This window comes from Macrotis lagotis, chromosome 2 (genome assembly GCF_037893015.1).
Source record: "Macrotis lagotis isolate mMagLag1 chromosome 2, bilby.v1.9.chrom.fasta, whole genome shotgun sequence".
NCBI lineage: Eukaryota > Metazoa > Chordata > Mammalia > Peramelemorphia > Peramelidae > Macrotis > Macrotis lagotis.
In genome coordinates, this window is record NC_133659.1 from 254,353,295 (window position 1) to 254,425,383 (window position 72,089).

Sequence of the window (72,089 nt, forward strand, 5' to 3'; positions counted from 1 at the left end):
GTTTAGGCCACGTAATAAATGCCAGTACTAGTGTGGGATTCCAATGGAGAGAAGCACAACTCTTCAAATCAACAATCATCCAAAGGCATAGAGAAAGTGTCTGGGGAAAGACTAACATTCAATAGCCGGCATCAATGCATTTCTTGTTCACCTCCTAAGATCACCTCTTCCAGTGTGCTGGTGCTCACAAGGGCTCGAGGAAGCTGGTGCTGGCATAGACCACGAGGAGGTACTAGGAGTACTAAGAGGAGCAAAAGGGCACCACTGGACAGCTCTTTTGCTTGGAAGGCGTGTAGAATGGACGGCAAACCCTACCTTATCAACACATATGGCCAAAGGGTTATAACTGCTTGAGTCTGGGCATACCTTCTAAATGTCCACTTCCTAGCTAATGGCCAATCCACGCCAATCACTTGTATTTAGTAATTTATTCAATTTGTCTACCTTTGATTTCCACTTTATAAAAGGATTCAATATACCCACTGTTGCAGCCATATAAACACTAGTTCACCAACTTGGCTGGGTATAATCCAAGACTGCCTGAAAACGAATCCTGCAAGGATGACACCGACAAGACACCCTCCTCTCATAGGTGCTAATTTTGGGTGAAGGGGAACAAAGTATCTACGCTAAGCTGAGCCTCCCAATGTTGCACAGAGAATCACATACGATGATCTTTTGTGATTCATTAGAAACCAATGCCCTGATGAGCAGTCCGCTCAAGGTCATCATTTATTCTCTCAGGGGAAGATAAAAAGCCACACTCCTCTAGGCCACGTAATAAACCCAAGGATTGGGTGGCTAGGTGGTGTACTGGATAAAGCACCGGTCTTGGAGTCAGGAGTACCTGGGTTCAAATCCGCACTGAGACACTTAATAATTAGCTAGCTGTGTGGCCTTGGGCGAGCCACTTGACCCTATTTGCCTTGCCAAAAGCCCTGAAAGATAAAGAAATAATTCTAAGTATTAGTGTGGGATTCCAGTGGAGAGAAGGACAACTCTTGAAATCAACAAGCATCCAAAGGCATAGAGAAAGTTGCTGGGGAAAGGCCACCATTCAACAGCTTGCATGGATGCATTCCTTGTCCACCTCGTGAGATCACTTCTTCCAGTGTGCTGGTGCTCGCAAGGCATCGAGGAAGCTGGTGCTGGCATAGACCTCGAGGAGGTACTAGGAGTATTAAGAGGAGCCAAAGGGGAGCAATGGACAGCTCTTTTGTTTGGAAGGAGAGTAGAAATGACGAGTGATAACCGTAACTTATCAAGACTGATGGCAAATGGATTGTAACCGCCGAAGTCTGCACATGCCTCCTAAATGTCCACGCCAATGACTGGTATTTCGTAATTTATTCAATTTCTCTACCTTTTATTTCCACTTTACCAAATGATTCAATATGCCCACTGTTGCAGCCATATAAATACTAGTTCACCAACTGGGCTGGCCTGAGCTGGGAAAAATCTACAACTGCCTGAAAAAGGATCCTGCAAGGATCAGACTGGGATGGCATCCTCCTCTCATGGGTGCTAATTTTTGGTGAAGGGGAAGAAAGTATCTACACTAAGCTGACCCTCACAATGTTGCACATAGAATCACATACCATGCTCTTTTGTGATGCAATAGAAACCAATGCCCTGCTGAGCCGTTCTAATAAAATCATTTATTCTCTCAGGGGAAGACAAGAAGCCACACACTGGTTTAGGCCACGTAATAAATGCCAGTACTAGTGTGGGATTCCAATGGAGAGAAGCACAACTCTTCAAATCAACAATCATCCAAAGGCATAGAGAAAGTGTCTGGGGAAAGACTAACATTCAATAGCCGGCATCAATGCATTTCTTGTTCACCTCCTAAGATCACCTCTTCCAGTGTGCTGGTGCTCACAAGGGCTCGAGGAAGCTGGTGCTGGCATAGACCACGAGGAGGTACTAGGAGTACTAAGAGGAGCAAAAGGGCACCACTGGACAGCTCTTTTGCTTGGAAGGCGTGTAGAATGGACGGCAAACCCTACCTTATCAACACATATGGCCAAAGGGTTATAACTGCTTGAGTCTGGGCATACCTTCTAAATGTCCACTTCCTAGCTAATGGCCAATCCACGCCAATCACTTGTATTTAGTAATTTATTCAATTTGTCTACCTTTGATTTCCACTTTATAAAAGGATTCAATATACCCACTGTTGCAGCCATATAAACACTAGTTCACCAACTTGGCTGGGTATAATCCAAGACTGCCTGAAAACGAATCCTGCAAGGATGACACCGACAAGACACCCTCCTCTCATAGGTGCTAATTTTGGGTGAAGGGGAACAAAGTATCTACGCTAAGCTGAGCCTCCCAATGTTGCACAGAGAATCACATACGATGATCTTTTGTGATTCATTAGAAACCAATGCCCTGATGAGCAGTCCGCTCAAGGTCATCATTTATTCTCTCAGGGGAAGATAAAAAGCCACACTCCTCTAGGCCACGTAATAAACCCAAGGATTGGGTGGCTAGGTGGTGTACTGGATAAAGCACCGGTCTTGGAGTCAGGAGTACCTGGGTTCAAATCCGCACTGAGACACTTAATAATTAGCTAGCTGTGTGGCCTTGGGCGAGCCACTTGACCCTATTTGCCTTGCCAAAAGCCCTGAAAGATAAAGAAATAATTCTAAGTATTAGTGTGGGATTCCAGTGGAGAGAAGGACAACTCTTGAAATCAACAAGCATCCAAAGGCATAGAGAAAGTTGCTGGGGAAAGGCCACCATTCAACAGCTTGCATGGATGCATTCCTTGTCCACCTCGTGAGATCACTTCTTCCAGTGTGCTGGTGCTCGCAAGGCATCGAGGAAGCTGGTGCTGGCATAGACCTCGAGGAGGTACTAGGAGTATTAAGAGGAGCCAAAGGGGAGCAATGGACAGCTCTTTTGTTTGGAAGGAGAGTAGAAATGACGAGTGATAACCGTAACTTATCAAGACTGATGGCAAATGGATTGTAACCGCCGAAGTCTGCACATGCCTCCTAAATGTCCACGCCAATGACTGGTATTTCGTAATTTATTCAATTTCTCTACCTTTTATTTCCACTTTACCAAATGATTCAATATGCCCACTGTTGCAGCCATATAAATACTAGTTCACCAACTGGGCTGGCCTGAGCTGGGAAAAATCTACAACTGCCTGAAAAAGGATCCTGCAAGGATCAGACTGGGATGGCATCCTCCTCTCATGGGTGCTAATTTTTGGTGAAGGGGAAGAAAGTATCTACACTAAGCTGACCCTCACAATGTTGCACATAGAATCACATACCATGCTCTTTTGTGATGCAATAGAAACCAATGCCCTGCTGAGCCGTTCTAATAAAATCATTTATTCTCTCAGGGGAAGACAAGAAGCCACACACTGGTTTAGGCCACGTAATAAATGCCAGTACTAGTGTGGGATTCCAATGGAGAGAAGCACAACTCTTCAAATCAACAATCATCCAAAGGCATAGAGAAAGTGTCTGGGGAAAGTCTAACATTCAATAGCCGGCATCAATGCATTTCTTGTTCACCTCCTAAGATCACCTCTTCCAGTGTGCTGGTGCTCACAAGGGCTCGAGGAAGCTGGTGCTGGCATAGACCACGAGGAGGTACTAGGAGTACTAAGAGGAGCAAAAGGGCACCACTGGACAGCTCTTTTGCTTGGAAGGCGTGTAGAATGGACGGCAAACCCTACCTTATCAACACATATGGCCAAAGGGTTATAACTGCTTGAGTCTGGGCATACCTTCTAAATGTCCACTTCCTAGCTAATGGCCAATCCACGCCAATCACTTGTATTTAGTAATTTATTCAATTTGTCTACCTTTGATTTCCACTTTATAAAAGGATTCAATATACCCACTGTTGCAGCCATATAAACACTAGTTCACCAACTTGGCTGGGTACAATCCAAGACTGCCTGAAAACGAATCCTGCAAGGATGACACCGACAAGACACCCTCCTCTCATAGGTGCTAATTTTGGGTGAAGGGGAACAAAGTATCTACGCTAAGCTGAGCCTCCCAATGTTGCACAGAGAATCACATACGATGATCTTTTGTGATTCATTAGAAACCAATGCCCTGATGAGCAGTCCGCTCAAGGTCATCATTTATTCTCTCAGGGGAAGATAAAAAGCCACACTCCTCTAGGCCACGTAATAAACCCAAGGATTGGGTGGCTAGGTGGTGTACTGGATAAAGCACCGGTCTTGGAGTCAGGAGTACCTGGGTTCAAATCCGCACTGAGACACTTAATAATTAGCTAGCTGTGTGGCCTTGGGCGAGCCACTTGACCCTATTTGCCTTGCCAAAAGCCCTGAAAGATAAAGAAATAATTCTAAGTATTAGTGTGGGATTCCAGTGGAGAGAAGGACAACTCTTCAAATCAACAAGCATCCAAAGGCATAGAGAAAGTTGCTGGGGAAAGGCCACCATTCAACAGCTTGCATGGATGCATTCCTTGTCCACCTCGTGAGATCACTTCTTCCAGTGTGCTGGTGCTCGCAAGGCATCGAGGAAGCTGGTGCTGGCATAGACCTCGAGGAGGTACTAGGAGTATTAAGAGGAGCCAAAGGGGAGCAATGGACAGCTCTTTTGTTTGGAAGGAGAGTAGAAATGACGAGTGATAACCGTAACTTATCAAGACTGATGGCAAATGGATTGTAACCGCCGAAGTCTGCACATGCCTCCTAAATGTCCACGCCAATGACTGGTATTTCGTAATTTATTCAATTTCTCTACCTTTTATTTCCACTTTACCAAATGATTCAATATGCCCACTGTTGCAGCCATATAAATACTAGTTCACCAACTGGGCTGGCCTGAGCTGGGAAAAATCTACAACTGCCTGAAAAAGGATCCTGCAAGGATCAGACTGGGATGGCATCCTCCTCTCATGGGTGCTAATTTTTGGTGAAGGGGAAGAAAGTATCTACACTGAGCTGACCCTCACAATGTTGCACATAGAATCACATACCATGCTCTTTTGTGATGCAATAGAAACCAATGCCCTGCTGAGCCGTTCTAATAAAATCATTTATTCTCTCAGGGGAAGACAAGAAGCCACACACTGGTTTAGGCCACGTAATAAATGCCAGTACTAGTGTGGGATTCCAATGGAGAGAAGCACAACTCTTCAAATCAACAATCATCCAAAGGCATAGAGAAAGTGTCTGGGGAAAGGCCACCATTCAACAGCTTGCATGGATGCATTCCTTGTCCACCTCGTGAGATCACCTCTTCCAGTGTGCTGGTGCTCACAAGGGCTCGAGGAAGCTGGTGCTGGCATAGACCACGAGGAGGTACTAGGAGTACTAAGAGGAGCAAAAGGGCACCACTGGACAGCTCTTTTGCTTGGAAGGCGTGTAGAATGGACGGCAAACCCTACCTTATCAACACATATGGCCAAAGGGTTATAACTGCTTGAGTCTGGGCATACCTTCTAAATGTCCACTTCCTAGCTAATGGCCAATCCACGCCAATCACTTGTATTTAGTAATTTATTCAATTTGTCTACCTTTGATTTCCACTTTATAAAAGGATTCAATATACCCACTGTTGCAGCCATATAAACACTAGTTCACCAACTTGGCTGGGTATAATCCAAGACTGCCTGAAAACGAATCCTGCAAGGATGACACTGACAAGACACCCTCCTCTCATAGGTGCTAATTTTGGGTGAAGGGGAACAAAGTATCTACGCTAAGCTGAGCCTCCCAATGTTGCACAGAGAATCACATACGATGATCTTTTGTGATTCATTAGAAACCAATGCCCTGATGAGCAGTCCGCTCAAGGTCATCATTTATTCTCTCAGGGGAAGATAAAAAGCCACACTCCTCTAGGCCACGTAATAAACCCAAGGATTGGGTGGCTAGGTGGTGTACTGGATAAAGCACCGGTCTTGGAGTCAGGAGTACCTGGGTTCAAATCCGCACTGAGACACTTAATAATTAGCTAGCTGTGTGGCCTTGGGCGAGCCACTTGACCCTATTTGCCTTGCCAAAAGCCCTGAAAGATAAAGAAATAATTCTAAGTATTAGTGTGGGATTCCAGTGGAGAGAAGGACAACTCTTCAAATCAACAAGCATCCAAAGGCATAGAGAAAGTTGCTGGGGAAAGGCCACCATTCAACAGCTTGCATGGATGCATTCCTTGTCCACCTCGTGAGATCACCCCTTCCAGTGTGTTGGTGCGCAGAAGTGATGAAGCAAGCTAGTGCTGGCATAGACCAAGAGGAGGAACAGGGAGTACCATGAAGAGTGAAAGGAGAACAATGGATAGCTCTTTTGCTTGATGTATTGTAGAAATGAGGGCGAACCATACCTTATCAACACCCATGGACAGAGGGTTATAACTGCTTAAGTCTGGATGTATCTTGTAAATGTCCACTTCCTTAGGTAATGGTGAATCCACGCTCATCACTTGCATTTAGTAATTTATTCAATATTCTAACTTTTATTTCCACTTTATAAAATTATTCAATATATCCACTGCTGCAGCCATACAAATACCAGCTCACCAACTTGGTTGGTCATAATCTAAGTCTGCCTGAACACGAATTGTGCAAGGATCGGAGACTGGGATGACATCCTCCTTTCATAGGTGCTAATGTTTGGTGAAGGGAGAAGCAAGTATCTACACTAAGCTGGCTCTCACCAAGTTGTACATAGAATCACATAGAATGCTCTTTTGTGATGCAACAGAAACCAATGCCCCTTTGAGTAGTTCTCTTACAATCATCATTTATTCTCTGAGGGGAAGATAAAAAGCCACACACTGGTCTAGGGCACATAATAAATCTAAGTATTAATGTCGGACTCCAGTAGAGAGTCAAAACAATCATCCAAAGGAATGGAGAAAGTGGCGGGGGAAAGGCTACCATTCAATAGCCTCTATGAAATCCATTCCTTGTTCACCTCCTAAGATCACCTCTTCCAGTTTGCTGGTGCTCACAAGGGATCAAGGAAGCTGGCGCTGGCATAGACCAGGATGAGGAACAAGGAGCATCAAGAGGAGTTCAAAGGAAGCAATGGACAGCACTTTTGCTGTAGAATAGCAATTCAATTCCTCACCTGACAGCTCCCTGGTATCTGAGACCCAAGAAATGACCTGTTACATGACATAAACAGAAGACGTTAGTTGGGAGACTGCAGGAAAGGGGAGTGGGTAGTAAGGGAAGTTCATAAGACTTTAATTGTACTTAAGGGCTGAAAATCCTAAGATTCAGGATTGTAACAGATTATCAATGAATCTAGAAGTTCCACAACTAAGTTTTAAGAAATAATTGCTTATGTTTTCTGGAGATTCTAACCTTTCACTTTATCTGATCAAAATCACAATCAGATCTACCCTCCCACTGCATCTGTTCACCATGTAATATGGTCTTGTCTAGGACACCAACTCTCAACCACTCAAGGGGGTCGGGGTGTGTGTGTAAAACTGGACGACATTTCATTCCACTACTGGCCTCCAACAGTTTGGGATTAAATGAGAGGAGGGGCTGACAGCCTCCTGGAGACTAAAATAACCTCAGAGACTAGTTATCCTACCTTCAAGGATGAAGTTTTATTCAGATAATGCTTCAGAATTCATATATCCCATAATAAGATAGCAAGAATTAAGAGGGAGAAAACCCACCTCCTTCCTTGTATCTGTCCTATCGCCCAACCAGCTTTCAGAAACCAACTCATTAATATTAATGTTTCTGCTAAAAGGAGGACCCTAGGCACTAATCATACAGGCAGTTATATGGTGTTGCTAAACACACCAGAACTTTTTCTTTAAAAAGCTGTTTTTTTTTCTTCTCTCTCTCTCTCTCTCTCTCTCTCTCTCTCTCTCTCTGGCTACACTGGTTGGAAATTCTCCAGTTAGTTTAATACTTTAAAGGCTGCAGCAGCATGCAAAAGAATTTCATTTTGTTTTCCTTTTTTCTCCTTAAAAAAAAAAAGTTAAGAAAGGTCTCCAGGAGATGTTGAGTTTTATTTTGTCTTGTCTTCGATTTGCTCTCGAATGTTGCAGGTTGGCGAGAGACAGGGAGAAAGCACAGGATGTGGAGGTTTATTCGTTGTAGTCATCACCCTCATTTTCATCTTCACCATCAACAGAGAGAGCTGCATATTTGCTTGCAGAACTGAATTTCTGTAAGAATCAGAGGGATGATATGGTAAGACAGGATACTCTCCTATGAAGAAATTGAGTGTTTTCCTGTTTTTACTGGGTATATCTTCTTAGCAGACAAAACTGGTGAAATTCTCTGCCTTTGTATTTTTTGTGTTTTGCAAGGAAATGGGGTTAAGTGATTTGCCAAGATCACATAGCTAGGTAATTATTAAGTATCTAAGGCCACATCTGAACTCAGATCCTCCTGACTACCGGGCCGGTGCTCTATCCACTGTGCCACCTAGCTGCCCCTCTGCCCTTGTATTTTGTTTCTTTTTACTTGCAAGGCAAGTGGGGTTAAGTGACTTGCCCAAGGCCACACAGCTAGGTAATTATTAAGTGTCTGAGACCAGATTTGAACCCAGGGGCTAACTAGCTGCCCTCACTCTTGTATTTTGAAAGGTATTTGTACTCTAGTAAATGGACCCCTCTTGTGTTTTCTGGTCTTTAAGACACCCAGCCATTTCCATCTTAAAAATCACTCCATTTACATTTGTCATATTCAAGCACAATTTAATGCAAATTTTAAAGGTCCCAGAGAAGAAGAGTAACAGAAAGTTGACAACAAACAAAAAGTAAAGATAACATATTTATACTTACAGAGGCCGGATTTTCTTCAGGTTTCTTTGGCTCAGATGCAGGTCTTGATTCTTGATCTTTTCTGCCATCTTTCCTGCAAGGAGAGATTAAGAAAAAAAATGTATCTTTTCTTTAGGTACCTGTTACCTGTACTTTTTGAGATTTCTAATTTCCTAAACCTGAAGTCACATAGTACAGCTGATATTATGTTTAGTAATGTACCTAGAGGTTCTATCCCTGGTGGGTAGTTTAAGAAGATAAAACTTGAGACATCCAACAAGAAGTCAAACCTTGACAACCATGTCAAGGAATTAGCATGGAATCAAGGAACACAAAAGATGTGAATTCAGAACTGCTATTCTTGGGCAAGTTATTTTCTGTTTTGTAAGATGAGAATTGGACTAGATGAACCTTAACAGTTCTATATCCTACAGTGTGATAAATGGTCTTTGAAGTCTGTTTTGGTAATTATAGCTGAAGAGATATGTGGTTTCTGTTATGAGGCCATTTATATTTTCCATGTGAAAAAAAGAGACATATATGACAACCCCCCCCCCCCAGTTGTCCACCTGGAGATTGATTCGGGGAACATAACCTTACCTGTCAGACTCTTTCCAATGGTCTTTGCTTCCTCCATCCACTGGACCACGGTTGGAGTTCCCACTTTGGCCTTTCAGCACATTCACCCCATCTACCTTATTCTCATCTGCTGCAGTAAGAGGATACAAAATCACTGAAGAAAAGCAATCATTCACCCCACTCTGTAGGCTTCTAAACATTCCACTGTTTAGGAAGAAGGTAAAGCAGTATTTGGATGGATTACAGGCTCCTTTTCAAACTCTCTTAAATGAGCCATGACATTTTTAAGTGACCTTGGCCTTTTCAATTCTGAAGAATGTTCATTTCCTTCCTTTTGTTTTTTCTTCCCCACTTAAGAGATGAATGTTCTCTACCAGGAAAGGGCAGGGCCCTGGGCTCTGAAGAGAGCCTTCCTGCCCCCTAGTGGCAATAAGAAAGCAGTGAGTAAAGAAAGTCTTAGGAAAAAAGGAGGCCAAAAAAAAAAAAAAAAAAAGGAAAAGGGTTTGTAAGCTACTGTAAAGACTAACAGAATGCCTTCTTTGGGGGGTGAGGGAAGGGAAGCAAGAATCGGGGAAAAATTGTAAAACTCATAATAAATAAAATCTTAAGAAAAAAACCACTTCCAGGGAATAAACCTCACCTTTCCTTGAAGTATTGGTTGATCCTTCTTCGGACTGCTGGGTGGGTACCTTTCCTCCACCACTAAGAAAAAATAGACATTAACAAGATTTATCAAATAGTCCAAGGCGGCATATGTGCCAAATTTAGGACTACGTTGTAAAAAGCTCTGAAAAGCCCAATACTATAACATTTAAAAGAAGGGGAAGATAACATGGAAGAGATACCTAAAGTTATATCAGGGGTAGCTAAATGACCCAGTGGTTGTGAGGTACTCAAGAGTATAAATTAGCTGGCCCATAGGAGGTATTTCATCTTAAATCTAAGGTATTACAGTATCCATAAAATAGCCAACCACCCTCAATCCCTCCAGTCCAGACTCGCCTTGGGGGAGACTGCTGCTCTGCAGAGTCCGAGCTTTGCAATCGGGCAGGAGGGTTGGAGCTCCGTTTCACCCAAGCGTTTTCCTTTGGTGGGGGTGCAGGCATCACTTTTAAGGGAAGCTGATCTGACTTAGAAGGCTTGGAAGTTGGAGACTGAGAGTCTTCTTCCTTGTTGAATGTTTCATTTTCTAGAGATTTCTCACTCTCCCTCCTTCCTGTGTCTGTAGGGAGTAGGATAATAACCCATCAATAAAGGGGAAAGGCTCTTCTGTGACTTTGTTTCCTTCACTATTTTATTCTTGCCACTACAGGATGTTACATACTTTAAGATCAATTTCAGTTTTTTCTTCTCACTGTTCCCAACTCAAGTTGGGTTACTTGCAATGTCATGATTTCCACCCTAGTTTAATTGCTTCCATGTCATGGTTAAGATTAAACTCATTTATTGCAGCAATGCAAGTCACTTTTTAGAAAAAGGTATCAATTAAAGCGAAAAATTGAATTTTTAGGTCTGCATACTACCCCTGGCTTTGAAGAGCATGGAAAATTGGGCTGGCCATAACGTCATTTGCCTTTCCTTCTTTAGTCCTGACTTGTTTTTTTTTTTTGACTTACTTCTGCCAGATGAAGCTGTATTCCCAGTCTGTGAAGACTCACTTCCTGTCCTTGACCGTTCCTGAGTTTCCTCACTTCGCCAACTTGGATGTCTATATAAGAGGAGGATAAAATAATTATCTACTGTCCAAATGACAGGAGCCTGGACTAAGGAGTCATTTTTATTTCAGCTTAATTACAGATGACTCTGGGGGTAGGAGTAAATGAACACTTTTCTGAGAGAGAAGGTGAAAGCAGATCATCTAAAAAGGGAACTCTTTGTTGTGTGTTTGCCACCTCACCTCTCCCGGGGCCGTCTTTCTAGTTTTGGCTCCTCCAACTGACGCTGTAGTTTCTCTTGCTCCTTTTGTAGTCGTTCCTCTACTTCTCGTTCCCTAGCAGCTGTATCCACTGGCTTTGCTCCTCCAAAGATGGAGGCAGCTCGGCTAGACTGTGAGGTGCTAGCTGAGGAATCTTCATCCTTGGGTGCACTCCGGGGCTTCAGATTTAGTTTGGGTCTCTGGGGGGGACCTGAGTTAAAGAAAACCCTATGTTAAGATCTTCTCAAATCTGTGTTTACTACAGGCTTAAAACCAAATTCTCAATACACCATCTGCACCAAGTTAGAATAACTGATCCACCTAATTCAGCATCATTAAAAAAAAAGCAACAATGAACTTCAAAGACAGGACGAGCTGTGTTTTAGGAGTCCTCTTCCGTTACATACTTGACCATGCTAGGCACTGAAACTACTGAACTAATTGCTTTCTCCCTCCTTTCATAGTAAAACCACACTGAAAGATTTTTTCTGGCCCATCTTTTCCTGTTCACTTTTCTTTTGATCTCCTCAGTTCCCAAGGATTTGGATTCTAGGTTCCACTGATGGTAAGAAACTTCCAAATTGAGCCCCTCTGGACATCTCTAACAGATCTAGCCACATTTCTATGACATTGGTACCATCCATTCAGTTCCCATTGATTCCACCACCAAAATTATCTCCACCTATGTTGTAGGAATTTCTTTCTGTGGTCATAAACTTATAGTCCTCGTGACTTCTTCACCTTTTGATTAGAATACTGAAATAACCTCCCAACTGGACTTCCTAGTTTCCAGTCTCCCCTCCTCTGCAGGTTTTCTTTTACATAGCTGCTCAAATATTTTTTTCCAAAGGCGTGTCTGAATCATGTAGTTTCCTTACTTAAGAACCCTATGGCTGGGGCGGCTAGGTGGCGTAGTGGATAAAACACCAGCCCTGGAGTCAGAAGTACCTGGGTTCAAATCCGGTCTCAGACCCTTAATAATTACCTAGCTTCGTGGCCTTGGGCAAGCCACTTAACGCCATTTGCCTTGGGGAAAAACAAAACAAAACTCTGGCTTCTAGGATAAAGTACAGATTTTTTGGCTTGCCATTTAAAAGAATTTGATTTGGTATGGTCATCTTTCTAGGTTTACTGCATGTTAATGTTTTCTGTTTCCCAAACTCAGTACTGCTAACTTCTCTCTGGGAAGAGAACAAAAACTCTTCTCACTTCTCCGGCAGTCTCCTCAAATTCTTCCAGTTCAGTTCAAATGTCATTTTCTTATATAAAAAGTCACTCCTGAGTCCCTTAAGAGTCTCTCTCTCTTTTGTTTTTGTAAGGCAATGGGGTTAAGTGGCTTGCCCAAGGCCACACAGTTAAGCAATTATTAAGGGTCTGAGGCCAGATTTGAACCCAGGTACACCTGACTCCAGGGCTGGTGCTCTATCCACTGTGCCACCTAGCTGCCCCAAGTGCTCTCTTCTTAAAAGAGGCTACTAAGGGGACAGGTAGGTGGCACAGTGGATAGAGCACCAGCCCTGGAGTCAGGTGTACCTGGGTTCAAATCTGGCCTCAGACCCTTAATAATTGTAATCAGGAGGACCTGAGTTCAAGTCAGGCCTAAGACATGTGATACTAACTTAGCTGAGTCATCTTGGTCAAGTCACTTAACTCTTGTATTGTCTTGCCAAAAAAAAAAAACCCCAACCCCCCCCCCCCCCAAGAGGTAGCTAGGTACAATCTATCCTCAGACACTTGATACTTATGTATGCACAGCCAAATCATTTAAGCAGTTCCCTCAACTCTAAAATGGGGTTTTATAATAGCACCCATCTCTCAGGATTACACAACTAACAAAATAAGACAAGGCAATACTTAATAGAAAAATATTTTCCTGTCCTTGAGAATAAGAGTTCTTGACAACACTGGGCTGAGGGAGAAGGGCCCTGTTTCTTGCAGGGCTGTAGACCAGGCCTGAAACCAGTCCAATATAAGACTTTCTGAATTTTGGAAGAATGAGATAATCTTGTTAGACAACAATCTTTATGCTTACTTTAAAAGGGAATCTTTTAAGTAATTTTTGAGCCTCCCTCCTTTCTAACCTAGCCCTCCCAAATCAGCAATCTTCTCATCCACTCTGCATTGTCTACCAGTCAGCTCCCTTTTCACTCCTGGAGTCCTGGGTCCTTATTAATGCTTTCTTTTTAAAAATAGATGTTCCACTGATGTTCACTCACTTCTTGATGAATTTCCTCGGAAGCCTCACTTTTAACAAATAAACACTAGATAGAAGCAAAATGAATGACTCCCTCAGACTCCATTTGTCATTTCTCCCTTTTCATAAAGCTGCCCAAATGAACAATAGCAAAGGGTCTTGATGACTGTAACATTTTCTCCAATGTTCTCTCATGTCACTCACATACAGGCTGTCCTAGTTAAGTTGGAATACAAGATGTTCCATGTCCTTCACATTCTGGTCCTCTTCCTCCTTGCACTATGACCAGCTGTCCCCCATGCTAGAAAGCTCATCCATTCTTTGCTTCTCAGAATCCTTATCCTCCCCTTCAAGGCTCAGCTCAATGGTATCTCCTTTCTTTGTTCTTCTCAATTATCATTGATCCCCCCCACCCCATGACATTGAATCTTCCTAGTAGAATTTAAGCTTTCTGAAGGCAGAAATGCTTTTTTAGTAAATTTTAGTAACAAATGCATAATTGTGCCTTGCATAGTAAATGGTTTTTGAAACTGAATTTTGAACATCATGGGGGGGGGGGGGGGGTTAGAGGAAGGAGAAAGCAATCTGAGAGACTAATGAAATAGAAGGATGAGGCAGTCTCCCCAGTGGAGGGAAGAGCAGTCATGACACTGAATGCTGCTTAGTTCTAAAACAAAGACTCTTTTATCAAACTTCCACATACCAGGACTCTTTTCCATTTTCTAGGAGCACTAGTGAAGCCAACTAACAATGGCCTGTCTTTCTAGGGCAGGTATATATGATGAGACTCACTTCAGAGGTAAAGTTGGCCTATCTTGTGTGGGGCACGGGACAATAGTATCACAACATTGTTGGCATGAGGCAGCTTGGTACCATTTAACATTAAGCTACCTGGAAACAATTCTAACATCTACTGGGGGGAAAGAAATAAGATAATTCCACAACTATGGAAAGCACCTGAATCAACACTACAGTTAAACCTACAAGGTCAGGTCCTTTTCTCTCACAGAATCAAAAGAATACTTCTACTCCAAAATTCACAATAATTTACATCTTAAATTAGACCTTCAAACATATATTTTTTCACACGAGTGAATCTTATTTTGGGTCAGGTCAGAATCTTCCATGTAGTCAAGAGACATAGATCCCATTAATTCATCCTTTTAAAGGGCTGTTCTATTCCAAGAAGGTGTGTGTGTGTGTGTGTGTGTGTAAATAAAACAGACTTTAGAGAGGAAATTCAGGAGATAATTTAGTACCTACCTATATGCACAATTTATAATTAGATCTTTAGAATAATAACAATGCAAATCATGGAGTAAGCAGTAGTTTTGAAGTAGCCATATATTTGTGAATAGTGAATCCAGCTGAAACTAGATTAAACTTGTTTCCTCTTTACATTGTTCTTTTGCTAAGTTTTAAATTTTGTGACTTTAAAAACACCAGACTTCCAAAATCTTAAGTCCAAAAAAATTTGGCCATCAAAATATGAAAGAAATATTTCCCCAAATTATTTTAGTCCCCCCCCCCTCTTTTAAATGGAGGTCTTGTTCCAAAGGGAATGAAGAATTCTGGCAAATTTACAGAAAATTCCAGCATGGAGTTGGAATATCAAAATATCAGGCTTTATGCCAGAGAGGTAAAGATGTTTATCTAAGAAATAGAGATAAACTGGGCCTACAAACTCAACTGAATGAAACTACATTGAAAACCTGAGCTATATCAAAGATTTGAAATGGAGCATTTATCTATATCTTAATAGCCAACGTGATGAAAGTTGGGCTATATCATGAAGAATTAAAGGTTTCAAAAATTATAAAAACTCAATGCCAAATTATAAAAATTAAGTAATGGTAACAAAATGTTTTTTTTTGAAAGATGTAAAAATTTCTAACTTTTACTGTATTACATTTATTTTACTTAGTTCCACTTAATTTGTATATCAAAAGACACTAAGAGACTGATCACTTAGTTCACAATTCTACCATTTTACAGATTAAAAAAAAAAGCAAACCAAACCAAACCATAGGATTGAAAGACTTCCCCATCAGCACATCTGAGATGTGTTCTTCAGATCATGTGGCTCCCTAATGTGTATAGTAGTTATGACAATTTCATAGGACTTTCTCATCATAGGTAACATGTCTAAATAAATCTCGATTAGGAAAGTAACCCTTATAAACTTGATGGGGAGGATAAAGTTTAAGATTTAATATGGAAATAATCTTTTTTGGGGGTCTCTGTATTTATGTTCAAAAGTAAAAAAAAAAATACTGGATTAAGAATATCTTTGCAGTACAAAAAAATAAAAGATTTTTTCTATGGAAAAACAATCTACTTTATGATGTTTTTCCAAGAATGCACTAGAGGAAAATTGGAAAACTGCTCTTCTGCTCTTAAGTTTTTTGCTTTGCTTCCAAAGGCCTTTTTTTCTGACTGGACATAAATTCACACCTTTAGTTCTTTAACTGAAGTTTCCCAAGACACCTTGCCCTTAAAAGTTAAAAAAAAGAAAAAGAAAAAAGTAAGTTACCTCTGTCTTCACGTCTAAAATCATCCCGGCTATAATCATCTCTTGAGTTCCATGATCGCTCATCTCGTCTGTCATATCTGTCTTCATAGCGATCTCCTCCTCCTCTATAATCATCATCTCGACGGTACCCACTACCAAATGCTCTTCTGCCACTGCCTATCCTAGAATCAAAGCCTGTGGGACAAGAGGATCACACTGACAAAAAAATACAATTATCCTAAAATGAGAATTATTATATTGGAGGAAAAGGCAAAAGAATCGGGAAAAGCTAAGAATAAACTAACGAACTCTTCAATAAGATCACAAAGATTGTAATGTTGTATACAAACCCTTACCTGTATTGGCTCAAAACTTGAGTTTTGATCACCAGAAATCAGATCAAATAAAAATAATCCCCCCCCCCGAGTAAATTCTTTTTTTCCTTCCAATTTAATTCTTCATGGGCAATCTAAGAGAATTATATACCTCTATCATAGTCTCTGCTGCCCCTGTCATCATATCGATCCCGGCCTCCATATCGGTCCATGTCCCGTCGTGGACCATCACGGTACCGGTCTGAATCATAACGATCACGATACTCTAAAAGAAATATGCAGGTAACAAGACTGATGATAGTACTCAGTACCTTTAAATCATTTAGATATTATTACTAAATGGGAATTCTAGAGTCCTATCTTAAAACATTAACACAATGTGACCTAAGAAAACTAATAATTAAAACAAACTTTTATTAAATACTTACTAAAGGATGGATATTACAAGCAAAAGGATAAGAAATAGAAAAGGACAGAATTGGAAAGCCCAAGAAAAGACTGTGGAGCAGCTGAATAGTTCAGTTTTATTGGGGAAATGGCTGAACAAACTGTGATAAATGACTATGATGGGAGTTCTATTTTTCTATAAATCATGAATGTGTAGATTTCAGAAAAGCCTGACTGATGCTGAATAAAGTGAGCAGAACCAGAACACTATACACTTTAACAACAACATAGTATGAGGATCAAATATGATGAATTTTGCTCTCCTCAGCAGTACTATAACCGAAGAAAAAAATTTTTTTTAAAGGTTTCTGCAAGGCAAATGGGGTTAGGTGGCTTGCCCAAGGCCACAAAGCTAGGTTAATTATTAAGTGTCTGAGGCCAGATTTGAACTCAGGTAAGCCTGACTCCAGGGCCGGTGATCTATCCACTATACCACCTAGCCTCCCCTATTAAAGAAAATTCTAAAGTACTGTGATAGAAAATACCATCCACATCCAGAAAAAGAACTGAGTATGAACACAGACCAAGTATACTTTTCCATTTAAAAATTTTGCTTTATGCCTTTTTTTTTACACTTTAATGGTTTTTTGAAACCCTTTATTCTGATGTCTATCACAACATGACTAATATGGAAATATGTTTAACCTAGTTACACATGTATAACCTATATCAGATTGCTAACTGTCAAGGAGAAGGGGGAGAAAAATGTGAAATACAAAATCTTACAAAAAATTGAATACTGAAAATTTCCTTTCCATGTAGTTGGAATAAACTTAATTAAAAACAAAAAACAAATTCAAAAACAATACCAATTCAAACATGAGAGTTAGATTACAATCCTTGAATACCAAGATAACTCACTCTTGTAACAGATAATGGTAATGGCAATGGCCTGAAGAGATAGGTAGTAATGGAGGACCCAAGAAGTTCAATTCCTGCTCTAGAACACTTGCTTGACTTGATCCTTATTATCCTAGGGAAGTCACAACTCCAATGGTTTGCTTCTTTTCTAGTTTTTTTGAATTATATTAACTTTAATATTATTATGGACTATGGTATAAAAATGTTTGTCTAAGCTTTTCAACCAACCCATTTTGCAATATTCCCAGTAGTTTTTAACCAAGCTTCATTATAAAATGCCAATTGTTACATAAATTTCTTAGGAAAAACATGCACTTTTCTTTTTAATAATTTGAAATATTCTGTGTGGTTAATAAAGTTTTAATTCTTTTAAGAATTTTTGGTTCAGAGCGGCTAGGTGGCGCAGTGGATAGAACACCGGCCCTGGAGTCAGGAGTACCTGGGTTCAAATCTGGCCTCAGACACTTAATAATTCCCTAGCTGTGTGGCCTTGGGCAAGCCACTTAACCCCATTTGCCTTGCAAAAAAAAAAAAAAATTTTGTTCATATCCCTGACCACTTTTCATTAATAATATCACAACTACCTCTAGTCACCCAGCTTAAAGCCTTGTTTTTCAGTCTCTCACTCTTCACCCTATTTATTTGTTTGTTTATTCAATTTTCAGGTTTTTGCCACCTAGCTGCCCCCATCTTTATTCCAACCAATTATCAGGTGCTGTCAGTCAATCTTTCTAATTTTTATTGAATTCTGGTTCAGGAATCACTTGAACACTCCTATTTCATCATGACATCTTAGGGGCCACATCTCATCTATAGATAGGTTCCATTGGTTGATTTCAAGACTTCAAATAGTTTCTCAATGAAAAAATTATCAGTCCTTAAGCTAGTCAATTACCTAAAAATCATTTTTTGTAGCTGCTGACACCTGAAACAATTTGAATTTTATAATTTCACTATTTCTTCAACCCTGTCTAAAATTAATCATATTAATGGCAAATATTAAGATATAGAAGTTAAGATGAAGCCTAAGAATCCCTTTCAAAATGCTTTTAAAACACACAAAATATGTAGGATTATAAAAGATACTAATGATAATGACATAATTTCAAAATATTTCTTTTTTTAGGTCTCATTTCCCCTTCAACAGTCATTATTCAAGCTGAATATAGACCTTTCAAGGCCAAAAATAATCCTTGATTCCCACACAAGCCCAAGCTGCCCTGGGGTCAGGATGCATTACAGAATTTTAAGTATTTGTGAAATGTTACTAAAGAGGTCTGATTCAAAAGGTGATTTTTTAAAACATGAACTTACTGTCTCCAAAACTGTCATCACCCCTTCGAGGAGGGTAGTCATCAAAGCTGTCTGTGGCAGGGCGAGCCCTCCAGTCTGTGTCGGTTTTGTCAGAATCTCGATTTCGATCCCGATCACGGCCAAAGGAACGATCATCTCGATCTAAAAGCCATCAACCAAGTATTTTGTTAATTAGTCCAGTCCACAAAGATTAGATGTTCTTGGTGCTCAAATGACAGTCTCTTCCCTCCATTATTTTTCCCAAGTCATCTCTCTATACACAGCTGAACTACATTCTGGGATGCTAGAGAGAACAGAGCTGGTGAAGCCTAACAATTAAGAAGCTCTATCAAGGTTGCACATGGGTCTAGAGTCACTAGACCTGAGCTCAAATTTCATTTTCAGGCATGTACTAGAACACGGTGATCTTGGGTAAATCAATTCATCTTATTCAACTTAGCTTATTCATCATAGAATGAGAATCCAAACAGCACCCACTGTCATGGAGTCTTGTGAATAATCCCATGAGATAAGGATTGTTAACAAAATGCCTGGCCCCCAGAAGGTTCTTATTTACTATCTGTTTCCTCTCTTCCTTCCCACACTAGACACATGGTTATGAAGAGTAAAGGGGGTGTGATAAATATTGTGTGGTGGTTTTTTTTCTGGGAAGGAGTTTTTCTCCTTCAACTAACCTTAGCTGGCTAAGACAAGACTCTTTTATTCAAAACCTTTGGGTATCCTGGGCCCTTGACAACCCTCAAATTTTTTCCTTGGCTCTTACCTTTATCCTGTGCTTGATCAGCAACATCCACTCGTATTCTTCTGTTGCCTATAGACTAAGATCACATAACTGTATTAACCAATGTTTCACACCAGAATGTACAACCCCAAGAGAGGCCTACATCCAGACTCCTTGAATGCTGCTAGTCACAATATCAAAGGTCAAGGAACTCCTATCCTGCTTTCCAAGAGTTCTCTAAACAACAGAAACAATACTGGAAACCCCTTCCTGAAAATTAAAAGCAAACTATACCCCAAACAAGTAACACTGCCTTTTAAATTATAAAAGGAAATTAAATAATTAGGCAATCATAATTAACTTCCTTCCTTACCAGGAGAGCATTCATAAGCATATTTAAAGTGACTTTTCAGGCACTTTCCCCACACCATTGTTAAAAAACTTTGCAGCTTTTCAAGTAAGCTTAAAGTATCACTGGTTTCTCTATTACTTAAATGAAACTGGGACAAATTCAGGGAAGAAGTAAATTTTGATTTGAAACCCTTGTTTAGAGAGGGATACTAACAAACCATGTTATTGAAAATGTCAATTTGTTAAAATCTCTGGTTGACAAAAAGGATTTCTAAGCCTGAACTAATAGTTCTTTTATTTCCAACATTCACCAATAAAGGAAAATACACTGTTTTCTCCCAACATATTATGTCCCATGTTTAATTTCTACTTCTAAACTCTGTCACACTATTTTTTTTTTGGTTTTGCAAGGCAAATGGGGTTAAGTGGCTTGCCCAAGGCCATACAGTTAGGTAATTATTAAGTGTCTAAGACTAGATTTGAACTCAGGTACTCCTGACTCCAGAGTCATTGCTCGAAGCTCTTATCCACTGCACCACCTAGCCACCCTGTCACACTATTTCTAACAGCAAAAAGGCATATAAAAAAGACCTGGGTGTGTGACTGAAGTTGCACAGTGTACAGGGGGAGGACCCCTTATCCAGAAGAGAAATTTAAGTGGAAAATGTAGTTTCTCTAGCACTAGAGTATTCTAAAGGTATCGTTTCTTAACAATATTCTAGCTTATTCTGTATCTTTCTGATCCCAATCCCAAGTGAGTCAGTGAGGCTCACTTTAATTTTTCTGACTTCTCTCTACATTCTTGTTTAACAGAGCAGGGGTGGGGTAGGGGTGGTCATTCAGCTTCTGCTTAAACATTTCCAGACAATGAACTCACTACCTGACCCAAGGTAGCCCAGGTCAATTTTTTAAAAAAGACAAACCAAATTCTGATTACACAGAACAATTCTTCAATTATATGTCAATCATCATTCTTCCATCCCAACTGGCATGAAGATGATTTTGTTCATTATCAGTTAAAAATTTCTAAAAACTCTTATTCAGCTGTCCTCCCCCAAGTACTTCTAAAAATGCTTGGTCTAAAATTGCATCAAAAAATAAAAATCCTTACTTCTTAGTTAGGAACGCTCATCTTAAGTGAGACCACCTCTACTGAAACATTCAGCTGATGAATATGTTCCTGTATGTATCTGTGTCAAATTGGACTTTGTAAGCCAAGCTTATAGTCTGATAACAAAACCTTCTGAGAATGAAGAAGGGACTTATGTTCAAAACTGTTTCTGGAACCCTTTCTGATAGTAATCCTGCTTAATGTGAAATTCTATTAAAAAGAGAAAAAACAGACTTGATAGGGTGAGACAGGCAAGTGGAATTGAATGGATCTGGCTTTTTTTTTCATGTTGTTATTGTCAGTCTTAGGGAGAGGATGCCCAGGGTCCAGTGGTATCTCCAGTGGTCAGGCTGCCAACAAACAACTCCCTTAGGCACAAGCATCACACCCTCTAACTACTTACCTCTTCATTCAGGCTCAATGCGCTGAGCAGCGAGTCCAAGTCCTCAAACTCAGCGTAACCAAAACCTTTCAATCTTTCTGGATTGCTGGGTTCCCGTGGCAAACGTACTGCACTGATCTAGTAGAAGAAACAAAACCAGCATCTTCATTTAGAAGCTTTCTCTTGCTCTTTTCAATGATCTTGGCTAATCCTATCAAAGTAGGAGTGATGCCTCTAATTTCTGTTGTAAAATCACAATATTCCTTAGAAGAGACACTATGAGAAGGGCAGATTATTTGAACAGATCTTAAGTAGTTTATGAAAAAATTAAATGATCTTCATCAACAAGTGTTTATTACATACCCACCATGTGTCAGCAACTGCTCAGAGGGATACAAAGACAAAATAAACTTTGCCTCTGGGGATCTCAGTTTTCTTTCAAGTCTCAACTCAAGAACTTCCTTTTTCTCAAGGCCTTTCTTGGTTCCTCGAGCTGCTAGTTATACATGCATGTACACATGCCTATTAGAATTTAAGATTTCAACTGGGATTATTTCATCTGTGGCTGTATCCCTGGTACTTGACACAGTAAGTACTTAATACTTATTGGTTAATACTACAGCATATAATCCCTTAAGTTGAATTGTAACACATATGTAGTTCAACAAATTCTCACTTAAATATAATTTGCCGTTCAGTAAACCATAAGGTAAATTTCCTTTTGTCCACAAATCGTAAGAGCATAGTTTACTTCTATGGCTCTTAATGGAATAATAGTAGATCCTTTTCATTAAGAAATATGCTTCCTATCTACATCTTATCTGTCCCCTGAAATCCAATTTGTCTTAGCATAGTAACTACCTCTTGGAGGTGTTTGATAACTGAACAGTCCCCATAGGATGTGTCCAAAGTCTAAGTAATCTTCAAAATCTACTCACCCAGTTTTGTCAAAGTAAAACACAACTCATTGTTAGGTACAACAGACACTAGAGGAATTTAAATAGTATCCAAGACCCTGGGTATCTTTGTAAAATAAAAGGAAAACTATCTTTGACATTATGAGGCTTCTTCAATCTCAAGAGTTAAACTATGGAGGTAAAAAAACAACCCCAAATTGGTAGTTTCTTTATGAAACCCAGTATTTAGATTAATATGTAAAAACAGGAAATTTTTAGTCAGACTTAATAGTGTATGTATTATGTAACTCTAGAAACAATTTCTTGCAAATCCTTCAATTTATCCTTTCTATTTGCTAAACAAGACACAAAAGTAGAATCAGTAAAAATCAAATTTTGGCTAATTAATTAAGAGGATTTTCTTAAAGTTTAACAATTTTAAGTGCTAGGCATCATTCAATTTAGAACCAGAAGAGCACTTTCTTTGTAACCACTGATAGAAAACTAAGTCTATTGTTCCTTGTAAAGTGAGAGGTTCAAGTTGTCTATGTTCCATTTCTTATTGAGCCACTGAGACCCACACAAGAAGGAAAAGAATTTGGAGCTCTCAAGTACCACTTTGCTGGGTGCATCCAGGTCTGAAAAGATATACTCTAGTCAAACTTCTGAGAAATTTATTTTGAAAATGACATACATTCAATCCCCTAAAGAACTCCTTGATGGAATCCTCTGTCACATCATAGGGCAGGTTCCCTAGAAAAGCAGTGTAGGGTGGCGACTTGGGAAGACGGCTCCGATCAATATTGGGTTCCCGAGCAGCCCGTGGAGCAGTGGGCAGGATGGAACGGTCAATTGGAGGTGCCCTGTACATGTCGTCATCATTACTATGCCAAGTGGTGGAAACTAGAAGACAAAAGTTGTTTCAATAGAATCAAAAGATGAAGGTCAACTCCCACCCTGTTAATGTTTCCATATATAGGAATGCCAAATTTAATCATTAAAATCAGCAGAATTCAAAGAAAGCTAATAAAATGAAATCAACATGAAATCAAAACATGAATTTAACAAAACAGATAAAAATGGGGGGAAAAAAAGGCCTGTTTAGTCTGAAGTGACATTTGTTTCTAAGTGTTCTAGTCAGAAGCATAAATGAAGTCAGTCTACAAGTTCCATCAAGGTTTGGATTATTTATCTGAATGTTGCTATGCCTACTGACAAATGTACAAAATCCATCAATCTATAGGAACTTAATTTCTTTTAAGATATTTAGTTAAACAATTTTCTGAGAGTGGCTAACCAGACTTCATAGTTGAAAAGCCTTGAACAGGTCAATAGAGAGCAATGCTTCATTAGCTGGCTCACCTTTTCTACAAGGATGGCTTGGGAAGGCTCTTCTTGTTCCCACTCCCAAGACAGAGATAGTTTCTCCTCCACAGTTTTTTATCTCCTTACTCCTAGTCATATCTTGAATTTATAAAAAAAACCCTACCCAAATATTAATCCTTGGAGTAGGATTATGCCCACAGGATAGCAGGAGAGTTCATTTTGCTAAGTATGAAGGATAACACTAGCCAGGCAGATTCTGGTTCATTTTTGAATTCTCCTCCACTTACTTATAAGCTTATTCTCTATGAAGTTTCTTGGCTGCATTTCAATTGTTTTAAGTCAATATATGAAGATAAACTTATTAAATTTAAAGTTGAGAGAAAATAAGGGAAAATTTAATTTGCTATATACCAATCAAATCAGAGATGAATGGAAAATTAAACCATTGCAAGTGATATACAGTATGTGGATCAAAGACAACATTCTGCTCATACTCTGCACTGAATCTTCATTTAGAATATACTGCTGAGGGGCAGCTAGGTGGCGTAGTGGATAAAGCACCGGCCCTGGAGTCAGGAATACCTGGGTTCAAATCCTGTCTCAGACACTTAATAATTACCTAGCTGTGTGGCCTTGGGCAAGCCACTTAACCATTTGCCTTACAAAAAAACCTAAAAAAAAGAATATACTGCTGAGTTATGAAGGTGGATGGTAAGAGTAATGCTATGTTTAATGAGTCATATTTTTAAAGTTATCAAATACATTTATTTCTAAAGTACTTTTGCATAGTGTCATTTAATCCTCATAACAATCTCAAGAAGTAGGCTTTGCAGTTACTGCTTCCCCAGTTAAAAGTGAAGGAAACTGCAGTTAAGAGGTTAAATGACTTGAAGTTACATGACTTAAAGTGACTAATACCAAAACAGAATCCAAAAAAGAATCAGTGTCAAGACAGCTTTCAAAATATGTCCTTAAATTTAAGTGTGTGGGGGCAGTAGAGGGGGAGGCTAGGTGGCATAGTGGATAAAGCACCGGCCCTGGAGTCAGGAGTACCTGGGTTCAAATCTGGTCTCAGACACTTAATAATTACCTAGCTGTGTGGGCCTTGGGCAAGTCACAAGATTAACAGACTGGGGGGGTGGAGGGAAAGGAAGTGAGATTGGGGGGAAATTATAAAATTCAAAATAAATAACTTAAAAAAAGGAATTGAATGTTCTAAGTCCTCTAATACCAACCACACACACACACACACACACACACACACACACACACACACACGGCGTCAATTACCCTGGCCTGGCCTTCCTCACTTTAGTCAGAATGGTTGATTTTCAATAAAGGCGATTGCAAAAGGGAGAAAGAATACAGGATGAAGTGTAAATAACCCTGACTTGGATTCAAGTACAGACTCTGACACTTATCACCCTATGTCCATAAGCAAGTGATTTAAATACCTTTCTGATCTCAATTTCCTATCTATAAAATGAAGCACTGGACTAGATCATCTCTAAGACTTCTTTTAGCACTAACTCTAAAGTGATGTGAGCTAATCTTCCCAAGAAAGAAAAAAAAAACCCCTTCCCTAACAGATTTTGTTAAAAAAAAAAAAAAGGCCTGAATGTTAGGGGAAGAGTTGGGGGAACAAAGACAATAGAACACTGTGAGAGGGCCTACTGCAGAATTTTTGTTATACCCAAGTAAACCTTGTCATCTCCCTGAACGTGGTTTACTTTATACTCAAGACTCCTTCTACTTTCAAGACTATACCCTCTGCCACCACCACTACTTCCCCTGCCCTTTATAATACCTGATAATTTCTCCCATGTCCAGGGATTTAGGGGCATCGTGGCAGAGTGGAAAATGTGTTGAATTTGGAGTCAGAAGACCCGAGTTCGAATCCTGGCTCCACCACCTCCTATCTGTATGGCCTTCGGCAAATCATTTAACTTCTCTGAGAGCCTCAATTTCCTCATAAGCAAAATGAGGGGGTAGGGCTAGATGACCTCTAAGGTCCCCTCCAACTCTAAAGACAATAAAACAAGGCAGCAATATCACACCTTGGTCACAGTTGGCATACTATGTAAAAGAGAATTATGGATTTTTAATCAAAATCCCTTATTTTACAGGTGAGCATAACTGAAGCCCAAAGAGTTGACTTAATTAAGGCAACAGTGGAGAAGTTCTATAATATGGAAAGATTGGACCAAACTGGTACTCTCCCTCGTCTTTTCTTGTTGCCCTTTCCCTAATTGAGTACTCTTTCCACTTACAATATATTTGATTATTATATATTATTTTAGAGTTGAAAGCTTCAGGTTACCTCTAATAGAATCAATGCTCTAATTGATCAATTCTAAGAGCAGGAAATTCTCTAAAATTTGTTAAATAATAAGATACCTATAATCTAATCATCTTATAGCTCAAGTTCATTCTTTCACTTGATCAGCACTTACTGAGCCCCTTGCAGAGCATCGTGCTGGGTTTGAAAAATAACAGATTATTCAAAGCCCACTCATGAATTCTGATTTAAATGATTAGGGAACAATTTTTAAAATAAGATATTAAGAGAAGGAAAGAAAAACACTACCATCTCCTTCCAGGTCATCAGTTTCATCAGCCCAGCTGACTGGTTTGGGCACAAAGGTGCTTCCTCCACCACCAGAGCCACCATCCTCAGCAAGGAAGTCTGTCAAGGTGAGGGTCTTCCCCTTCTTATTCTTCTTTTTAGCTGTCCAAGAATAAAGAGAATCAACAGAAATCAATTTCTGATTCAAAAGACCTTATTTTCAAAGAGTTCATACCCCCCCCCAAGAATCTGAGATTTATACTAATAGATTCTGCCTACTACTGTTTACTTACCTACCAAAGGCATTAATTATACATTCTATCCGCAGTGTATTTGTAGTTATTATTCAAAAAACTAACTTGATTGTAATTCAATCATACATTTTCCTTTTCCTCATCCTTATCATTTATTAAATGTTAATAAGAATTATGCTAAGGGCTGAGGATAAAAGGAAAGGTTCTGACTTCAAGAAGCCCATTTTAATAAAGGAGATAAAATGTGAACAACTTTGTTCATATACAAGATACACACACACACAATGTAAATGGGAGATTGTAATCTTAGAGAAGTTTGAAAGGTACAAACAGAGAAGACTACTAGAATAGTTCTTTTAACAAAAGGTGAGATTTGTGGAGTTTGAATGAAGACCAAAGATTATTATCTTTAATTTTTAAGTTGTCTCATATATCATGTAATTTTGCTATCTCTAATGTTTTCTTTCTTCCTTCTGGATCTGTTTTTTCTCAACACATTCAACTTGGATCTATGTATAACACATAAGCAAATGTAAAGATTATCCGAGTACCTTCTATTGAGGGGAGGGAAGGGAGAAAATTTTTTTGTAACATTCAAAATCTTGAAAATACAGCAGTACAGACATGGAAGTCTATTTAAAAGGAATGAAGTTGGATTGAACCACTGAGGAATAAAATATAAGACTGGAAAGAAAGAATTTCATTGGAATTTAATAAGTAAGGAGGAGGAGAAAGCATGGTCAGACTTGTACTCTAGAAAGATCATGGCAGCTTAGAGGAGAGAACTAGAATGGGGAGACCTGAGACAAGGAAAACAATTAGCAGCTACTGCAAGCACAGGTGAAGAGACCTTGGACCAGGTTGGCTGGTGCCTGACTGGAGAAGGGAAGACATACAATAAAAGTTGGGAGGGTAGAAACTTATTTACATGGATATATGGAGTTAGTAGGAGAAACTGAGGATGATGAGCCTGGGAAACTGGGAGGATAGTAGAGTCCTTGAGAGTAATAAGGAAGTCTGGAAGAGAAAAAATTCAGTTTTGGATACACTGAGATTAAGAGGGCTGGGTAACATGTAGTTGGCAATGAAATTGGAGGTCAGGACAGAGGTTAGAACTGGATCAATAAATCTGAAAATCATTTTTACTGATATTGGATCCTCTAGAACTCATGAGATCTCCAGGTAAGACAACACAGAAGAAGAGATCCAAGGTGAGACCTCTGGTTAGTGGTCATAACCTGGAAGAAGATTCAGAGACTGACAATGAACAGGGCCAATGAGAACTAACAGAACAATTGTAAAATTTAGACAAAGTAGAACATCCAAGGAGAAGAGGGCAATCTACAGTAACAAAGGCTTTAGAAGAGATCAAGAAGGACAAGGATAAAGAAAAAAAATCAAAGACTATTTGCCCTCTAGCTTGGGCATCTACCTTCCTGAACACCCCCCCCTTCCCTTTTAATTCTAATATCAGGAAGTTAAGTAGAACTTCTGGCTACAAAATATTAAGACAGCATTACTAAGCCAAAAAAGGGGAGGGGGGGAAGCATACTTTAAGCATGCAATTCCTTTGCAGGAAATTGAAATTAACAGAATAGTACCATTAGTTCTAGAGTAAGAGAAAAGACAACTTTCTAATGAAAAGTCAAAGGTTGTTACTCTCTATATACCTGTTAGTCCTAATTGTGCTCCAGAGCCCCAGCAACATCCATATATTTGGTAGCCAACCAGATCAGGTTGGGTATATTATGCAGTGAAAGAAATGCATAATAAAAATTTGAGGAAAAGAATATCCCTGGCTAATATATTGGTGGGGAGGGAAAACATGGTGAGCCAGACACCTGAAAAAGGCATTAGGTAACATTTAGAGGTGGTAAATTTGGTCTTTGATTCAACACAGTTTCATTGTAACTTTTTTTATGTCCTGATTCTATTTAATACCAGAGAAAGATCTTGAAATATTCTGGACAATTATTTGGCTTGTGAAATAAAAGTTTTTGTGATACAATGCTAAATATTCATTCACACATACATCTTCAACTTATTTATTGAGCAACATGTGAAACACTAATATAATTTTAGGGACACTAAGATGAGTCATGAGTTGTTGGGAAATAAGATACATAAGCTAGTTTACAAACTTTAAAACTTTTAAAAAGTGTCAATGGACATATCCTGCTTTTTGGTCTTCAAGCAGATGAAATAAAGCTGAACACTTACACACAGACCCATCTTATACTTTCCTCAGAAATGCTAATAAATACCATAACTTATAAAATCTCAGATATTTCTGAGACCAAACCATAGGATCAAGTGTAAGAAAGCACTTCAGAGTGGACCTGGTTCTCATGGGGGGGGGGGGGGGGTGTATTTAAAGCTCTTCATAATCACATTTTTAAAAAAACAGATAAGAGTAAATGACTTGTCCTAAAATACAAAAATGGAAGAACCTGCTAAAGATCAGATTATATGATAGGTTTTCTGATTTCATGTCAAGTGTTATTTTCCCTGTATTTTGTTACTTTTCAAGGACTGACTTGTTTGTGTTAAATTAAATGCATCCAAATAAATAAAATGCATTCATTAATCCTACAAGACAACAATATCATGTGGTATCCACACAATGTCAGTGTGATCTAGGACCTCCCCCCCATGTTGGGTGAAATTCATTGTACAATTTCTGGGAGGACCTGGATAAGAAAAGGTGCAAGTGTGTGCAATTTTAACAGAGCAGTCCATTGAAAAAATATATATTTATGGTCTAATATATCAATCAACTAATAGATAAGTATTCATAGATTTATAGCATTAAGTGCTAGGCTCTAGGGATAGAGAATCAAAGTGCCTTACATTCTACAGGAGGAATAGAATACCTTCACTGAGAATTAAGTACATGACATATACAAAACAATTAAGAAAGTAATTTCAAAGGGCCAATGAGGAGAGGGAATTGAAAGAATTAACTGTGGAGATAAAATTAAGGAAGCAGAACTTTAGTTTGAGCTTTGAAGGGACCCAGAAATTCTATGAGATGAAGATTAAGAACATTCCAGGAATGGGTATGTGTGGTGCAAAACAGGGAGGCAATGCCCATTAAACATATTCAATTTAGCATGTTCAAAACCAGAATTCATTATCTTTTCCCCCCATGTCCTCATAACTTACCTATTACTGTAGAGGGTACCACCATTCTTCTGGTCACCTGGCCTCTCTCACCTGGCTGTCAATCATTCTGGTGAAGGCCCTTATCACCTCATGCCTCAAATATTGCAATAGTCTTCTTTTGGTTTCAACTGTCTTCTAAAAGTGTGCTCTGACCAGCTCACAACCCTTTCAATAAATGCCAGGGGATGCCTATTGATTCCAGGATTAAATATGCCTGCCACTCCCTTCCCTACAGTCTTTCTACCCCATTATCTCCACTAAATATCCTGTAACCCATTAACATAGGTTCCCTTTGATTCCTTGTACTTGATACTCCATCTCCCAACTACATGCCTTTTCCCCTGGCCTGGATTGCTCTCTTTATCTCCTGGTTTACTCATTTAGTTGGGACTTCAAGACTCCATGTACTTGTAGTACAAACGCTGCCCATGGGGGTTTTCTTGGCAAAGATATTGGAGTGGTTTGCCATTTCCTTCTCCAGTTAAGGAAAACAGGTTAAAGTGACTTGTCCAGAATCACACAACTACTAAGAATCTGAGGCCAGTTTTGAATTCAATTCTTCCTGACTCCTGACTTAGCTGTCAGAAGCCTTTCCTGATACCCCTTAATACTAGTGCCTTCCCTCTAAGATTAGACAGTGATCTCCTTAATAGCAAAGACAGTCTTCTTTCTTGGTATAACTAGCATTTAGCAGAATGCCAGGCTCAGTGAATACTTAATCTGCAAAAACCTTTGCAACTTGAAGCCAACTACTATCATTATTAAATCAAAGCAGAAATAAAAAGAATTATGCAAATGCCCCTTATCCCAAAACTTTTAAAGAAAGCTCAAACACTGCTCTCTTCTCACTTTCCTAGAGAATTTTTAAATTCTAATTTATGGTAATTTTCAAATCTACTTTTCAAGCTTATTCTCTCATTTCCAGTCCCACATCTCCAACTGCCTATTGTACATCTCAAAATAGTTTTCCTATAACTATCTTCAATTCAAAATGTCCAGAACTCAAACTACTCTTTCTTCCAATCCCTCCCCATAAATTTTCTCAACTTCCTGTCACTCTAGTAACCTAGGAGTTGTCCTAATATTTTTTTTTTTACCCTGCTCCCTGTTTTGTTTTTTAAAGCCCTTCTTACTCTGGCCCCTTTCTAGTCTTTTAATCCCTTCTTACCCTCCACGTAATGTGAAATCCAGTGACATAGGCCTTCCTGTTTCAATGCCTTGGAACAAAACACTGCATCCCTGGACTCCATGAATTTTCCCTGGCTGTTCCCCTTGCTTGGAACTTCTTCTCATCTGTCTTCTGGCCTCCTTAAAATCTTAGCTAACGTCTCATCTTCCTCCTCAATTCTAAAGTCTTTCCTCTGTTGATTATCTCCAATTCATCTTCTATCTTGTTTGCACATAGCTCCTGGAAAGCAGGAGCTCTTTTTTGGGACTTCTTTGAATACTCAGGGCCTGACACATAATAGAACTTAATCAGTATTTGTTATCAGCACACAAAGAGGAGTAATGTGTAATGAGTCTGAAAAGACCAGTGAAAGTTATATTATGAAGAATGAGAAATAGCAAACAATGGAGGGAATAGGGTACCACTGGGGTGTTTGTGTTTTGAGCAGGGGAGTAAGATGGTCAGACCTGGAGGAATGGAGAGCAATTAGGATGGTATGGAAAGAAAGCAGTACTGGTGAAGTGCCAGAAGAGGGTAAATGATAGAAAATGCATTTACAAAAGATTCAGTAAAGTTCAGAGAAATAAATCCTAAAGACTGAAAGCACCAGGATGTAAGGAAGAGGATCACAAGGGAGGGAAGTTTTGGTTTGGGAAATTGTTACTTACCAAATGAGTAAAGCTTAGAGAGTAGGATATTGATTTCCAGGGGCAAAGACAGAATTGAGTAGATCAGGGTAGTTAAGTCAAGCCCCAAGGACAAGTACTACAAGTTTTTGCATAATAAAACAAGTTCCAACTAGAAGAGGGAGGTAGAGGAACTCTGAGGCAACTTGCATTCTCAAAATCAACTAAGGAAAGGGAAAACCAAACAAGAGGCAAACTGTTTGGTCATGGGATTAGAGAACAGGTAGGTGGGATGGGGAGGAGAGCAGATATTCCTGAAGACTAGACAAGAATATGAAGTATGAAGGAGTATGTTACCTAGATTCTGTAAACTCTATCTTCCTGTCAGTTGTAAGTTTAGGATGAAAAACTTTTCTATTTTCTAATTAGACACCTGTTATAAGAAACTTTATAAATATCCTTTTGAAACTAGACAATCCACATTTATCTTGAACTAAGTAAATTCAGTATTGTCTTACACAAACCACCTAGAAAAAGGGGAAAATATACTTGCCTTCTCTAACTGCCTCCATAAAATTAGCTCTAATTCAGACAAATTTGGAATGAAAGCTTCAGTTTAAGTGAAAGCATTTTATTTAAGGGAAAATATTCTTGAAGCCTTCCTAAATAATACCTTTCATCATTTTAAAGTCTTAAATATAGGAGATAGTATATTTATGTGAAAATTGAGAGTTGTTTTAATTATGCCATCTAGGACAGAGTGTACACCCTCTATCAACTAGCTTTGGTTAAAGTTCAATTAGTCAAAGGCCAAACTTATGCAGGAAAGATCCTGGAATTGTAAAACCAGTAGACTTAAAACACACACACACACACACACTCTGGCAACAAATAGCCAACTTGAGAATGAAAGTCTTTTCTACATCATTTAAAGAAATTATTCTAAACCAAATAAGCACTGGAATTTCAGATTCAAATTAAGAAATTTAAATTTCTTTTAACAACCATGCCAGGCCAATTAACATTCTGAATAAGCTAGTATTCCCTGGCTAAGAAGACTAAGAAATTAAATTCTGCTTAAATTTCTCCAGAAAGAAATAGCACCACTCTTAAAAACTGTGTACCTAGAAGGATTATTCAGTAAATGCAAAATACTGGTCTATCAATATTCCATTAAAAACTTGAGTGTGAAAATCATATCAATTTGGAGTCTATCTAAAAGCGTATGCTTAATGGGATAAAATAACAGTACTTTCGAATTGTTTATTTTCACCCTCCTATTAAGCTTAGACTTATAACCATCTTCTCCATCCTCTGTTCTGAAGTTACTTGACCTCTCTTGTCACCAATTTCTCCATCTGGAAATTGAGGACCTCTTTTTTTCACCCTCAAGATTGAGAGGATGAATGTGGTCAGCAAACTATTAGTCAGTGTCTGTCTGTCTCTCTCCATATATCAAGTTCCTATAACTTGTGACATCCTGCTATATATGAAATAAGTTTAAAGTATGAAGTATTACAAGTATACTTGTTATCTTCTATTAAATCAATAATTAACAAGCATTATTAAGGGCCTACTCTCAACCTGGGGAAAGGAAATAAGCCTAAATATGAAGAAAATAGCATCTAGAAAGGAAGAGAGGATGGGGGACAGACAGTGAGGAGATGCGGTGCATAGTATGAGGGAAGGCAAGTGAGCCAATGTGGAAGGACTGAAAAATACGAGGGAAGTAAATTCATAAGAAGACTGAAAAGGGTAGGAAGGGGTCAGACTGTGAAAGAGACTTTAAAGCTAATAAGAGTATTTCTGATCCTAGTGCTCCCTGGGATTGCATTGACAAGCTATGTGGAGGATGGACTAAAGTGGGCATAGACTTGAGAAAATAGACCTATTGAGGCAATAAGAAGAGAGCCTTTTAACTAAGGGGGTAAGAATGGTAGTAGGGGGAATGAGTCAGACAAGAGGGTGAGGAATTCTATAGCCTAAGGTTATAAACTGTCTTAGAAGAAACAGGAAGATTGGAAGAGATGGTTTTGGTGGGGAAGATAATTTTACAGGTGGAGTTTGAGAAACTCCAGGATATTAGATTTGAAATGTATAACTGACATTGTGTGTGCAGTCAGCACAGAAAAAAAGAAAACCAGGGTGACCTCAGGCAAGAATGGCATTCTATTTCCTCCCATCTTACTCTAACAGTAATAGGGAGAAAAGCTGGAAAATATAGTACAGGGATTCTTTGTTTAAAAAAAAGCACCAAGATAAGATAGCATTCAAACTAAATTTATATACTTAAAAGGATACAAACATCTATATTTTTCTGCATGTTATTCTTGCTTAGAAATGATATTGTAGAGAATATTTTGGCATCTTTTTCTTTGTTTCTGTACAGGTTTCCTCCAGGAAAAGTTAAAACTCTTTACCAGAAACTTTTTCTATCTCCAATTACCTTTTGTGATTGGTCTTTAAAGAGGCTTTAAGTAATAATTTAAATATGAAGGCTATCAAAAAAACAATTCCTGGGCAGTCTTTTTTAGAATAGATCTGTGATTTATTGGTCTTGGACAGTGAGGAAATTTCTTCTAAGGTAAGAGTTGTAACTGCTCCAAGTTTCAGAGTTGTCTGATAAACTGAGAAATGACTTCACCAATGTCTCTCTTCAAAGTTGTAGTTCACAAGACAGTTGAAATTCAAAATTTCCTGTTCAGTTTGTTATCTTGGAAAGTCATAGAAACTTAGGTGTAGAAAGGAACCTTAGAGGTTATTTTATCTGTAATACTAATTTTTCAGATGAGGGCCTTGAAGTAAAGATAGGTTAAGTGACTGGTTCAGGGTCTATATTCCTTAAGTTAAGCTGCTACCTTAACCCCTCTAAGTCTCAGTGTGCTCATCAGTAAAAATGAAAGGACTGTTAGATGCTCAGCACATGATCAATTCTGCTAAATCTATCATAAAAGAAAAAATTTAAGAAAGAGTCAAGAGTCTTCCTGAAGTGTCAACCAAGAAAATAATAGTGCTGCGTTACCTAGCTCTTGAGGAATCTAGTTATCATTCACTCACTAGGATATTTCCAGTTCTTGAAGGTCAATACTAGGTCACTGTGGAAAACAGTTTAGCTCCACTGAGTTTCTAAATGGTCAATACTGGTTGTGAGAGGGATTTATGAGATCATCCCTAACCAGTTCCACAAGGACCAATTTAAAGAAAAAGAAAAAGTGAGGTGGGCACCAAAATTATGAAGATATCCCTATGCTTCCTTGGTTCACCTGGCATATTACTATCTGGAACTGGGGACCAGTTTGTTTTGTGGAAACAAGGGAATGACAGAAAGCTATAAAATTAGTCATTGAATAATCACAACTGGGATGGATTTTAATTTCCTCATTTGCAAAAATCAGGATACAAGAGTTTTAGAGAAAGAAAGGATAATTAAGGTCATGGAGGCTTACATGGATGATATCTTATAAAAATAGACATAGTCAACAATTCCTGTACTTACTGGCAGTTTTTTTTAAATCACTGATTTTGGCCTTGAATTTGAAAGAGTAAATTTAATATAAATAAAAGTGCTACTTTACAGGCAAAAAAACAAAACAGGTCAAAACTATTAATTTTGCAATCAAAAACTGGTAGAATTCATTGGCTAGTAGAGTTGCTTACACACAGAAGGTACTTAAAAGTCTTGATAACAACTTAAGTCCTTTTCAGAACCATTTCAAAAGTCGGCTAGATTAACCAGTTTCTTTCCAGTACCCTATTTCCTTCAGCATTCGTGCAAAGTTCAATAATATTTGAAATAAATTTATAAAAAAAAAAAAGACTATTAAGCCCTTAGAGGTTAATCCTGCTAATTATGGGTGGGAAAAGAGGAACAATTAATTTTTAATATGGTCTGAATATCACAAAAATGTTCAGAATCTTAAAATCTGTGCCCTGACACTTTTTTTTTTGGAGCTAGAAGAAAAAAAAAGGACTCTGAAGTCTGACAATTATAGCAAGGTGCTTTCACTTTTTTGGTTATAGCTTTTTAGGGTTCAGGTGAAGCATTTTTCCCCAGAATGCTTTTAAAAGAATAAAACATCTAGCATTTTGGACCCTGGGTTAAAAGTTCCTGGTCTGGAGGGTGGAGCATACCAAGAGATGTGACAGAAAACTCCAGCAGACTGCCAGGAAATGGTGCAGAGCCATATGCCGACTAGAGGTCCACAGCTGCAGGTCCAGGACGGGTCTCTGGGAGGCCAGAGGCCCGACCAGCAAGTGAGGAGTATGGTAATAACGCGGATAACGCTCCTAACGCTTTCAGAACCCTGAAAGGCAAGGGCGCTGAAGGCTGGCGGGGAGCGTGGAGAAGGCCCCGAACCCCACCCCGAGACTTGCTTCCTCTTCCGAGGCTGGGCCCGAGTGTCGGCCCCACACGTGGGCGCTGCATTCTAGGGCTAAGACCAACTCCGAGGCGCCCCCCCCCCGTCCTTCACCTCCCCCCCCGGCACATGCGCGGTGGGCCAGTTTAGGGCCACGGACAGCGAGTGAGAGGCAGAAGCGGGGGGGAAAGGAGAGAAAAGGAGGGGAACCGGCCCGAGGAGAGGTCCCCGTCTGGGCACCGGCGCGCGTGCGCGGACGTCGCCGCCTCCGCCGCTCCGCTTCCCGCGCACGCGCGCCGCTCCCTCCCCCCCCCCCGGCCCCTGCAACCGGCTCTCGGGCTCGCATTCGAACCGCTCCCCGAGATCTGCCACCATCTCAACGGCCTCGCGCCCCGGAGCCCGCGGACGGAGCGCGCCCGGCCACGCGCCCGCCCAGCCCTCCTTCCCCGCACGCGCACCGTGTCTAGCGCTTCGGGGCGGGGGGGGGGGTTCTCGCGCCTCCCGCGGGTTCTTTCCTCCCCCTCCCCGCTCCAGTCCGCGCCGCAGCCCGTACCCGCCCCCCCTCCGGGCTCGAGCTGACGGGGTAACAAGGGTGTGAGAGATAAGGAAGGACACCTTCCCCCCCATCTTTGAAGGGGGAGACCCTCACGGGGCCGAGCCGCCTGCCGGGCGCAGCCGCAAACCGCAGAGGACGGCGGCAGCTCCGGCTCCCTAGCCCGAGGGAGCCAGCGCGTCGGGCCTAAAGCGGGGTTTCGGGGCCCGGTCGTCCGCGGCACTCCGGCGCTCACTCACCTGAAGCCGCCATGTTGGGAGAGGGAGAGAGAACGCAAAGGACCCGGATGAGGCAGTCACGTGATTATAGCGAGCGCGTCGGGCTGGGAGACGCGAAGCTGGGCGGAGGGGGAGGGGAGGCGGGGGACCGGGCGGTGCTGAGCTGGGCGCACCGACGTAGCGCGAGGGCGGCCGGCTTGCGTCAGGCCGAGGGACGGAGCCCAACGTGGGGGACGGAGGGCGTCACTCCCCCCGGCGCGTAGGGATGGCGTGACGGCGGGCGTGCGGGGCGGGGCGGGGCGGGGCGGGGCCGGCCGAGCCGTGGGCCTCCCGCCCCCCGGCCAGGCCGGGCTTGTTCGAGAGTCCTGCCGAAGACAGCCGGCGCCCCCGGGCCCAGAACCTGCGCCTTCTGCTCCATTGTTCGGCCTCATTGGTTTTTATTACTATATGAAACCGGTTTAAATTGAAGACGTGTTGAATTGGTGGTTTAGCAAATTAACCATTTTAAAATGTAAAACTCAGTCACATTGTCCTCCTTCCTGTTTTCCCATCTGTCTCGGGGTCTTGCTTCCATCCTCAGCTCTCGCCCACCTTGGCCGAGGAGTCTGTGTGCAGAGGCCCCTCCAGAGGCCAAAGCCTTTCCTCTCGGATGACTTCCAGCTTCCCCGGTCTGCCACTTGTTTGCATGTTGTCTCTCCTTTGGGACTCCAACACTGTTTTTGCTGCTCTGTTTTCTTTAAGGAAAGATTACAAACGGGGTAACTGGCTCGCCCTGGCTCACATCGAGTCTTTGTAAGGAAATGGAACTTGAACCCAGAGTGGTTTTTCCTGTTTATTTGAGCCTTTTACCATAGTTGTGTGCAGTAGATAGCACAGATTTTTTTTTTTTTTTTTGCTATTTTCAAAGGAGGAAACAGGTACAGAGAAGTTGGGGGACATTTCCCCCGGATTAGGATTTGAAAACAGATCATGCTGATCCAAAGTCTATTGTATCAGGCTGCCTCTAAAAACTGGTAGCTAAAACAAACCCCAGTGATTAATATTAGTACAGACTGAATAGGACTGCATTTGAGTACCTTTGTTTTGAATTCTGCCTCATAGTCTTAATGGCTCTGTGAATCTGACCAATTTTCTTTTTTTCTCCTCTGATTTGACTACTGATATCCCTATCTTCTTTTAAGTTTCAAATAAAATCCTACCTTCCATGGGAAATCTTTTCCAACTCCTCTTACTTTTGTGCATTATTTTTCTTTGTCCTGTATATAACTTGCTTTGTGTGTATTTATTTGCATGTACTCTCTCCTTTAAGAGTGTAAGCTCCTTAAAAGCAAGAGACTGTTTCTTGTTCTTGTTTCTACATTTCTTAGCACAGTGCCCTGCAAGTATTGTATGACTGTATAGTGATGAATTAGGGCCTTCTCAACTCCAGACCTGTCACCATCCACTTCAACCTAGCTGCCCTGCTTGGCTCATAGACAATAAATGTTGATTGATCAATCAATTAATTCAGCCTCTCATCCAAGTTTCCTTATCTATAAAACAGGGATAGCAGTTACCCCATGGGACTATTGTAAAAAAGCGAATAAGATAATATTTAAAATGTTTGGCAAACAGTAAAATGCAATCTAAATGTTAGGTATTATCAATGTTGTATAGTAAGTTCCTTGATATCTTTTGCTCATAGCCACTATCAAGTGGAAGGATTGTGCTACTTCAAGCGTCCACATTCCTATGTGGTTTCATAGCATTCTCTTGACAGTATATAGTAACTGTGATATGATGTCCAGGGAACATTTCTTGTAGCAAAAAGAAACAGTTTAAATTTTCTAAGGTCAGTTTGTGAAAGTGGATCTATGGCACAAGATATTTCATTTGCCAAGTTTGGCCATCAATTTCTCCTTTCTGCCTCCTGCCATGCTTCAGTTCTTGTGACCAGAACCACTTTCAAGGAGACCAGTGGTGCTGAAGAGTTTGTTGTTTACTGTTTGGTCAATCAGTTGCACAGTTAGTGTGCAGGAATACGGAAGGGAAAATGTATAACTTGAATAGGAAGAATACCATCTTCAAGGAAGCAGGAATACATGCTTGTGTGACAACAGAAGAAAGGAGGTTTGCAGAAAACTTGACAAACAGCAGAAACACAGCGGAATACTCACAGCAGATAAGGATAGAATTGATCATCTGTGATAATTCAGATTCCTTTTTCATAAAGAAAATCTGCAAACTTGACCAAGACGAAAAAATAGAAATCTTCACATGGGAGGGAAGTGAGCCACCAAGAGAGCCCCATCTACTTAAAGTCTTTATTTGGGTCTCCTTGAAGCCCAAGACTGCAATTCTACAGCAAGGAGAACTAATGTTGAAATTGCAGAAAGCTTCCCTCCTAACCACTTTGTAGCAGTTCCTCTAACTGTAGTCAGAAGAAACAAACTATTCCAAAAAGGTAAGATGGAATTCCAAAGTGAAATGTTTATCTCTGATCTTGAATAGCAGTGGCCCCCAGCTATTGACAATTGTAAACAATTTTGAGAAAAAAGTGAGCCCATAACAATCTTGAAGCCAAGTTCTGTGGTTTAGAACAAAGTGCAGAGAATGAGGTGTCTTTTCTTACCAGTGCTATTGAAATGTGGATGGAGTGGAGGGTTACTGGGTACAGGAAGCATTCCTATCTAGACATGGTGTCTCACCTAGAGGGTTAATAATGTTCACTCCCTTTTATCTGGTGCTTTATAGATTACAAAATGAAGTGCTTTCTTCCCCACAACCCTGTAAGGCTGGCAGTCCAAGTATTCTCAAGACCATTTTACAGATAAGGAAATCCCACTGACCTGGCTCTGACTTTCACTAACTGCCATCACCATGGAATGGAGTCACTTAACTGCTTTTAGCCTCAGTTTCCTCAGTTTTTTTTTTAAACCAGTAAAAACACTTCACCCACCTTATGATGGTGCATGGATAGAGTGTTGGGTCAGGAGTCAGGAAGACCTGAATTCAAATCCGTTCTCAGACATTTACTAGCCATGTGATCCTGGGCAAGTCACTCAACTCCCTTTTCTTAGTTTCCTCATCTGTAAAAAGAACTGGAGAAGGAAATAGCAAACTACTCCAGTATCCTTGCCAGGAAAACTTCAGATGGAGTCTGAATGAAGAGTGGAACATGCCTGAATGACTAAAGAGCAACAGCAACTTACCTCATTGGAAAAAAAAAACCTTTTAAATTATAAAGCACTATCTACATAAGGGTTGTTATTAAGTCTGTAGCTAGCAACTTGAATATCAGAGACTTGAGTGCAAGATTTCTGACCCCAAGTCCAAGTCCTCAGTGCTAGAGGTAATATTTTAAAAGTGAGTGAAAATAGCTTTCCTCTGCAGCTTGTTTTCTTGTCAGTGTTCAGTACCCAAGTCAAATAATATGGGCATCCATCCATCATCCTTCCATAATAAGAGCTATAATAAGTTTCGTTACCAATTCTACTTTTTCTTCCCTATTTAATTATTCTATCATTTCTTTTTTCTTTCTTTTTTCTTTTTTTGCTAGGCAATGGGGTTAAGTGGCTTGCCCAAGGTCACAAAGCTAGGTAATTATTAAGTGTCTGAGGTCAAATTTGAACTTGGATACTCCTGACTCCAGGGCCAGTGCTCTATCCACTGCGCCACCTAGCTGCCCCTATTCTATCATTTCTTACTCTCCCTCACCTCCCTTCTACCTCTGAAAAACTGGAACAATTAACCCTTTTGTTTCTTGTAATTTTCATTTATGTTTTCTTGAAATATATCTCTTTGATAAAGCCCACTGGGATTCAAATAATATAATTCAAATAAACTCCAAATCAATTTATTGATAGCCCAATAACAGGTCCCATCCCAGCCTAAATCTCTCTGGCTCATTGTTTAGGTTTTGCTGGCTCAGAATGAGGGTAAATTGCAATTGACATACAATTTACAGCAGAAAATAAACATAATAACATTGTCTTTGACTAGTGTAAAGACTCACAATTTTGGGATAAGAACTTATTATTTGGTAAAAATTGTTGGGAAAATGGGAAAGCAGTATGGCAAAAACTCAGCACAGATCAATATCTTATACCATTTACCAAGAGAAGGTCAAATGGAAACATGACCAAGATATAAAGAGTGATTTTACAAGAAAAGTAGAAAAATAAGGAACATAATACTTATCAGACTTATGGGTAGGCAAACAATTTTATGAATATATGAGAGATAGAGAACAAAGAGGTATAACATGGATCATTTTGATGATATTAAATTTAAAAGTTTTTGTACAAATAGAACACATGTGGTTAGAATCAGAAAGAAAGCAGAAAATTATGAAATTTTTTTTATAGTTTATTAAAGGCCTCATATATAAAACATATAAAGAATTTCATCAAAGCTATAAGAATTCAAGTCATTTCCCAGTTCATAAAGGATCAAAGGATTTGAACAGGCAGTTTACCAAAGAAGAAATCAAAACAATGCTCCAAGTCATGATTGATTAGAGAAGTGAAAATTAAAATAATCTTGAGATAGTATTTTACATTTACTACATCGACTATAATCATAGAAGAGGAGAGTGGCAGATGTTGGAGGGGGTATGGAAATTGGGACACTTATTCATAGCTGAAGGAATTGTAAACTAATTTAACCATCTGGAGAGCAATCTGGAATTAAGTCCAAAGAGTTATTTATCTACAGCATTTAACCCAATAATATCACTATATGGTCTATTTTTGAAGGTAATTAGAAAAAGGAAAATAACCTATATGTTCTAAAATGTTTATAGTGACTTTCTTTGTGGTGGCAAAGAACTGGAAATTGTAGGAATACCTATCAATTAGGGAATGACTGACTGAGTTGTATATGATTGTGATGGAATACTACTGTGCTATAAAAAAAGATCTCAATGATTTTAGAAAAACTTGCAGGAAATAAGAGGGAAATTAGCACAACCAAGAGAACATTGTATACAATTGAAGAAAGGCACTATCTGCATTCAGAGAAAGAACTGATAATTAAAAGTATATATAGACTAACTTTGCATATATGTATGCATATATACTCACACACACACACATATATAAATCTACTTGTGTCTAATGGTAGACATCTCTGGAATGGAAAGGAGAGGGAAGAATAAAAGGAATTAACTTGATAATTTTGTTGTATATTTGAAAGGAATAATAAGTTGTATATAGACTTACAATTTCATATGCATTCATCTTTTTTGTTGTACTATTTTATGGAAATGCTTATTTTATTCCATAAATTAAAAATAAAATTTTTTAAAAATAGGTTCTTCTCCGAGATTGATTCTTTTAAGAAGGCAAATGAAAGGCAGGCATATTTAAAAAAAAATAAATATTTTATTTATTTTTCCAACTACATACAATGGTAGTTTTTATTTTTTAATTTTTTTTGCAAGGCAATGGGGTTAAGTGACTTGCCCAAGGTCACACAGCTAGGTAATTATTAAGTGTCTGAGGTCAAATTTGAACTTGGATACTCCTGACTCCAGGGCCAGTGCTCTATCCACTGCGCCACCTAGCTGCCCACAATGGTAGTTTTTAAACCACCCTTTTTTTTTTGAAGTTTTGAGTTTTACAATTTTTTCCCCTCCCTCCCTTTCCTCCCCCCTCCTCCAATAGGAAGCAATCTGATATACATTTGTATGCCATGCTGAAAATAGATCGAAATTAAAGGTATTGTGAGAGAACAATCAGATCCAAGCAGAAGAAAGAAAACATTAGAGATAACAAAATTACATAATACATACTTTGGTCTTCATTTAAACTTCACAGTTCTTTCTGTAGATATGAGTAGTATTTTCCATCACAAATCCTGTAAAATTGCCTTTGATTATCGCACTCATGGAATGAACAAGTCCATCATGGTTGATCATCACCCCATGTTGCTGTTAGGGTGTACAATGTTCTTCTGGTTCTGTTCATCTCACTCAGCATCAGTTCATGCAAGTCTTTCCAGGCTTTTACGATTTCTTATAGAATAGTCTTTCATCACTTAGATTTATCACAATTTGTTCAGCTGTTCCCAGGTTGATGGGCATTCCCTCAATTTCCAGTTCTTTGCTACCACAAACAGGGCTGCTATGAATATTTTTGTACATGTGGGATTTTTACCCTTTTCCATGATCTCTTCAGGATACAGACCCAGTAGTGGCATTGCTGCATCAAAGGGTATGCACATTTTTATTGCCCTTTGGGCATAGTTAAATATTGCTCTCCAGAAATTTGGATCTGTTCACAACTCTACCAACAATGCATTATTGTCTCAGATTTCCCACATCCTCTCCAGTATTTGTTATTGTCCTTTCTAATCATATTGGCCAGTCTGAGAGGTGTGAAGTGATACCTCAGAGATGTAAAGCCATCTTTTGCTTCCATTTCTACCTAGCTTTTTATTGCTGAAGGGATGTTGCTTCAAACAAACTGAATCCTGGGAAAGACCTTACATCCAGGGCCTTCACTAGTAGTCCTGATCTGTGTCTTGCCACAGGACTCCTGAAGGACTAGAGGAGTGAGGCTGATGACTTTGCACAGCCCCTGCCTCACTTAAATCCAATTCACTTGCAAGTTAAGATATCATCCTCTGGAAGTCTTTGGTCCTCTCTTGAGTAAGGGACAAATAGCAACTATTGTTACTATCTTTTAGATTCTACTCACAATTTCTGTAACTTGCCTAGAGTAAAAGACCCTTTATTGGTCTCCAGACTTCCATTTGTACTATTAATCCTCATTAGAATATATATATATATATATATATATATATATATATATATATATATATATACTCGGGGGGCGGAGCCAAGATGGTAACAAGAAAGGATCCAGTCTTAGGAGCTCTCTGATAAAACTTGAAACTAAGGACTCTAACTAAACTTTCGAGAGACAGAACCCACAAATGGACCCAGAGAGGCAGTTCTCCTACTCAAGGTAACCTGGAAAAGAGCAGAAAGGCTCTGCTCCCTGGGGTCAGAGGGGCGTCTTGCCAGAGCGAAAGAACTTCAGCCTCCCAGAGGCAGCCCCAGGGCGCTGGGAGCCACTCACAGCAGCAGGGGTATCTCTTGAGCTGCAACCCGGGGAGTACGGGCACAAAGTGGGGTGAGAGCTGGGGGACCTCTGCCAGAGGGAGCACTGGAGCCCAGCCCTCAGGGCACACAGCCAGCAGCTTGGTCTTTCAGCAACCCAGATAGAGGAACAGAAGCAGGCGGAGCTGGTAAGCAGGAGCCCCCAGGGCATGAGCCCATTGAGCTGAGGGAGGGGAGTGAAGAGAGAGAGACTGCAGAGCTCTGTCCTCTGCTCCTGGAATAGCACTCTGGGCCTCTGAACACATTCAGATCCTGATCACAGTCTAGGCCCCCCCCAATAGAACAGCAGGGCCCCCCCACCTCAGCCCCGTGGCAGAGGGGGGCGCTTATGGTCATTCACAGACCAGGAGGGAGGACAGAGCCTCACACACTGAGACCCTTGTGGGAGCATCCCAAAAGCTCAGGAAGCACCCCCAAAAAACAGGCTTAGGCTGGGAAAATGAACAAACAGAAACAAGAGGAAGACCATTGAGAAATATTTTGCAAATGAGCCCAAGAAGGATCAAAATACTCAGTCTGAAGATGAGGAAGCACAAGCTCCTGCATCTAAAGACTCCAAGAAAAACAGAAATTGGGCTCAGGCTATGACAGAGCTCAAAAAAGACTTTGAAAATCAAATGAGGGAGTTGGAAGAAAAACTGGGAAAAGAAAGGAGAGAGATGCAGGAAAAACACGAAAATGAAGTCAGCAACTTAGTCAAGGAAATCCAAAAAAATGCTGAAGAAAATAGCATGCTAAAAACCAGCTTAGGTCAAATGGATAAAACAGTTCAAAAAGTTATTGAGGAGAAGAATGCCTTAAAAAGCAAAATTGGCCAGATGGAAAAAGAGATAAGAAAACTCTCTGAGGAGAACAAATCCTTCAGACAAAGAATAGAATTCAGGGAGATTGATGAATTTACCAGAAATCAGGAATCAGTACTTCAAAACCAAAAAAATGAAAAATTAGAAGAAAATGTGAAATATCTCATTGAAAAAACAACTGATATGGAAAACAGACTTAGAAAAGATAATTTAAAAAGTATTGGAATATCTGAAAGTCATGATCAGGAAAAGAGCCTTGACATCATTTTCAAAGAATTACTACAGCAAAATTGCCCTGATATTCTAGAAGCAGAGGGCAAAATAGAAATGGAGAGAATTCACCGATCCCCCCTGAGAAAGAGATCCCAAAAAACCAACCCTAGGAATATTATAGCCAAGTTCCAGAACTCTCAAGTCAAAGAGAAAATATTACAAGCAGCCAGAAGGACACAGTTCAAATATTATGGAGCTGCATTCAGGATCACACAGGACTTAGCAGCAACTACATTGGAAGCTCCTAGGGCTTGGAATATAATATACCGGAAGGCAAAAGAGCTTAGAATGCTACCTAGCAAGGCTGAATGTCCTCTTCCAGGGAAAAAGATAGACTTTCAATGAACCAGGGGAATTTCAAATGTTCCTTTTGGAATGGCCAGAGCTGAACAGAAGGTTTGATCTTCAGATACAGGACTCAGGTGAAGCATGGAGATTGGAGGAGAGGGGGAAAATATAAGGGACTTAATGATGATAAACTGCATGTATTCCTGCATAGAAAAATGACACTGATAATACTCATATGAACCTTCTCAGTTAATAGAGCAGGTAGAGGGAGCTTTTATAGTTGAAGCACAGGAGAAAGCTGAATTTGAAGATAAAATATGGTGTAAAAATGGAGTCAATAGAAAAAAAAAGGGAAATGTAATGGGAGAAAGAAAAAGGAGAGGGGGAATAGGCCAAGATATTTCATATAATAAGTTTTTTCTTTATTACAATGAGCTATTGCAATGATATGGAAGGGGGGAGGCAAGGGGGAATGAGGGAACCTTTGCTCTCATCAGAAGTGACTAGGAGAGAAAACAGCATATATACTCAGTGGGGTATAGACATCTGGAGTAAGAAGGAGGAGGGAGCAGGGGGAAGGGGTGGGGATGTGAATAAAGGACGACAGGATGGACCATGGAGGGAGAGTGGTCAAATATAACACATTTTCTTTTTTTACTTCTTGCAAGGGGCTGGGATTGGAAGGCCTGTTCAGGACCATAGGGCCAGGTGGATTCTGGGCCTAAGGGGTGGTATGGGGGCTCAGGGCTTCTTGGCCCCAGGACCAGGGATCTGTCTGCTGCGCCTCTCAGCAACCCTACAGCAGAGTCAGAGTGAAAGGAGAGAGAAAATATAGTACATGGTAGTGGAGAAATAAGAAAGGAGGGAGTTGCGATCAGCAATGGCAATGTTGGAAAAATATGGAAGCAACTTTTGTGATGGACTTACCATAAAGAATGCGATCCACCCATGACAGAGTTGTTGGTGTTGGAACAAGGACTGAAGCACATTTTTTATTATTATTATTTGGGGGAGGGTGCAGGGCAAATGGGGCTGGGTGGCCTGCCTGGGGCCACATAGCAGGGTGATCTTTGGGTGTCTGAGGCCTGATTTGGACCCGGGTGCTCCTGGCTCAAGCACCAATGCTCTGTCTGCCACCCAGCCACCCCTACTATGATTACTATTTTATTTTATTTTGGGAATTTTTTTTTTTCTTCTTTTTGGTTTTTGCAGGGCAGTGGGGTTGGGGTAGCTTGCATGTCACATGGCTAGGTGATTGTTGGGTCTACGGGGCTGGATGTGGGCTTGGGTGCTCGTGGCTCCAGGGCTGGTGCTTCGTCCATTGCGCCACCTTGCCATACCTACAATTATTACTATTATTTTTTTTAATTTTAATTTTTTTTCTCTCCCCTTTACTTTATCGCCCAAGCAAGTCTATATTCATGGGGGGCGGGGTATTTTGTTTACTCTTAAACAAGAATATTTTATTAATGTAAAAAAAATTTGTACAAAATGAGAATAAAAAATAAAATAAAATAAAACATAAAAAAACATTTATATTGATCAGAAAAAAAAGAATATATATACTCCTTGAGGGTAGTAACTATATCATTTTTGTATTCCTAGAACCTAGTTCAGTGCCTGACATATTAAATGCTTAATATCTGTTAATTGATATGTTTATCCTTAGTTTTAATGGTGCATTAAGTTACATGAAATTATAAGAATATATTTTTGTATGGTGGGGTGGTTAAATTGAGACCCATGATTTAAATTGTGACCTGTTTTGACCAGAGCCCTTGAGTTCAGACTCAGAGCTCTTATTTCAAGGCAAATCAGAAGAAATGTATTTTTAAAATTAAAGAAATGTTGCTGGGCCCTTAGGGCTAGTGTACCTACTGTACTGGCAAACTGACTTCTCCCTAAATGGGCTTTCTGCTCTGAATCTCTGTATATTGTATCAATATCTCTCATGTAGGTTAGGTTCATTTTTCCTTAAAAAATAACTCTCCTCAAGACTTAATTGACTCAGGGAACAAAGGCTCTGGCCATTGATATAACTTCCTGGTGGCCTAAGTATAGAAATCCCTCATAAGAGGAGTCAGCAGCTCCTCTCTGGCATTTGAGTTATTGTGTCTTTGGTGAGTATCTTTTCTCTACTGTGGCTGAGCCAGCCATCTTTTGTTAATCTTGGATAGTCTATGATATATTCTCATTGCATTACAGGTTTGAGCCTCAGCTGCCAGACTAACTTGAGGCAGCTTGGGCTAAACCATTTGGTGCAGAAATCACAGATTTGGAGCAGAGCAGCTTTGAGGCGTGATGGGAAGACAGAAGGCATCTAATGGTCTGGTGCCCCACTGCTCTGGGGGAGTTGGGAAGCTTGAAGTATAATCTGGGGGCATTCAGCTTAATTAGAGTTAGGAGTGAATGTGTTCTATCTTTAAGAACTGTGCCCTGGAATAGGGTTTGAAATTTTGTCTTTTTCAATGAAAGAGTGAGAGAAGTTGTATTCTCCCTGATTTAAACAATAAAATTTAATTTGAGCAAAATCTCTGGCATAAAGATAATAAAAGTTATGAATTATTGTTTGTCAAATTTGCATAGTTTTTGTATTTGGAGGTGATCTTAATCTCTGGGCCCAGCATTTATGTAAAGCGGACCTGTGTCATGTCCAGAGACTATAATTCTGGAATTGTTTGAGAATTGTCTTATAGGAATTTCTGAGAGTTTCTTATATGGTTTTTGGGAGACCATTGGAAAGTGTGCTGTGGACTTTGTTGGGATACTTTAGTACAAGGCATTGGGAGAGACACTTGAAATGACTATACTTGATCCTCCCCAGTATAGCAGAAAATTTTCTGGAATTGGGTTTATGGGAAAATGTGCTAAACATACCCCATTTAATTTGTTGGGGAGGAGATGAAATGGGCACTGCATCTTTTTTTGTATTGGGGATAGATTAGGTACTCCTGTCAGGTAACCTCGGTGTGAACCCAGCATGGAGAAACAGCAGCAGTACCTGTAGAAGCTCTCAGCCTGGCAGAGGTGGGCAGTGGCATAACCTGGGCAGCATTCTAGCCCCTGCAGTGACAGTGTCTTCAATTGTTCTTGGCCTAGTAAGACAGGGCATTCAGCCAATGGTGATGTTCAAATAAATTAATTACCTGATGAACTCAGCATAAAATTAGGTATTGATTCTGCTGAACCGGAGCTCAATCCCACAACTGCATTCAGCCCTGCCAGACTTGGGACAGAGGAGTAATGGGGTGGGATAGGGTGGGGTGGAGTAACAATTTACTACAATTGTGGCAGTAACTACTGTTGCACTTGGCCCAGGACAGGGGGACATCACTGGTAGGCCTTGGAACCACAGGGGAGGTAACAGTTGCTCCAGGAGAAGGGGTATTATTATGGTCAGCAATGAAGTCAGACCTGATAGAGACATTAGAGCCTGATCTCTACTGCTCTCTCTTTTTTTAAAATTTAAAAAAAATTTTTTTTACAAGGCAAATGGGGTTAAGTGGCTTGCCCAAGGCCACATAGCTAGGTAATTATTAAGTGTCTGAGACCAGATTTGAACCCAGGTACTCCTGACTCCAGGGCTGGTTCTTTATCCACTATGCCACCTAGCCTCCCCCTCTACTGCTCTCTTAATTCAAGTTCAGTGTTAGGACAACTCTTGTCTCCACATGGAAATGTATTTTGTCATTAGGTTAGGATATGGGTATTTGTGTAGTCTTTAGAAGTTCACTAAGTCAAGGGGATACAGAAGTCATGTGGGTTAATGCATTTTATACTCTTAGTTGAAAAGGAAGTTGCATGAAATGAGGCAAGTCCCAAGGAGAGCTTTGTTGCCTTTTAGAAAAACTAATTCGGGTTGGGAGGAAGCAAGGGAACCCTAATATTGCCTCAGGGCCCCTCCATTTTACTGTCAGTATAATACTTAATGACCATTGGTCAACTCCTCAGGAAGGATTTGGAGGGGATCAAGAGGTGGCATTGCTCAGAGGTGACTTTCTAATGATGGAAGAGATGAAACTGTCTCCTTAACCCCAGCAGGATAAGGATTAGTCCCTCAACAGCGACTTCTAAAGAGGTCAAGATTTGGTGTCCCCCTCCCTATCACGAAAATCCCAGGAAGAAGGGAGATCTCAAAACTATTGGGTTGATAGTATAGGTTGGCTCTCAGTATTGACACTGTCAATGGGACAAACTACATAGAAGAGGGTAATGATCTTTTAGCTGCCTTACCATAGATGACTCATGATTAAGAATGGGCAATGCCTCATATGTCATCCTTCATTGCTATGACCCTGATCTACCAGATACTGTTGCTGCTAATCATCACCAACTTTCAATGGGAAACCTACTGTGAATTGTCAAGGTTTGGCTGGCATCCAACATCATGTGGGTCACTTTCTTAAGATTCAAGATTTGGTTCTTGCTAGGAGAAGAAGAGAGCCTGAGGTTTCTAGTCTTCTTTTTCTCCCCCATATTCTGACATTTTTTCAGGAGTGATGACTTTGCTTGGTTTTAGTTTTTCTTTTCATGTTTTAGTGCTGCCCATTCATGTTCACACTCCCCCCCCCCCAGATTAGTATTATTTAGTAGTAGTCCTAAAGCCTTTTAGTGAGGAGACATCCCCTAGAAGGCATTTTGGACCTTGAGTTGTGGGAGGAGCAGTATTTGCTGTGCTAGTTAGATTACTTTTTCTTTAAAAAGGTATAGTAACTGTCCTTGAGGGTACCTGACTGGGACTAAAGTCTCAGGTCTCTGGTGTAGCTGGCAGATGAGCATGATCTTTCATGTCTCATTTCATTCCAATCTTGAATATGAACTACCAGATTGGTCTGAGATAAGCCTTGTGGTGAATTCTCAGCAGGTGGTCTAGATTGACAAGACTAAACAGGTTAGTAAATCAACTTCCAACTACAGAAGGGAAATTGATATTTAAGTCTCTTCAGAAAATAAAGCTGTTTTGGGGATTGATGAATAAACACTGTTACATTTCACCTTGGTTTTTTCACTGTCCTAATAATTCTTGCTTATATCTTTTAGAAAAATGGTCTGGGTTTGGACCCAACTTATATTTGGTGGTTGTCTTCTCTGAGGGAAATGTGAATAGTTTATCAGGGTCTCCACTTAATTAAGATTAAACTGAGTCTTTTGTTTCCTCAACTGTAAAATGAGTTTCTTAACCTCAAGTCTGTGAATTTGTCTTTAAAAAATATTTTGATAATGATTTCAATATAATCAGTGTTGTAATCCTTTGTATTTTATATTATGCATGTAGAAACATGACGACTAAATGTCTTCTACACTTTCCAAAATCATAAGGTTCATTTCAAGTTTATATACATCCCCCTTAAGATGGATACTTGTTCACTTGAGAAAAGAAGTTTTGATCTTTTTTGTGTCATGAATCCCACTGGCAATCTTGTGAGGTCTATGGAACCCATCTCAGAATAATATTTCATTTCTTTTTTTAAAAATAATTTTGAAGGAAATATAAGTTATTCTTTCTGGGGAAACAATTAAGGTTGGCTGAGTCTGTCAGCTCAAAGAGACAATCCCTTACATCAGGGAGTCACAAATATATCATTGGCTCAAAGCAGGCAGAGAATCTCTACCCATACTTTCAACCCCTGGTGCACAGACAACTGGGAAAGTAGGGGTATGAAATGTTGCTGATAAATGCAAAGACCCTCACACTTGAAGTAAGGGAAATCCTACCTGGAAGAGGAACAGAAGATTCTCTCTTGAGATTTCTTCTGTGTACAGGAGAGAGGACCCTGTCCAAATGCAATTTGTTTCTGCCTTACATTTTCATTTGCTGATCTGTGATTTGTTATCTAAAGAGATCCTGATATTTTGACCAAAGATTTTCCATTTAGCTTTTTGTTTCAAAGACTGCCTCTGAAACCTGGCAGGAGAGGAGGCTTTATACAGTTGATGTTTTATTAATCAATTTTACTAATTCTTTTTTTTAATATCACATTTCTTACTCTCGCTCTTCAGAGAAGCAGTTCTTATAATTAATAAGAGGAAGAAAAGGAAAAAACTCCACAAAATTATCAAAAAAGAACAAAGGAGCAAGGGGAACTAAATCTTTCCTCATACTTTTTTGGGGCCAAGTTTGGTCATTATTAGTTGGGACTATTCAACAAATTCAGGTTTTGTTTTTTGTTTTGCTGCTGCTGTTCTTCTTTCTTTGCATTCATAATCATCGAGTATATTGTTTTTCTGGTTTAGCTTTCTTCATTTTGCATAAAATCATATTAGTTTTTCCATACTTCATTGTATTCATTATGTTCATACTTTATTTAGGAAAAACATTTGAATTTAAACACCAAATAAAGAGCATTTTCATTTATTTGTTTGTTTTTTGGTAAGGCAATGAGGTTAAGTGACTTGCTCAAGGTCACATAGCTAGGTAAATATTGTCTGAGGCTGAATTTGAATTCTGGTCTTTCCTGACTCCAAGGTCAATGCTCTAGCCTGAACATTTTCATTTAGACCACAGATTACAAAAAGATTATTTATGAAACTATGGAGTCTCCATATGAACTCCTTTTTAAAGTACTCCTTTTTTAAATATCTACATATAAAATTTATTTTATATATATATATATAATGTATTTTTTATTACACAGTACTTTCAAATTAGTTCTGCTTTTCTTTGTTTCTTTGTTTCCTTCCAAACTTCTCTATTACTTTATATTTTTAAAATGTTTTAGTGGTCCATTTCTTTCTTTTTTTGACATTTCTATTTCTTATGCCACTCTCATCCTAATTTATTCTTCCCCCAATTAAAAAAAAAAGAAACATCCTTGTAACAAATAAGTTTAATTAAACAAAGTAAATCCACACTGTGATTGTTGCTGAAAATATGACTCTCTTGTCACCTTGGGTCCATCACTTCTGTGTGTTAAATTTCATCACAGGTTTTCTGGAGATAAAGTTGGTCATCAGACTTTTTTTTTTAAGGTTTTTGCAAGGCAAATCGGGTTAAGTGGCTTGCCCAAGGCCACACGGCTAGGTAATTATTAAGTATCTGAGGCTGCATTTGAACTCAGGTACTCCTGACTCTAGGGCCAGCTCTATCCACTGCACCACCTACCTGCCCCCATCATCAGACTTATTAAGTATTTCAAAGCTGTTTTTCATTACAATGTTGTTGTAGAAACTGTCCTCCTGGTTCTACTTCATTCTACCTCATTTCTTTCTTCCCAGGATTCTCTACCAGTTGTCTTGTCATTTCTTATGAAACATTTATGACACTAAACAAAACATCGGCAGTATAAAGTCTCCTCTCCTGCCTAGTTTCAGAGGCAGTCTTTGAATCAAAAAGCTAAATGGGAAATCTTTGGTCAAAATATCAGGATTTCGGGGCGGCTAGGTGGCTTAGTGGATAAAGCACCGGCCTTGGAGTCAGGAATACCTGGGTTCAAATCCTGTCTCAGACACTTAATAATTACCTAGCCGTGTGGCCTTGGGCAAGCCACTTAACCCCATTTGCCTTGCAAAAACCTAAAAAAAACAAACAAACAAAAAAAATATAACAGGATTTCCTTAGATAACAAATCACAGATCAGCAAATGAAAACAGAAGGCAGAAACAAATTGCATTTGGACAAGGCCCTATCTCCTGTACATGAAAGAAACCTCAAGAGGGAATCTTCTCTGTTCTATTTCCAGGTAGGATTTCCCTTACTTAAATTTAGCATTACATTCATATGCCATCATTTGTTCAGTCCTTCCTCAATTGATGGGCACTTCCTTTGATTTTTAATTTTTTGATAATTCTTTTTCTTTTAATCCCTCCCCTCCTCCTCCCCTTTAATGATCATGAAGTTGGTTTAGTTTGTGACTATTCCCTCCATAATATTTTCTTCCTCAAAACTATTCCCTTAGGGGCGGCTAGGTGGCGCAGTGGATAAAGCACCAGCCCTGGAGTCAGGAGTACCTGAGTTCAAATCCGGCCTCAGACATTTAATAATTACCTAGTCATGCGGCCTTGGGCAAGCCACTTAACCCCATTGCCTTGCAAAAAAAAAACAAACCTAAAAAAAACCTATTTCCTTCCTCCCCCTCATGTTTCCCTATTTTATGTAATTTCACACCAAACTTTTGAACATTTCTGTTAAGCTTGAAGTTATTCCCTATGTAATAATTTCCTTTTATACTTTGTATACTCTGTATATATATTCTTTTTTTGTATACTCTTCTCAAGCACTTCTTAGGCTAGGTTACCTCTACTGACACTGGCTTCCTTGGAGGACCTCTTTCCTGTGGCCCTGGGTTTTTGGCTTATTTTTTGTATAATTCTGGGGTAGAAGAACTCATTTTCTGTAGTTTTTTTGTTTGTTTTTTTTTAGGTTTTTGAAAGGCAAATAGGATTAAGTGGCTTGCCCAAGGCCACAGGGCTAGATAATTATTAAGTGTCTGAGACCAGATTTGAACCCAGGTACTCCTGACTCCAGGGCTGGTGCTTTATCCACTGGGCCACCCAGCTGCCCCCATTTTCTGTAGTTTTGCAATGGATTTCTTTTTTTTTTATTTGGCAAGGCAGTGAAGTTAAGTGACTTGCCCAAGGTCATACAGCTAGGTATTAAGTGTCTGAGGCTGAATTTGAACTCAGATTCTCCTGACTCCAGGGCAGGTGCTCTATCCACTGTGCCACTGAGCTGCCCTTTTTCATTGGGTTTCTTGATTATTATTTGGATTTCTGCTGAAGATGGGAAAGGGGCTTAAGCATCTATGTGGATTCATTTTATGAAGAATTCTCCAGACTCTAACTGCTGTGGGATGGGGTGGGGTGAGAAAGGTCTTAAATTTTAATTCACTGGTTGCATGGAAGTTTACAAGATACTACAAAAAGTTTAAAAGTTACTACAAAAAGATCACAGGTTAAGTTCTATGGAGAAACACCAAGATAGTGAGTTTCAGTAGAAAGAGTAGAGTTAAGTAAAGAAGAAACAGCCACAAACTGAACTAGTGAGAACATCAAGGATAGCTAAAGGGAAGAAAGCATGTGAGAGATTATTTGGGAGATAATGCTCCCCCAGAGCAGGCTTCCTTCCCAAGAATCCAGGCTACCAGGGGATAAGTAGCAGAGAAGAGCAGAGGGGTGGGGGAATCACTCTTCTAGCCCCATATTTGAACTAGCAGGTTGACTTTTCCAAGTATGGCCACTGTTAGCCTAAGGGTTCTCTGAGTAATCTTGATGAGCTTGGGGGGGGGGGGGGGTTAATATTGCCACTAATGAATCCCTATCTTGTGTGTTCCCTCTAGTATCATTCTCCCAGTTCACCTCCCCAATATCAAGGATCCAGTTTTTAACCTCCCAATATTAATTAACTAATCAGCATCAATTACCTTTTACAAAGGGATATCCATTGAGAAAGGATTCTGTAAGGACAGAAGTACACAAACATTCCCCTCCCCCAACAAGAGGCCCATTTTCACCTCTAAATATCCATTTGGTACCTGAGAAAGTGATTTCATTTCTGACTTTGGCAGCTTAGGCTCTGCTGCCAGGCCAGTTAAGTTCTGTGTGGGGTGAAGCAGTGAAATCCCCAGGGTCGGTTCCTCACTGGATTGTGTTACTATTGCTCTCAATTCTGGGTGCTAAGGGACCTTTGATGGGTCTTCTTACTTTTAAAGCTGCCAAAGTCACAACCTTGGTTTTTTATTTGTTTTTATTTTTTTGACCAGCTGCTCATTCACTTAAGCCTAGGAAAGAATAAACACAAAGGAGAGAGAAGAAACAGTAGCCTCCAGGTGTTTAGAGTCACTGGGGTCACATGGGGAAATTAGACCTCCACAGCTATCTCTCCCACCACCGAGACCCAGGGTATTTCTTCTTCCTTACTCAAAAGGGGAGTTAGAGTGTGTCTAATCAAACCCTACCTGCACACTCAGTTCTGGGTCAGTAGTCAAATAGTAGACTTTTTATCACTAAAGAGTAAGTTATCAAGAAGCAGTCATAACAGAGTCCCCACTTTGAAAGGGGAGGGAAAGTTCCTCCATTATAAAATTATGAAGCAGGTTCCTTAAGGCTCCAAGTAGATGGATTGTAGGCAGCTGTTGACCATACTCTAAGGACTGAGTCCTCTGGGGCCAGTTTAATAGAATAATTGCTACTGCATTTGCTATCACAAAAAAGTGCTTTGGTAATTCTTTTGAGGTATATGGAAACTTTCTTTCTTTCTCTCTTTCTTTCTGGTTTTTGCAAGGCAAATGGGGTTAAGTGGCTTGCCCAAGGCCACACAGCTAGGTAATTATTAAGTGTCTGAGATCAGATTTGAACCCAGGTACTCCTGACTCCAGGGCCCGTGCTTTATCCACTACACCACCTAGCCGCCCCAACTTTCTTTATTTTGTCACTGACAATCTTAGAGTTTATGCATAGTTGTGGAATATCTGAAAATGGACATTTAAATCACTTGCACAATCCTGAATTACTTTTAAGAATGGTTGGATTATTTCACAGCTCCATTTTTTTTTTTACATCTCCATTGATCATTTTCATTTCTTGCCAATTTATTGTGTGTAAAGGGTCACCTCAGAATCTGGGACTTTATTTTATTAAATTATATTTATTAAAGGATTATTTTCTTTCCCTTTCCCTATTCAATGCAATTAGATTTTATTTCTCTTTTAAAATTTTCATTGATTTACTTCACCCTGTGCTTTGTTACTCTGAAAGATCCCTCCCTATGTGTTGTGGAGGAGTAGGAGGATAAGAAGACTCCTGTTCTTCCAGTGTTTACTCTCATTCATTCATTCTTTTTTATGTATTTTTTTATTTTATACTTCAATGCAAAATAAAACAATATTATCATGTGCACAGCAAAATATGAGAGGATTCATAATATAAAGCAATACATTTCCATTTCAAGAAAGCCTATATAATAGAAACTACATATTGTGTTCAAAATTATCCATCTTTTCTTTGCCACCTTATAGGTTTTCTTCTGTTCACTGTTTATTTTTTCCCTTTCACCCCCTCCCACCTTACAAATAAGCTTGGATATGTGTACAGATACATATATACACATCACATACACATATGCCAATATATTCACATACATGTATACTCATATAGATATGTACACACATACCCATATGCATACACATAGACACATGTGCAATTCATATTCATAGATATCTATATATTTGGTTTCTGTATATCCCTCAGTTTTATAACATTTCCTGAAAGCAACAACCCTTCCTCACTCCTGTTTTACTTCTCATTGCTACCTTGACCTCCTATTCCTTAATCTACTGCCTTTCCAAGAAGTCCTCCCTTATACATCCTTATATGTCTCCCTCCCCATGATCTACACACCTTTCTATATATCCTCTTATCCTATTCCCTCACCCTCTAACTCAGTACCCTCCTCCCCTTATTTCTTTCTGAACTTAAAAAATGTTTTACTTATTTATCTATCTATCTATATATATATATATATCCATATATTTATATATGCATATATATGTGTGTATTGTTCCCTCTTTAACCCATCTACAATGAGAGTAGGTTTCCAGAACTACCAATTTTCCTTTCCCAACTAATTCCTCTGTATCATTTCTTCTTATATTTTATTTGTATAATTCTTCTTATTCGTTTCCAAAACCATTTTACATTTAAGAATCCCATCCTACTCAGCTTTACCCCAATCTTTCTTTCAAACTACCCAATTACTAATAACAATCTTGGACATATGCTTTACTTTTCCATGTATAGATAGTAAACACTTTGTCCTTATTGATTCCCTTGTGAGTAAACTTTGGGTTTACCCTATATTTTGGTTCTTGTCTGTCAAATTTTCTATTAAGTTCAGGTCTTTTTTTTTACTTGATTTATTTAAATTTTTTTAAATATTTTATTTGTTTTCTAATTATATACAATAGTAATATGTACCCATCATTTTTTGCAAGGCTCTGAATTCTACAATTTTCCCCCCTCCTCCCTTCCCTTCCCCACCACAGAAGGCTGTCTGACAGTCTCTACATTGTTTCCATGCCATACATTGATGTAAATTGAATGTTATAAGAGTAAACATAAGAATAAACATAAACCCCCTCCCCACCCCAAGAAGATAGGAAACCTCAAGAATAGAGAGAGAGAAAAAAAAATGTACTTTAGTCTGTGTTCAGATTCCAGTGACTCTGTCTCTGGGGCGAGTTGCTTTCCCTATCATAAGTCCACAGAGAAGTTGCTTCAATATTTTTCCCTCAGTTGCTATTACTAGCTGTACTTCCACTCTATTTCTCCCCACTCTCATTTACTCTATTCTCTCTCTTCTTTCATCCTGGCCCTGTCCAAAAGTGTATTGCATCTGAGTACCCTCTCCCTCAATCTTCCCTCTCTTCTATCATCTATTGCCCCCTTCCCTCCCTCCATTTCCCCTCATCCCTTCCCTTTCCTCCCATCCTTCTCCAGGGCAATACAGATTTCCCCACCCTATTAAATGTGCATGTCTTTTCCTCCCTGAGCCATTTCCAATGAGAATGAAGGCGCATTCATTCCCCCTTGCCTTCCCCCCCCCTCCCCTCCACTGAAAAAAGCTTTTTTTTGACTCATGTGAACTCAGCTTCTTCTTCATCTCCTTTTCCTTCCTCCCAGCACTTTCCCCATTGCCCATTAGTCCATCCCTTTACCACATCATACCATTATATTCTGCTCCTTTCTATGTCTTGTCTATATATATGCTCCTTCTAACAGCTCTTATAAATGAGAAAGTTATATATATGAGTTATCATATGAGTTATCAATATCTTCTTCCCATACAGGAATGCAAACAGTTCAACATCATCAAGATCCTCATAGTTAGTTCCTCTCTTTTACTCCCTCTATGGTTCACCAGCGTCCTGTACTTGGAGATCAAACTTTCTGTTCAACTCTGATCGTCTCATTAGGAAGGTTTGAAAGTCCTGTTTCATTGAAAATCCATCTTTTGCCCTGAAAGAGGATGTTCAGTTTTTTGAGGGTTTTTTTAGGTTTTTTTTTTTTTTTTTTTTTGTCAAGGGGTTAAGTGGCCTAGGTAATTATTAAGTGTCTGAGACTGGATTTGAACTCAGGTACTTCTGACTCCAGGACTGGTGCTTTATCCACTGCGCCACCTAGCCACCTAGCCACCCCACTAGGATGTTCAGTTTTGCTGGGTAGTTGATTCTCGGTTGTAAACCAAGATCTTTTGCCTTCCAGAATATCACATTCCAATCCCTAGGAGCCCTTAAAGTAGATGCTGCCAGATCCTGTGTAATGCTGACTATGGAGCCTGGTAGTTGAATTGTCTGTTTTTGGCAGTTTTTAGAATTTTCTCTTTGATTTGGGAGTTTGGGAATTTGGCTGTAATATTCCTGAAAGTTTTTCTTTTGGGATCCCTTTGTGGGGGGGGAGGGGTGACCAGAGAATTCTCTCGATTTCTATTTTACCCTCAGCTTCTAGGATCTCAGGGCAATTTTGCTGTATTATTTCTTGAAAAATGAAGTCTAGGCTCTTCTCCTGGTCATGGCTTTCAGATAGTCCAATAATTTTCAGATTATTTCTTCTGTATCTGTTTTCAAGGTCAGTTGTTTTTCCAGTGAGATATTTCACATTTTCTTCTAATTTTTGGCTTTTTTGGAAGAGTTTTATTTCTTCTGGCTTTCTTGCAAAGTCATCAGCTTCCTTTAGTTCCATTTTGTATTTGAAGGAGTTACTTTCTTCAGAAAGCTTTTTTATCTCCTTTTCTAGCTGGCCAATTCCACTTTTTAAGGCATTCTTCTCATTTGCCTTTTGTTTTGCTTTTTCCATTAGGCCTAAACTGCTTTTTAGCATATTATTTTCTTCAGTATTTTTTTGTATATCTTTCACCAAGCTTTTGATTTGGTTTTCATGATTTTTCTGCATTGCTCTCATTTTTCCTCCCAATTTTTCCTCCATCTGCCTTAATTGCTTCTCAAAGTCTTTTTTGAGCTAATCCACAGTCTGAGCCCATTTTCTATTTCTCTTGGAGGTTTTGGATACAGATGCTTTGATTTTGTCATCATCTGAGTATGTGATTTGATCTTCCATAGGATTGAAGTAATTCTCTATGGTCAGATCCTTCTTTTTCTGTTGTTTACTCATTTCCTTAATCCAAGACTAATTTATAGTACTTCCAAGGCTTTGGGATTGTTTTTTGGGGGGGAACCCCACTGGGACCTTTATTCCTCCAAGGTCTCTTGCTCTCTAGCCCCTAATTTGATAGATAACCATAGCACTACCCTCTGCCCTGGGGCTATAAGGCTGGATTCAGCTATCTTAGTATGGAAGTCCAAAGTGCAACCTGGGTCTGAGTGTAGGCAAACAGCAGAGTCCTACCCCAGGGAGAGCAGAGAAATCTCTTGTAGACTTCCCTTACTGTCTTTGGGGATGCAGGCTGCTTTCTCCCACTTCTCACTGCAGGTTCTATGGCTGGTGCTCCTCACTCCATGCTCACCCAGGTTCAGCAGAATTCTCTGCTGCCTTCACACCGCCATTTTAGCTCTGCCCCCCCAAGTTCAGGTCTTTTTGCATCAAAATTCTGGAGGTCTGGCAATTCATTGAATGTCCATTTTGGGGGGTTCAGGATTATGCTTAACTTTGCCGAGTATATTTTCAGCTGCAACCTCAGTTCTTTTGTTCTTCTATATGTAGTGTTCCAAGACCTGTGGTCTTTTGATATAGCCTCTGCTAGATCTTGTGTAATTCTATTTGTGGGTCTGCCATGTTTGAATTATTTTTTTCTTGGTGTTCTTAATATTTTCTCCTTAATCTGGGGATTTTGGAATTTAGGTATGATATTCTTGTCAGTTTTCCTCCTTGAATCCCTTTCAGATGGTGATTGGTGAATTTTTTTCTATTTCTACTTTCTCTTTTGTTCTAACACTTCAGGACAATTTTCTATAATTATTTCTTATATTATTGTACCAAGATTCTTTTTTTTTTAAATTATAGTTTTCTGATTATTATGTCTTCCCTTCTTGATCTGTTCTCTAGATCGGTTGTTTTTCTTATGAGATGTTTCATATTTTCTTCTATTTTTTCATTCTTGGTATTTTATTGTATTATTTTTTGACCTCTTATAACTTTCCTGTCTTCCCTTTACTAAATTCTAATTTTCAAGGAGTTATTTTCTTCTTAAGATTTTTCCATTTGGTTTATTTTCATAATATTCTTGTTTTCCTTGAATTCTTATTTTTTTTAGTTTTTTCTCAAACTCTCTTATTTGATTTTTAAAGGTTTTTTGATTTCTTCTATGAATTCTTTTTGAACAGGTACTATTTAATGATACTCTTTGGTATAGGAGAGGCTTTTTTACTTCAGTATCTTCCTCTGAAGATAAACCCTGTTTTTCTCTATATCCATAGAAACTGTCTGTGGTTGGTTCCTTTGCCTACTCATTAAAAAAATTTTTTTAGTAGCTTATTGTTACATTCTCCTCTAGACTTGGGTTGTGGGGGATGGTGCCTTTGGCCTCAGGAGCTTTATCATGGGCCTAACTTCTACACTCTTTCCCCCCTCCCAAGTTGGGGCCACTCATCTATACTATGCTGGAAATGATCTTATTCCCTGAGAACCCTCTAGTTCCCATTACCTTCAGTTGTCCCCTCTGACCTGGAACCAAGACTAAGAACTTAGTTTTTCTATAGGTGTCCATAGCCAGCAGCATCCCCACACCATTGCTATGGCACTCACCAGACCTGCAGTTGCCTTATCAGCAGAGGTTCCCTCTCTTCCCCAGTTCAAATGTAGACTCCTCGTATTGCCCAGGAGAATTTCTGTGGCTAATGCAAAGAATTCCCTACTCCCCCCTTGCTATTTCAGGGCTAGTATGGAGGTGTTTACACTTTACTGGTGGGAATCTTTATATATACAAGACTATTTGGCCATGGGTTTCTGGAGGACCAAAAACAAAAGATGTGTTGGCAGCATCGCCATGACATTACCTTTCCAGTTCTGTCATTTCTTTTTTTCTTAAGGATTTTATTTATTTTGAGTTTTACAATTTTTCCCCTAATCTTACTTCCCTCTCCCCCCCCCCCCCACAGAAGGCAATTTGTCAATCTTTACATTGTTTCCATGGTATACATTGATCCAAATTGAATGTAATGAGAGAGAAATCATATCCTTAAGGAAGAAACAAAGTATAAGAGCAAAATCAGACAATAAAAATATCAGTTTTTTTCTAAATTAAAGTTAATAGTCCTTGTTCTTTGTTCAAACTCCATACTTCTTTCTCTGAATACAGATGGTATTCTCCATTGCAAACAGCCCCAAATTGTGCCTGATTGTTGCACTGATGGAATGAGCAAGTCCATCAAGTTTGATGTTGCTGTTAGGGTGTACAGTGCTTTTCTGGTTCTGCTCATCTCACTTAGCATCAGTTCATGCAAATCCCTCCAGGCTTCCCTGAATTCCCATATCTCCTGGTTTCTGATAGAACAATAATGTTCCATGACATACATTTACCATAGTTTTCTAAGCCATTTCCCAATTGAAGGACATTTACTTAATTTCCAATTCTTTGGCACCACAAACAGGGCTGCTATGAATATTTTTCTACAAGTGATGTTTTTACCCTTTTTCATCATCTCTTCAGGGTATAGACCCAGTAGTGGTTTTGCTGGATCAAAGGATATGCACATTTTTGTTGCCCTTTGGGTGTAGTTTCAAACTGCTCTCCAGAAAGGTTGGATGAATTCATAGCTCCACCAACAATGTAATAGTGTCCCAGATTTCCCACAACCCTTCCAACAATGATCATTATCCTTTCTGGTCATATTGGCTAGTCTGGGAGGTTTGAGGTGTTACCTCAGAGAAGCTTTAATTTGCATTTCTCTAATAAGTAATGATTTAGAGCAATTTTTCATATGACTATGGGTTGCTTTGATCTCATCTATAAATTGCCTTTTTTGCATATCCTTTGACCATTTGTCATTTGGGGAATGACTTTTTTTTAAATTTGACTCAGTTCTCTGTATATTTTAGAAATGAGTCCTTTGTCAGAAACATTAGTTGTAAAGATTGTTTCCCAGTTTACTACATTTCTTTTGAGCTTGGTTACAGTGGTTTTGTCTGTGCAAAAGATTTTTTAATTTAATGTAATCAAAATCATCTAGTTTGTTTTTAGTGATGTTCTCCATCTTTTCCTTAGTCATAAACTGCTCCCCTTTCCATAGATCTGACAGGTAAACTAGTCCTTGATCTTCTAATTTGCTTACAGTATTGTTTTTTATGTCTAAATCCTGCATCCATTTGGATCTTATCTTGGCAAAGGGTGTGAGGTATCTTCCATACTATCTTCCATACTAACTTTCAATTTTCCCAGCAATTTCTATCAAAGAGAGATTTTATCCCAATAGCTGTACTCTTTGGGTTTATCAAACAGCAGATTACTATAATTGTTTCCTGCTATTGCACCTAGTCTATTCCACTGGTCCACCATTCTATTTCTTAGCCACTACTAAACAGTTTTGATGACTGATGCTTTATAATATAATTTTAGATCAGATAGGGCTAAGCCCCCTTCTTTTGTATTTTTTTCATTGAATCCCTGGAAATTCTTGACTTTTTATTTCTCCATATGAATTTACTTATAACTTTCTAACTCATTAAAGTAATTTTTTTGGAATTTTGATTGGTAGGGCAATCTGTCATTTCTTTGCCACCAGAAGGGACCTGTGAGGGAAGAAGGGTGACAGTAAAATGGAAAAGATATATATCGTATATACTAGGAAAAACCTAGGAATGCCACTTGATGGTGCTATAATCCACAAAAATGAGTGTAGTCTAAAGGGAACCTTTAGACAGGCTCCTGCAGCTCACAGGAAGGGAGATCCTTATCACACAGAGCCAGTTGTAATCATTAATGAACAATACTATCAGCTGTCATTCAATAAATGATAATATTGCAATATTGATGAAAGATTAGAAGTCCTTAAATAGCCACAGACATTCAAATCAAATCCAGAGAAATATCTCCCAATCCAATAGGATCCTGTAGATACAGGGTGCTCCAGACAAGAGACTGCCTAAATAGGGGTAGCAGTGGCCAACCCTACCATTTGTTTCTACCAAATGTGCAAAGATCTGGTACACCTTCAACCCCCTCTGGACCTCTGAATCTCATTGACTAAGGTATCTCCTTACTAAGGAGACAAGATTAAAGAAAGCCTAGCTGCCAGGTGCATAAAACAAATTGTGACTACAACAACCTGTTCTCCTATCCACCTATCTATACAAGAGTGGATAGGACAGAGGGAGAGCAGTCACTGGTCAAAATACACTCCTGAACCTCTCTAGGATCTGGGCAGGCAAACTCAGAAGAAATGAAGGAAGAGGTATTGTTTAGAACTGTACATGTCATCTGGGTTGAGAAAATATCATTTCTCTGCGAGGGTTCTCTCTCCTCTTCTTTACTCTTGGTGTGAATGTTTCCCCAAAATTATTTTCTTTTTCAAAGTCTGCCCATTCTTCCTTCTGTCCTCTCCCCTGGAGCATTCAAAAACTATATCTTTCACAATTTCTCTACCTTCCCTTTTCTTGTGTGCCAATCCCTTGATTCTCTTTACTCTTTTATTCTTTTTTTTAGAAAGATTTTATTTGAGTTTGACAATTTTTCCTCTAATCTTGCTTCCCTCCCCCACCCCCCACAGAAGGCAGTCTGTTAGTCTTTACATTGTTTCCATGTTGATCTAAGTTGAATGAGGTGAGAAATTATATCCTTAAGGAAAAAAAAATAAAGTTTAAGAGATAGCAAAATTATATAATAAGATATCGTTTTTTTTTTAAGGCAATAGTCTTTGGTCTTTGTTCAAACTGCACAGTTCTTTCTCTGGATACAGATGGTATTCTCCATCACAGATAGCCCCAAATTGTCCCTGATTGTTGCACTGATGAGCAAATCCATTCAGGTTGATCATCATTCCAATGTTGCTATCAGAGCATACAATGTTTTTCTGGTTCTGCTCATCTTGTTCAACATCAGTTCATGCAAATCCTTTCAGGCTTCCCTGAATTCCCATTCCTCCTGGTTTCTAATAGAACAATAGTGTTCCATGACATGACATACATAGCAGTTTGTAAGCTATTCCCCAACTGAGGGACATTTACTTAATTTCCAGTTCTTTGCCACCACAAATAGGGCTGCTATGAATATTTTTTGTACAAGTGATGTTTTTACCCTTTATCATCATCTCTTCAGGGTATAGACCCAGTAGTTTTACCCTTTTATTCTGAGTGTTTTTTTCTTTTCATTTGCATATTACTTTCTGATCCTTTACATGTGATATTCAGCCTAAGGGTAAGTAAGAGTGAGAAGAAAAGAGTTGGAAAGTATTAAGCTTTCATCATCATTATCATCATTGATAACAAGCAAGTATTCAACTAATATTTGGAGAAAGATTTAAAACTTCAGGACATTCTCATGAAAGGGGGCTTCTGAGATCATATAACACAATCTTTTCATTTTACAGAAAAGAGACCTGAAGTCATCCCACCATGGCCTTGGTGAAAGTGGTTAATATGGTTTTCATTTTTAGAGTTTTAAGTCAGAAATAGCCTGTCTTCAGGGTGGCTAGGTGGCGCAGTGGATAGAGCACTGGTCCTGGAGTCAGGAGTGCCTGAGTTCAAATCTGGCCTCAGACACTTAATAATTACCTAGCTATATGGCCTTCGGCAAGCCACTTAACCTCATTTGCCTTGCAAAAACCTAAAAAAAGAAAAAAAAAGAAATAGCCTGTCCTTGATTATTTATGGGTATGATAGAAGAAAAGAGGAAGGGGGAAATAATGCAGGAACTACAGGTAGGAATTGTAGACAGCCCCCTTGGAGGAGGTACAATGAAGCATACTTTGTAACATTACTTTTTTACAAAAATATCTACTGACTGAAATATATGCATGTTGATATTGGGTTGGTATTTATTTTGTGCTGTGGCCTTGTTATTTTTATAATTCTTTAGAGTAGAACAGTTCAGGTTTGCAACTGTATTTTATTCTTGAGTCCCTTGTCATCTTGTATCATCTCTTCTTGTGTATTTTTTGTTTTAATGAATTGATTATTTATTTATTTTTTTAGGTTTTTGCAAGGCAAATGGGGTTAAGTGGCTTGCCAAAGGCCACACAGCTAGGTGTTTGAGACTGGATTTGAACCCAGGTACTCCTGACTCCAGGGTCAGTGCTTTATCCACTGCACCACCTAACTGCCCCTCTTCTTGTGTCTTAATAAATATCAACTATGATATTTATCTTCTTCCTTGAATGCTTTTGTCACAAAGAGACACAAAACACAGTAGACTATTTCTGTTATCTAATTTTTTTGTATTTTCTTATAAAAGAATTTTATTCTACCAAGAGTTTTATATATTTTACATATGTAAAGTATTTATACTTTTTTAATAACATTAATTTAATGTTTAATAATTTCTCATTATTCCCTCCCCCCATATTTTCATTAGTACTTTGCTGTCTAGTTCTTGAAATTAGAAAATAAGCTTTTTAGATCTTTCATTTTCTTTTTGCTACCACAACTTGATTCACTTGCTCCTTCAAGGCTTCTGCAGGGCTGTTTGGTCTCAGCAGATGGCACCCAGGAGTAAGTTCTGTTCAATTACTGAGGTAGTTGAGTAAGAAGGAAATTATTTTGCCCAACTCTATGCCAATAAATTTGATAATCTAAGTGAAATGGATAAATATTTACAAAAATATAAGTTGCCCAGGTTAAATGAAGAGGAGATTAAATACCTAAACAACCCTATCTCAGAAAAAGAAATTCAACAAGCAATTATTGAACTCCCTAAGAAAAAATCTCCAGAGCCTGATGGATTCACAAGTGAATTCTACCAAACATTTAAGGAACAATTGGTTCCAATTCTATATAAACTCTTCGGAAAAATAGGGAAAGATGGAACTCTGCCTAACTCTTTCTATGAAACCAATATGGTGTTGATACCTAAACCAGGAAGAGTTAACAGAGAAAGAAAATTATAGAACTATCTCCCTAATGAACATAGATGCAAAAATCTTAAATAAAATCTTAACAAAATGGTTACAACAAGTTATCACTGGGATAATACATTAATGATCAAGTAGGATTTATCCCAGGAATGCAGGGTTGGTTCAATAATAGGAAAACTGTTAGTATGCTCAATTATATCAACAACAAACATCAGAAATTATATGATCATATCAATAGGTGCCGAAAAAGCTTTTGACAAAACACAGCACCCATTCCTATTAAAAATGCTAGAAAGTGTAGGAATAAATGGACTGTCCCTTAGAATAATTAACAGTATCTATCTGAAACCATCAACAAGCATTATATTCAATGGGGAGAGGCTAGAGGCATTCCCAATAAGATCAGGGGTGAAACAAGGATGCCCATTATCACCACTACTATTCAATATTGTATTAGAAATGTTAGCTTCACAGAACCAGAAAAACACTGTACACGGTAACAGCGACATGGGAGTGATGATCAACTTTGAAGGACTTGCTCATTCCATGAGTGCAACAATTGGGAGCAATTTTGGGCTGTCTGCAAAGGAGAGTGCCATCTGTATCCAGTTAAGGAGCTGTGGAGTTTGAACAAAGTTCAAGGACTATTCCCTTTAATTTAGGAAAAAAACAGATATCTTATTGTCTGATCTTGTTACCTCTTAGAATTCTTGTCTCTTCTCTAAGGATATGATTTCTCTCTTATCACACCCAATTTGGATCAAGGTACAACATGGAAACAAAGTAAAGACTGACAGAGTGCTTTCTGTGGGGGTGGGGTGGGGGGAGGGAAGTAAGATTGGGGGGAAAATTGTAAAACTCAAATAATATCTTTAATAAAAATTAATTTAAAAAAAGAAATGTTAGCTTCAGCAATTAGAGAAGAAAAAGAAATTAAAGGTATTAGAATTGGGAAGGAAGAGACAAAACTCTCACTCTTTGCAGATAACATGATGGTGTACCTAGAGGGTAGACCAAGAAATCATCCAAAAACTACTGGAAACAATTAGCAATTTTAGCAAAGTTGCAGGCTATAAAATAAACCCTCATAAATCCTCAACTTTTCTATATATGACTAGCAAGATACAGCAGGAAGAGCTAGAAAGAGAAATATTGGAAGTAACCTCAGACAATATAAAATACTTGGGAGTCTGTTTGCCAAGACAGACTCAGAAACTTTTTGAAAACAATTATAAAACACTTCTCACACAAATTAAATCAGATTTAAATAACTGGGCAAATATAAACTGCTCATGGATAGGTAGAGCTAATATAATAAAATTGACAATTCTAGCAAAACTAAACTACCTGCTTAGCTTACCAATCAAAATTCCAAAAAATTACTTTAATGAGTTAGAAAAAGTTGTAAGTAAATTCATAGGGAGAATTAAAAAGTCAAGAATTTCCAGGAATTTAATGAAAAAAGTACAAAAGAAGGGGGCTTAGTCCTACCTGATCTAAAATTATATTATAAAGCATCAGTCACCAAAACTGTTTGGTATTGGCTAAGAAATAGAGTAGTAGACCAGTAGAATAGACTAGGTGCATTAGCAGGAAACAATTATAGTAATCTGCTGTTTGATAAACCCAAAGAGTACAGCTATTGGGATAAAAATTCTCTCTTTGATAAAAATTGCTGGGAAAATTGGAAGTTAGTATCAAAGATAGTATGGAAGATACCTCACACCCTTTACCAAGATAAGATTCACATGGACACAGGATTTAGACAAAAACAAACAATACTATAAGCAAATTAGAAGATCAAGGACTGGTCTACCTGTCAGATCTATGGAAAGGGGAGCAGTTTATGACTAAGGAAAAGATGGAGAACATCACCACAAACAAACTAGATGATTTTGATTGCATTAAATTAAAAAGCTTTTGCACAGAGAAATCCAATGTAACCAAGATCCAAAGAAATGTAGTAAAACGGGAAACAATTTTTACAACTAATTATTCTGATGAATGATTCATTTCTAAAATATACAGGGAATATATAAAAATGTCATTCCCCAATTGACAAATGGTCAAAGGATATGCAAAGGCAATTTACAGATGAGGAGAACAAAGCAATCCATAGCCATATGAAAAATTGCTCTGAATCATTACTTATTAGAGAAATGCAAATTAAAGCTTCTCTGAAGTACCACCTCACACCTCTCAGACTGGCCAACATGACCAGAAAGGATAATGATCATTGTTGGAAGGGTTGTGGGAAATCTGGGACAAGTACTGTTGGTGGAGCTATGAATTCATCCAACCTTTCTGGAGAGAAATTTGGAATTACACCCAAAGGGCAACAAAAATGAGCATACCCTCTGACCCAGCAATACCATTACTGGGTCTATACCCTGAAGAGATGATGAAAAAAGGTAAAAACATCACTTGTACAAAAATATTCACAGCAGCCCTGTTTGTGGTGGCAAAGAATTGGAAATCAAGTAAATGTCCTTCAATTGGGGAATGGCTTAGCAAACTGTGGTATATCTATCTATCTATCTATCTATCTATCTATCTATCTATCTATCTATCTATCCATATATCATGGAACACTATTGTTCTATTAGAAGCCAGGAGGTATGAGAATTCAGGGAAGCCTGGAGGGATTTGCATGAACTGATGCTGAGTGAGATGAGCAGAACCAGAAAAACACTGTACACCCTAACAGCAACATGGGGGTGATGATCAACCTTGTTGGATTCGCTCATTCTATCAGTGCAACAACCAGGGACAATTTGGGGCTGTCTGCAATGGACAATACCATCTGTATCCAGATAAAGAGCCTGGAGTTTGAACAAAGTTCAAGGACCATTTCCTTAATTTAGGGAAAAAACATATCTTATATCTGATCTTGTTATTTTTAAGACTTTTTGTTTCTTCCCTAAGGATGTAATTTTTCTCTCTCATAACACTGAATTTGGATCAGTGTACAGCATGGAAACAAAGTAAAGACTGACAGATTGCTTTCCATGGGGGGGTTGGAGGGAGGGAAGTGAGATTGGGGGAAAAATTGTAAAACTCAAATAAAATATTTAATTAAAAAAAAAGAAGATTGATGAAACCTTACCTATTGGTGAGGACATCTCCAGAAGGAGCTTCTGATGAATGAGGGAGAAGCCAATCAGAGGAGTCCCACTGTAGTGCTTCTAGGTGAGAAATGATGACCTTTTTCTCCTTAATCCTTTTACATCTCCCACAACAGAGAACTATCTTGATTTTATCAATAATCTTCTATGAGCTGCTTCTTCTTGCTTTCAATATATCCCAAAACATCACATTTCACTTTCTTGCCAGTCCCTAAGTCAAGTTCTCCTTGCTGAGGTTTTCCTTTTTTCCTTAACTTTTGATCATATTTCTTTTCATATCCTCCAGATATGTTGCTTCCTTTCTTGAAGGCTACAACAGGCACTCTCTTCATCTTCCCCCTACCCCCCCACCCCCACCCCAGACCAAAAAAAATCCTTTATTTGATCCTTCTCTTGGACAGTCTCCTAACTTGGGCTCCTCCCTGTAAATAGTTGCCTCAGGTTCCAGATACTCTGAGTCTAAACTCTTAGAATTATAAGCCTTTACATTTAATAGTCATCCATTTGGCACAATTAGCTCAAATCAAAGACATTTACAAAAGCTATATGTTCAGAGCAATAGTCCCATAAACCTGGAGCTTACTCACCCACAACTAGATAAATATCAATAGAAAGAGTGGTCATACACAGAGACACTAGCAGAGAGGAGCATATCTAAGTATGGACCTTCTCTGGCTGCTTCTCCACCATGCCCTTGTGTTGGGGGCTTCCTCATATGTGATCAAAGCAGCTCATGACCCTTGGGACATAGGATGTCATCATTCTTTTCCCTTTAGGCATGAGGTGCCTGCTGGTCATGCTGTTCTGCCTGTTTACCAGTCTCCTGTAGGATAAAGGGACTGGCTATGAGAAATTACCTCTTTTTGCATTCTTTCCACTCCCCTAGCCAAGGAACACTTTTCTATCACATGCCTAGGACCTCTCTCTTCTCAGCTGCCAGAGCTCCCACTCCTCTTTAGGCTAGCTAATGACTAGCTGCTTTCTTAATGCCATCAAACCTGACCCCAATAACTTCTTTATATATAATGAAGGGATAAGTAAATATAGAATCTTCTTTGGATTTTGTTTAAGACCACAGCACCTCATTCTATCTTTTAGTTACCCCTTACCTTCTGTAACTTCTTCTATAGGAAGGGGAGAGATATCTATGGATCTAGTTTTTCTAGTATACTTCTCTTCCCAGCTTCCCCCATCTGACACCCCCTCAAGCCATGACTAAATATGCAGAAAGAGTTGTCAATAATAGACTGCCTTCTGTGGGGGGTTGGGGGAGGAAGGCAAGATTAGGGGGGAATTATTGAATTCAAAATAAAATCTTTTATTAAAAAAAAAGAATAGTCAACATTTTTGGTCTTCCACTTAATTACTTCTTGTTTACTTCTCTATCCCTTGGAGTCTGACATTACTTGTGTCCAACTCCAAGGTAGCCAATATTGTTTTAGCTTTTAATCCCATGGCCTTTTCTCAGGTCTTGACTTGCCTATAGCTTTTAGCATTGCCAACCAACCTCTCTCTCCCATGACTCTGGCTGTCCTGTCACCTTATGTGACCACTCCTCAATCTCATTTACTGTATCATTAAACTTTTCAGGCTTCCCAAGGTTCTTTTTTTTTTTCCTTTCTCCGTGTGTGTGTATATATATATAAATGTGTGTATATATAGTATATATGTATGTGAGTACAACATATAAAGAGAGATATCTCTCCATTTTTTCTTGTATATTCTCATTCTTGCTGATATCATCTACTCCTATGCTTTCAATTAAACAGGGGTTTCTTGTAGTAAATTGGGAAACAATCTTTACAACTAATAATTCTGACAAGGACTCATTTCTAAAATATACAGAGAACTAAGTCATATTTTAAAACAAAAAAACCATTCCCCAATTGACAAATGGTCAAAGGATATGCAAAGGCAATTTACAGATGAGATCAAAGCAATCCATAGCCATATGAAAAATTGCTTTAAATCATTAATTATTAGAGAAATGCAAATTAAAGCTTCTCTGAGGTACCACCTCACACCTCTCAGACTGGCCAATATGACCAGAAAGGATAATGACCATTGTTGGAAGGGTTGTAAGAAATCTGGGACACTATTACACTGTTGGTGGAGCTGTGAACTCATCCAACCTTTCTGGAGAGAAATTTGGAATTACACCCAAAGGGCAACAAAAATGAGCATATCCTTTGACCCAGCAATACCACTACTGGGTCTATATCCTGAAGAGATGATAAAAAAGGGTAAAAATACCACTTGTGCAAAAATATTCATAGCAGCCCTGTTTGTGGTGGCAAAGAATTGGAAATCAAGTAAATGTCCTTCAATTGGGGAATGGCTTAGCAAACTGTGGTATATGTACGTCATGGAACACTATTGTTCTATTAGAAACCAGGAGGTATTGCATGAACTGATGCTGAGTGAGATGAGCAGAACCTGAAAAACACTGTACACCCTAGCAGCAACATGGGCGTGATGATCAACCTTGATGGACTTGCTCATTCCATCAGTGCAACAATCAGGGACAATTTGGGGCTGTCTGCAATGGAGAATACCATCTGTATCCAGATAAAGAGCCACGGAGTTTGAACAAAGTTCAAGGACTATTCCTTTTAATTTAGAAAAAAAAACATATATTATTGTCTGATCTTGTTACCTCTTAGACTTCTTGTCTCTTCCTTAAGGATATGATTTCTCTCTCATCGCACTCAATTTGGATAAATGTACAACATGGAAACAAAGTAAAGACTGGCAGATTGCTTTCCGTGGGGTGGGGGGAGGGAAGTAAGATTGGGGGGGAAATTGTAAAACTCAAATAATATCTTTAATAAAAAAATAAATAAACAGGGGTTTCTGCATCTCTGTATGAAATAAATGAATAAAACAAGCATTAATAATACTAATAATAAAGCTATTCATCTTATAATTATGATTTTATT

General features: G+C 39.2%; 1 protein-coding gene across 2 annotated transcripts; it reads right to left on the reverse strand.

Annotated features, from left to right (window-relative positions):
• Positions 1–7,820: 7,820 nt before the first annotated feature.
• On the reverse strand, positions 7,821–36,730 carry EIF4B (eukaryotic translation initiation factor 4B). Of its 2 annotated transcripts, none has more exons than XM_074225849.1 (15): positions 36,624–36,730; positions 26,282–26,422; positions 23,063–23,271; positions 21,494–21,610; positions 19,671–19,725; positions 18,908–19,048; positions 16,437–16,550; positions 15,972–16,145; positions 11,227–11,455; positions 10,946–11,037; positions 10,332–10,551; positions 9,970–10,031; positions 9,351–9,456; positions 8,772–8,844; positions 7,821–8,150 (listed from the first exon to the last, which is right to left on the reverse strand). In XM_074225849.1, the coding sequence occupies exons 1-15, from the start codon at positions 36,634–36,636 to the stop codon at positions 8,070–8,072; spliced, it is 1,827 nt and encodes a 608-aa protein (XP_074081950.1). In that variant the 5' UTR covers positions 36,637–36,730; the 3' UTR covers positions 7,821–8,069. The 2 variants fall into 2 exon arrangements, with proteins under 2 accessions (XP_074081950.1, XP_074081948.1); XM_074225847.1 differs by having other exon boundaries at positions 9,351–9,459.
• Between the last annotated feature and the right edge of the window lie 35,359 nt (positions 36,731–72,089).

Coding starts and splice junctions, on each gene's coding strand:
- EIF4B (XM_074225847.1), bottom strand. Junction 19,049..19,670: donor TGATCAAGCACAGGATAAAG/GTAAGAGCCAAG, acceptor GATGGCTTTTAG/ATCGAGATGATCGTTCCTTT. Junction 11,456..15,971: donor TTTTAGACGTGAAGACAGAG/GTAACTTACTTT, acceptor TCTTTAACTCAG/GTCCCCCCCAGAGACCCAAA.